Source organism: Nylanderia fulva, unplaced genomic scaffold (assembly GCF_048542155.1).
Source record: "Nylanderia fulva isolate GAGA-0341 unplaced genomic scaffold, ASM4854215v1 Scaffold155, whole genome shotgun sequence".
Taxonomy (NCBI): Eukaryota; Metazoa; Arthropoda; class Insecta; order Hymenoptera; family Formicidae; genus Nylanderia; species Nylanderia fulva.
This window is the reverse complement of record NW_028189784.1, coordinates 94,960-167,048: the sequence shown is the minus strand read 5'-3', so window position 1 is coordinate 167,048 and position 72,089 is coordinate 94,960. Positions and strand designations below refer to the sequence as shown.

At 40.5% G+C, this 72,089-nt stretch overlaps 3 protein-coding genes and 1 long non-coding RNA gene across 4 annotated transcripts; 3 read left to right on the top strand and 1 right to left on the bottom strand.

Moving 5' to 3' along the window:
* The first annotated feature begins 21,769 nt into the window (after window positions 1-21,769).
* LOC114931246 (uncharacterized) lies at window positions 21,770-22,855 on the top strand. The gene has a single exon (XM_029303217.2). It carries the CDS (start codon window positions 21,770-21,772, stop codon window positions 22,853-22,855), a length of 1,086 nt encoding a protein of 361 aa, XP_029159050.2.
* A 60-nt stretch (window positions 22,856-22,915) lies between these two features.
* Window positions 22,916-24,721, top strand: LOC114939154 (uncharacterized). Its single transcript, XM_085480667.1, has one exon. The coding sequence runs from the start codon at window positions 22,916-22,918 to the stop codon at window positions 24,719-24,721; it is 1,806 nt and encodes a 601-aa protein (XP_085336793.1).
* Window positions 24,722-25,898: 1,177 nt separating this feature from the next.
* Window positions 25,899-29,495, bottom strand: LOC146724007 (uncharacterized). Its single transcript, XR_014924248.1, has 6 exons — window positions 27,459-29,495; window positions 27,175-27,374; window positions 26,909-27,080; window positions 26,668-26,831; window positions 26,329-26,541; window positions 25,899-26,127 (listed from the first exon to the last, which is right to left on the bottom strand). It is a non-coding gene; the product is annotated as an uncharacterized LOC146724007 (long non-coding RNA).
* A 27-nt stretch (window positions 29,496-29,522) lies between these two features.
* LOC114933870 (uncharacterized) lies at window positions 29,523-31,917 on the top strand. The gene is made up of 3 exons (XM_085480665.1): window positions 29,523-29,597; window positions 30,203-31,014; window positions 31,089-31,917. Exons 1-3 carry the CDS (start codon window positions 29,523-29,525, stop codon window positions 31,915-31,917), a joined length of 1,716 nt encoding a protein of 571 aa, XP_085336791.1.
* The last annotated feature ends 40,172 nt before the right edge of the window (window positions 31,918-72,089 follow it).

Here is a 72,089-nt window from a genome sequence, read left to right as displayed (position 1 = left end):
GAAAAATTTTACAAATTCCCTAAAAATTTAAGATATGGTGACGGGGGCGTATGGGTTTTATGGCAGGGAAAAAACCCGGAAACCCGGAAAACCCCGGGCCGAAATTTGCCGAAAAAAACCCCTTTCACCCGGGGTGTTGGGCAGGAAGAGACCAAAAAACCGGGAAAACCCGGCGAAAACCGAAAACCCGGGTTGCCCGGCTTTGGTTAGGGGAAAGCCCGGGAAACCGGGGAAAACCCCCGTAAAAAAAGAAAACCCGTTCCCGTCGTGTGGGGCGGGAAAACCGGAAACCGGGGAAAAACCCGGCGTAAAAACGAGAAACCCGTTCCCCGGGCGGTAGCAGGAAGAGCCGGGAAACCCGGGAAAACCCGGCGAAAATGCGGGGAAACCCGCGTCCCCCCCGTTTTTAACCCCGAAAAACCCGGGAAACCGGGCCCCCGGGCCCGTAAAAAAGAGAAACCCGTTCCCGGGGGCGTGTAGCAGGAAAAGCCCGGGGGAAAACCAGAAACCCTTGGGCCCGAAATTTTAAAGGTAGGGGCCAAAACCCGGGAAACCCGGGCGTAACAACGGAAGCCCGTTGCCGGGGGCAAAGGATGCCCGGAACAGGACTGGTATCCCCTCATCCGTCGGGGCCGGCTTATATCCCCTCCGGGGGTTCCCCCCCCGAAATCGAGGCTGTGGTGGGGGTCCCCGCCGGGTTTGGGAAATTGGGGCCCTCTGGGGGTTGAATTTGGGGCCCCCCTTTTGGAGTAGGGTGACCCGGTATCGCTTATTTTTTTGCGTTTAGGGGGTGCGCCTTGGGCGCCATCCCTCAGTGGGGGGGCGGGTGATGGGCCCCGCAAAGGCGTTAGAAAAGGGCCACCCGTTAAAAAGCATTAGCTACTTTGGGGTCAAGAAAAAAAGGGTAGTTAAAAAATTTTTTGTGATCGGCGCGGGTCCTCGTGCAATGTTTTTTTTCCCCGCTTTAAATAATGGATTAAACCCTAAAAAAACAGCTTTAAAAACCTCTTACTGCTAAAAATAAATCCAAAAAAAAAAAAAACCCGAGCTACTTTTTGGAAGAAAAAAAATGAAAAGAGGGAAAAAGGGTTTTTCCCCTAAACATTTTTTGGAACGATTTTTAAATGAGACTTAAAAAAACAATAAATGTTAAGAAAAAACGTTGCCCCTTGTCGGTTTTTAAAAATGTTGAAATTTTTGAGGGTTTAAAATTTTAGCGAAAAAGGGGAAATTTTTTGGGGTTTGGGTTTCCCCAAAAAAGGCGGGGGATCCCGGGCGTTGGCCGAATTTCCCGCGGGGGTTAGCGCCCCTTTCATTTAAAAGAGGAATTAAATTTTTCGATAATTATGAAAATTTTAATTCCTTTTTTAATAAAAAGAAAATATATATTTTAAAAAACCCCCTTTTTTAGTGTGTTCAACTATTTAAATTTTAAAAAAAAATAAAAAATTTTTACCCCCAAACAACCTCGCCCAAAAAATTTTTAAAGGGGGTTAAAAATGCAGGTAAAATTTCTTTAAAACTTTGTGTCCTTCCTTTATGCAAGGGTTAAAAACCCCAAATAGTTTTTTTTAAAAAAAATTTTAAAAATTGTTTTAAAATTGGCAAAAAGGCCAGTTTCTTTTCCAAAACCCCATAAGGGTACCTTTAAAATCCGGTTTTCCCAAAAATCCGAAACGTTCAATTAGGTCAAAAAATAATGGTTTCTTTTAAATTAAAAATATAAAAATTTGCAGGAAATTCCCCAACCCGGGGGCAATTTTTTATAAATTTAAAACCCCTTTTTTTAAATATTATAAATTATCATTAATTTTATTGAAATATTTTTATTTTATAAAAATTTAAATTTTTAAAAAGATTAAAGGGGTTCCATTATAATTTCCTTATGCCAAGGATATAGGGGAAAACAAAATTTAATTTTCTTTGTCCTCGTTTTTAATTAATTACCCATTTTTCTTAATTTAAATTTAACCTATATTTTCTGAAACCCACCCAATTTAAAAAATTTTTCTTTTAAACTAAAATTAAATAGCTCTTTCAATTTTTTGGGCAATTTATGGAAAAAATTTTTAATTATTACCCTAATAAAGTTTTTATTGTTTTTATTAAATTTTTAAAAAATTTTTTCCCTAGGAAACAAGATTTTTTAAAAATGGTAAAATCTGGTTTTTTTTGGGCCGTAGGATCAATTTGGGGAAAGTAGGATTTCCCCAAAAACCCAACTTTTATTATCCCCCCTTTTTCAAAAATTTTTTAAATTTTTGACCCCACCCCCGAAAAAATTTTTCCAACAAAAACTTTTAAAAAAATTTAATTTTTCTTTATTTGTATTAAAGGGTTTTAATAATTTTTTCTTTTAAAAAAGGACAATCCTTTAAAAAAAAATTTCTTTTTCTTTAAAATTTTATTTTTTAGCCGGATTTTTTGAGAAACCCTAGGTGCAAAGGAAACACTTTTTGCAAAAGCATTGTTAATTTAAAAGGATTGCCCGGGAAACTTTTTTTAATGTTTTAAAACTAAACACGTAAATTAATTTTTTTCTTTTTTTTAACATTTTTTAACCATAAAGGTTTTTTTAAATTTTTCCATTTTTTTGGATTCCAAAAATTTTTTTTGGGAAATAGAATAGGAATAAAAATTTTAGCAAGATTATTTTGGTCCTTTCCTTTTCCTACTTTTTTCGACTTTTGGGTTAAACCACAAAAATAAAAAACCTATTGTTTTTTTAAAAAAAGGGCCTATAAAGGGGAAGAAAACCGTAATTTTGACTTTTTAATTTTTTCCTTTTTTAAAAGTATTTTCAAATAGGGTTTATTTTTTTGGGGTTTTCTGGGGGGCTTTTCCTTACATCCAAAGGTTTCCTTTTTTATTTCATAAAAATTTTAAAAAGTTTTGGAAAAACCCCCAAAACGGATTTTTAACAAAAAAATAAATTTTTTTCCCCAAACCCCAATTTTTTCAATCTTTTTAATTCCAAAAATACCCTTAAAAGGGGGAAAAAATTTTTTTAAAACTTTGGGGGGCGAAAGAAAAATAAAAAACTAATTTTTAACCTAAGGGTTTTAAAAAGTTTCCCAAAAATTTATCTCAAATTTTTGGGACATTGTCCCCATGCCTTTTGAAAATTTTTTTTTTTTCCACAATTTTTCAATTTTAATTTCCTTTTAATATTTTTGGAATAAAACCTGTATTTTGGTTTTTTAATATGTTTTGCCAGGGAATAAAATTTGATCTAAAATTTTTATTTTTTTTTTATATTTTGATGTTCTCACAAAATTAAAAATTTCTCCAAAAATTGCAATTTTTTTTAAATTTTAAAAAATACTTTTATTCCAAAAAAACATTAACCCCATTATCCCAAATCCGGATTTTGGCTTTAGGGAAAAACAAAATTTGAATTTTTCCCTTGTTTTTTCCCAAAATTAATTTTTTGGCGGGTTCGCCAAAAATTGGGTTTTTTTTTAATTTTTTGGAAATTGGGAATATTTTTAAATAAACCGGGTTGTTTTTTTTTATTTTAAATTTTAAACAAGAAATTTAAATATACAAAAAATTTTTTAATGTTTTTAGAAAAAAAAGGGCCCTCCCCCCCCCAATTTGAAGAACTTTTAAATAGGGAATTTTTTGTGTTCCCCCGTTTTTTGGAAATTTTAAAATTTTTATTAAAAAAACAACTTTTTTCAACATATTTATTGTTTTTACACCATTTTTAGTTAAACCCAAATTTTTTAATTTAGTTTAAAAAATTCCCTTTTAAAAATTTTCGGGTTTTTTTAATGTTTTAAAAGGAAAATTTTTTTACAAACGTTTAACTTCCAGAATTTAATGCCTATTACAAAGGATTTTTCCAAAAAACCTAAATTTTTTTTTGGTTTTGGAATTCCCCCGGAGAAAATCCACAACTAACAATCAATTTTGTTTAACTTTTTTATTTAAAATTTAATCCTTTTTTTTAAATTTATTATTTTTTGGGGTTAACCGATAAAGGGTTTTTTTTTCCTTTAAACCTTTTGTTTTAGGGGTTCCCCAAAGACTTCCCGAACATTCAAGTTTTTTTCCGCAAAAAAATAAAGGTCGGGGAATTTATCTAAAATGCCATTTTAAAAAGAATTTGTTTTTTTTTTTTTAAAAACTTGCTTTTCAAAATTATTGGGGAGTTTTATTAAATATTGCATTTCAAGTTGGGTTAATTTTTTTTCTTTTAATTTTAAACGCAAGGTTAAAAAGGCCCAAAACCGGGCCAAAATTTTTTCCGCCTTTTTTTTTAAGGGGGGTTTAAAAATTTTTTATTTCCCCCAAAAAAACCCCAAATGGAAAAATTTCCCTTTTTCCCCCCCAAAGGGGGGGAAAAAACAAAAATAAAGATTGATTTCGGAATTCTCTCGCGGAAAACCGAAAAAATTTTCCCTTCCCTAAATTCTAAGTTCCAATTTTTTAAAAAAAATTCCAAAAAATTCAAATTTCTTAAAATTTTTTCAAACCCAAAAAAAATTATATTCTAATCAAAAAAATTTTTAAAATCTAAACAAAAACCCAATTTAAGTTTTTAGTCTCAATTTTTGTACTATTTTAAAATTAAATGGGTATTCATGGTGAAAACTAGTGTTCCATTTTTTCCCCTTAAATTTTTCCCAAATTTTTTTTTTATAAAATAAAATTAGGTTTGAAATTTTCAAAAACCTTTAAATTTTTTAAAGAAAAATTTCAAAATTTTTAGGGGAAATAAAAGTCAGAAAAAATTTTCAATTTTTCCAAATAAGAATTTGGTTTTGGGAAGGTGGCTTTTTACCCCCCTTTTTTTAATTTAATTTAATATTAAAAAAAATTAAACAAATAAAAATTTGGGAAAAGGAAACGGCAAAATTTGAAAAACAATTAGAAAATTAAAAACCAAAAACCCTACGTAAAATAAACACCGGAATTTTAATTCTAAATTTGGAAAATTCCCACCCTAACAGCTTTTTTAACATAAAAATTAATTAACAAAAACCGAAACCCCTTCCGGGGAAAATGGTCATAAAAAATTTTTTTTTCCCCCAAAAGAAATGTCTTTTAAAAAATATTGAAGAACCCTCCCCGAAAGAAAAAATTTCCCATACACCAACAACAAAAATTGCTATTAAAGGTGTGAAATTCATTAACCTAAGGAAAACCTCGCCGTGTTGAAAAAATCAAACCTTTCTAAAAAAACTGGAAAAAGCCATTCTAAAAAAATTTTCTAAAAACGAATTTTTTTTTTTTTAAATTCTCACTCGGAAACTTAAAAAAAATAATTTTAAAAAAAATAAAGGGTCCGCCCAAAAAATTTTCAACCCCTTGAATTAAACTTAAAAAAAAATTTTTTATTTTAAATTTCCCCCTTAAAAACCCTTTGTTTTTTAAAATTTTCCGTAATTAAAAAAATATTAAAATTTAAAAAAAATAATCTTTGGGGGGTTTGATTTAGGTTTAAAATTCCGCCTCTTTTTTTAAAATTTTTGATATTGAAAATTTTTTTTCCCACTTTAAAAAATTTGGGCTCATTTAAAAAACAAAAAACGTTTTTTAAAAAATTAACCACCTGAAGGGTTTCCCAATAGCCCTTTTTCCAATTTTTTGAAAAATTAAAAATACGTTTTTTTAAAAATTAAAGGAACAACCCCCGGAAAATGGGGTTTTTAAGATTTTTACCAAAAATAACCGACGAAGGGGGGGCTTTGTTCCAGGGTTTATAAAAACAAAAATGGAAACCGGGGCCCGTGTTTTTCGGGGGGAAAATTAGGGTTTGGGGGGTTTCCCGGACGAAAAATAAATTTGGGGATTAAAGGGGGGTTAAAAGTTAAACGGGGCGGAAAGGGAAAAAAAAAAATAAAAGGGGAAAGGAAAAAAGAATGGGGGGGGGGCCCAAAACTAAAAATTAAAAAAGGCAATTAACCTTTAAAAAAGGGTGAAAATTTTTTGGATTTTTGGGGAACCCTTTTTAAGAAAATTTGGTTTGGGGGGACAATCCTTTTAAGAAATGGGGGCCCTTTCTGCATTCAAAAAAAATTCCCAAACCTTTAGGGTTTTTCAAAGGGGGGTACTTTTGGAAAAAAGATTGGAAGGGGCAAATTAAAGGAAATAGGGGGGAAACCATTAAAAAGGAAAAAGGCGGGGGTTGAAAAAATTCCCAAAAATTCCCCTCAACCGAAAAGGGTAAAAAATTTGTGGGGGGGGGTGTTTTTTTAACGGGCGGGGGGGAATTTTAAAAGGGAAAAAAAGGGGGGGGACGTTTGCAAAATAGAAATTGGAGGGGAAGCAAACCGTAAGGGGGGTAATTAACGGGGGTGGGGGTGATAAAAAATGGGATAAAATTTAGGGGGGAGGAAAATTTAGAGGGACCCCGGGAAATTCCTAAAATGTTTCCCCGGGGTAAAGGGATCGGGGGGGGGGGGGAAAAGGAAAATTTGATTATTTGAAGGCCGCAAAAAAAAGGGGGGTTAACAAATTTGGGCCAAAAAAGATTTCTTTGGGGGGACGGCGGCAAAAATGGGTTCCGGGGGAATTGGGAAATTTTTTTAAACTAAAAAAAGGAAAAAGGGGGGTTTTTTACTGAAAACGGGGGGAAAACCCAAATTAATCAAAAAAATTTTTTTGGGGAATGGGGGCATTTTTGGGGTTTGGGTAATTAAAAAGGAAAAAAAACCTAAAAAGCACAATTTTTTGGGGGGCTTTAAAAAAAAGGGGCATTAAAATTCCCTTGATGAAAAAAATTTAAATTGGGAATATTTCTTTTTTTGGGGGAAAAAAGGGATCCAACTTAAAAAGGGGGGAAAACCTTTTTTGGGTTTTCTTTTTTTGGGGGGCCATTTCTTGGGGGGGGTTTGGGGGTTAAAATTAATTGGGGTTTCCTTTGGGTTTTAAAATTGGGGGGCCCAATTTTGGAATTGGGGGGTGGGGGGGGGACGGGGGTTCCAAGATTTCCGGGAAGCTGAAATTGAAAAATAGCGGGGGGGGGAAAAAGGAAGAGTTTACTAAAAAAAAAGGGGGTTAAAACATTTTAAAGGGGTTTTGGTGGGGGGAAAGGGGGAAAAATAAAATTTGGGGGGGGAATTTTAAGGGGGTTTGGTTGGATGAAAATCGGGAAAGGGGGGATTCCTTTAAGTTTTTCCTTCTTAAAAAAGGTTTTGCCTTTCAAAAGGGGGCAATTTTTTTGGGGGGGGTCTTCGCCTTTTTAAAAAAGGGTCGGGGGGTTTAAAGGCCTTTTAACCTACGGGAAACCCAATTTTTCAGGGGTTCGTGGAGGGGGGAAAACAGGGGGGGGGGTTTTTAAAAAATTTAAAATAAAGGGCAATTTTTTAAAATCCCTTCCTTTTTAAATTTCCCTTGCCAATTTTTTCCTTTTAAGGGGGGAAACCTTTTCCGGGGGGACCAAAATTTAAAGGGCCGAAATCAATTAGAGGGGGGGGGAAAATAAACCATTTTTTTTAAAGGGTTGGGGAAGGGGAAGGTGGGGTTCTCAGGGCCGACATAAAATTTCCAAATTTTTTTTGGTAAATTTGTTAAAAAAAACCCCGGGGGTGAAGATCGGGTTTTTTGGTTTGGGCGGACCGTAAGGGAACAATCTGTTCCGGGCTTTTTTTTTTACATTTTTTGGGGCCATAAAATTTTTTTCCGGGGATTTTTAATTTTGCAAAATTTTAAATTTTTCGTCGTTTTTTCCAGAATTTCCCCGAAAGTATGGACGAACATTTTTTTTCCTTCCTTTTATGCTTTTCCGAAAACCCCTTGTTTCAATTTTAATTGAAAACTGCCCCCCCCCCAACTTTAGCATTGTAAAAAGCCTCGGGTTCAAAAAATTAATGGCTTCCCCAGCATTTCTTTGCAGATTATCGAATTAAACGACTCTACAGGATTGTTGGTTTTGAAAAAAACCCCGTGGGAAATAAGCGCTTTTTTATACCCCCTTCCTACTTTTTGGTTTAAAGACGTGAAATTTTGGGGAAAAACCGGTTCCAAAATTTTTTTTTCCCGCTTCATCAAGGTCACATATCGCCGCTTTCCCTTAAAATCGTTTTGTTTTTTCCAAATTATACTGGGAATTTTAATAATTTTTTTTAAATTTCCAAAGTTTTTTTCATAGGGGGTTGCTCTTGTTTATTTTCGAAAATTAAATTGCTTCTATCATTTCCGGGTTCGTTTTTTTTCAAATTTTTTTTTTTAAAACATTTCGTCCCCTGGAAAAAAACCGGGGCCCCCTTTTAAAAATTTTTTTTTTGGGGGGGTTTTTGGCCCTGCCCCCGCCTGAAAGCTTTTTTGCATAGTTTGGGAAGCAAATGTTTGGGTTTTCTTCTTTTTTTTTAAAACCCCCCCAATTTTTGGGGTTCCCGGGGAATGGTCCTACCCTTTGGCCCCCTGAAAAACCTTTTTAAACCCCCGGGCCCAATAACTTTTAAAAAAAATTTAACCCATGTTTTCCCCGGGCTTTTTTTTAAAAAAGCCTTCTCAATGGCGTCGCTCTCCCATACTTGTGGTTTTTTTGGGTTTCCCAATCGAAATTTCTTTGTTTTAAAGGTTTTTTTTTGGTTCGATTTTTTTTTTTTTTCCGCAAAAAAGGGGCAATCGTGAATTTTTTAAAATTCTTTTTAACCGTAAAAAGAATTTTTTCGTGTGGAAAAACCAATTAAATGCCAAAAACCCCCAAAAAGGGGAAAATTTTTTTGGGCGGGGCCGTAAAATTTTTTTTAACCCCTTACTCCACCCTTTTTTTTTTTATCATCAGCATTACGTTTTTTGGGGGGAAATTTCTTTTAAAAAACCCCTTTTTTCCCTTTCAGACCCCTTTGGGGCCTTTTTTTTTGGCCCCATTTTTATATTTTCCAGGGTTGTTTTTTTCCAAACCTTTCTACCCCCCTATCTCAATTTTAAATATTTTTTTTAAAATGGGACTTTCCCTTGGGGAAATTTTTTCTTTGGGAAAAAATTTTTAAATTGGGGGCCACCCCCAAAATTCCCCCCACAAAAATTTTTTTTCCCTTTTCCCCCGGGGGCCCATATAAATTTTTTTAAATTTTTTCGGATTTTGGGGGTTTAAAAAACCAAAATTTGGGTTTTTCAGTATTGCACTTTTGGGCCCCTTTTAAAAAGAAAAATCCCCCCCTTAAAAAAATTTTTGGGTTTTTTTTTTTGGGGGGTTTTTTCCAAATTTTTAAAATTGGGGCCCTTTTTTTCCTTTTAAATTTTTTTAAAATTGAAAATCTCTTTTTTCTTTCCATACATGAGAAAAGTCGAAATGCGACCCCTTGGGGGGAAAGGTTTTCCGGAAACCCCATTTTACCCAGGGGCCCATTTCTAAAACCCCAAAAAATCATCTTGGGAAAAGTTCGAAAATTTTCATTAAAAATATCTTTTTGGGGGAAATTGCCCCCAAAAGGCCCCCCCTTTTTTTTGAGAAACAAACTTTAAATCTATTTTTAAAAAACCCCCCAATTTTCCCCAAAACCGTTTTTAAAAAAATTTCGTGGTTCTTGCTAGTATTTTTAAAAAGGGGGCTTTTTTGAGTCATTTTTTTTTTTGGGGCCCTTCGGTTTTTTTTTTTATTTTCCCCATTTTTAAAAATTGGGGCCTTTTTAAAATTTCTTCATAAATTTATTAAATTTTTTTGGGAAGTTCATTCCTTTAAGAAAAGTCGACAATGGATCCCTTGAAAAAGTTTTTCCCGGGTATTTTTTAAAACCCCCAAAGGGGGGTATTCTGGGGAACCAAAAAGTTTGTTATCTTTAAAAAATTTTGACTTTTTTTTACACACAAACCTGTTTTTTAATTTGACCCCCGGGCCCTTCCCCTCGCAGGACTAACGTTTTGGGTAAAAAAATTTTTTAATCCTTTTTTAATCAAAGGGGAATTTTCCCCGTTTTCCCATTTTCGAGGGGTTCCCCTTTTTGAAACCTTTAAAATGGCAAAAACCCTTTGGGGGTTTTTTTTCCCCTTTTGGGCTCTCTTTTTTCAGCCCCCCTCGCCAAAAAAAAAAATAATGTTAAAAAATTTTTAAAAAAAATTTAAATTTCCCCTTTTTTTTATAAATTCCCCAAAAATTTTTGGAAAAAAAAATTTTTTTTCCCCCTTGTTTTAAATCTATACCCTTATTCGAACTATTTTATATTTTACAAAAAATTTTTTAATTTTGGGGGTTTTTTTTTTAAAAAAAAACAGAGGATATATAAACCGTATCTGATGTAAAATATCTTTTTTTAATAACCAGAACGCACATGCAATTCGTTCTGGGAGAAGATATTTTTAAAGCAACTAACAGACAATAAATCGTCTCTGATATAAAATATCTTCTTTTAATAACCAGAACGCACATGCAATTCGTTCTGGGAGAAGATATTTTTAAGTAACTAACAGACGAATAAATCGTCTCTGATATAAAATATCTTTTTTTAATAACCAGAACGCACATGCAATTCGTTCTGGGAGAAGATATTTTTAAAGCAACTAACAGACGAATAAATCGTCTCTGATATAAAATATCTTTTTTTAATAACCAGAACGCACATGCAATTCGTTCTGAGAGAAGATATTTTTAAAGCAACTAACAGACGAATAAATCGTCTCTGATATAAATATCTTAACCAGAACGCACATGCAATTCGTTCTGGAAGAAGATATTTTTAAAGCAACTAACAGACGAATAAATCGTCTCTGATATAAAATATCTTTTTTTAATAACCAGAACGCACATGCAATTTGTTCTGGGAGAAGATATTTTTAAAGCAACTAACAGACAAATAAATCGTCTCTGATATAAAATATCTTTTTTTAATAACCAGAACGCACATGCAAATCGTTCTGGGAGAAGATATTTTTCTTTTTTTTTTGTTACTACTGCAACTTTATAACTATTAGTATTACTATTGTACTATTGTAACTACTACTTATTATTACTATAATATTTCTACTACTAACAACTATTTAAAATAAGCAAGAGACTGCTTTATATTTCATAAATTGTTACTTTAGATGTTGCGGATGAGAGAGAGAGAGAGAGAGAGAGAAAGAAAAAGAGAGAGAGTGTGTATGTGTGTGAGTGCATGTGTTACGTCCCGTTCGCAGTCGCGGCGTGCTATTCGCGAGTGTATGATTCGCGTTACACGTACTCGAACTATTGCGCAAGACAACGTCGTATTACGGAAATTTTTCCGGGGATACATACGACGAAGGGTTTTCCGACAAAGGTTGCACGATGCGGAGGAGGGGGGAGAACGTATTACCCTTAAGGTAGCAATTACGACGTGGAGCCTATCTGTAATTCCCAGTTATGATTGTGGTCCCCGTCTTCTATCCTCGCCGGAACGCTATCTGGGTGCGCGAGTAGTCCCCGTATATAGACTCGCAAAGTTCGCATAGGTCACCCGCTCGTGAAAGGGTGAGGCGGTGCTACAAGTTCCGCAAACTATCCCAACTAGTAATCCACCTATGGTTAGGCTATTTTTCCGGATCCGTGTCCAGAACAATTTAGAAGTTCGAGGTAACGTGGCGAAGCATGAAAGACAAAGAGCGGCTTTAGTTTCACAATGAATGTACCCGATACCGACTTGACAGTAATACGGAGGCTCGAGGGGTATTGGGAGATTAACTCCTGAAAGAGGGGTTACACCTCTAAAGGGGATTGGGCACATCTATACCTGCCACGTTAGTTATATGCTCGTAGATGGTTGATGAGACCGGACGTTGTCGGGAAGTCGATAAATGTCGATAAAGTGAGTCGATGTGGCGTCGATACAACGTCGGCAGATGTCGGTAACGAACGTCGGTAGAAACCGTAGGTAAGTGGTCGGTAATCGTTGGTAATGAACGTCGGTAAGATGTCGGTAAAGAACGTACGTCGGTATATTGTCGGTAACGTCGGTAAAAGAACGTATGTCGGTATAATGTCGGTAATGTCGGTAAAAGAACGTGTGTCGGTATATTGTCGGTAAATCAAGAGTGTTCCCAATTGATTATTGTTTAAGTGACTATTTTGTTGTACGGATTTTACGAAGTTATTTCTTGAGCCACGAAGATTTTGAAGAGATTGAATTATTTGCGTTTTTCCGTGTTAGAAGTTCGAGAGTTGCACCGCGTGTAATGGGCGACCCTAGTTTTATAGCCTGACCCCTTTTTTTATAGCTTCCGCAGTGACGATGGAAAAGAGGAAAAATGCGTCGGAGATTTTTCTAGAATATTCTCTTCCACGTGGTAGAAGCGTCTCTGAATTTGCTAACACGCGCGATTCCTTAGGTTAACATGAATTTCACTTACCTTTAGTAGCACTTTCTTGATCGTGTCGGCTCGTACTTGGAGGTAGTGCGTGCGGCGAGGGTCGTTCACTGGGATGTTTGGCGGCGGCAGGCGTCGTGGTTGGAACGTTATTGGTATGCACTTCCACTGTAGGAGTTCGTCGTTGTTATTATTTTTAATGTTGAAAATGTCCTCGTATTCAGGATCGGCCTGATACTCCACTCCGAGGAATTGAGAATATTCCTCGGTCGCTGATTCACGATAGAGTCGGTTTAGTTTCGTAATTGATTCTTCCTTCCCGCGCGTCGCGTCTTAGGCATATTGAATTTGATGCATCCTCTGAATGATTACTCAAATAAGGAGGGTTGATATGCGGCGGACCTCACTATCAATTCCTTATTTTGACAAATGCTGAGAATGTTAATTCTAACTGTGATGAGCGGTGGTCCGCTCCAAACACAGTTTGAATTATTCTGAATTCAAACGCCGTATGACAAATTTAAACGCTATCGTATTTTATCACGGGAGTGGAAGTTTTGAAGAATACTGAACACTAGTTTTCACACATGAATACACTGATTTATTCGTATAGTAGTACAAAATTCTAGACTAAAACTTAGAATTAGAATTTAGATTTAGACTTAGAATTTAGAGTTAGAATATTATACTTAGAGTTAGAATTTTAGAGTTAGAGTTAGGACTTAGAATTTGGACTTAGAATTTAGAAGTGCGACTATACTGTTCGGTGTCGCGCAGAGAACTGCCGAAATTCGGGACTGCTCTGAGGTCCTTCGTATCGGCGGCTCGGGCCTGCGGCGGCCTGGAGAGGGGGAACTCTCCGGAGTAGGGGCTCTCACCGTGGTGGGAGACCCTTAGGCGCTACGAAGCGCCACGCTTAATTTCTAGGCGGAGTTAAGCGTCATGGCCGGCTTTGGCGCGCTTTTCAAATGATGTTTGATAGTTTTAGGATTTATTCCTTATAGATAGAAAAAAATTTACATACCCGGACATAGTAATGAAGCCGGACGTGACACATGTACGCATGCAGTGTGGAAAAGTGATATTTTTCAATATCAAATTCGGCGCGTCAATTTGCGCTAATCGCAAGGCACAAATCGCGCTGCGCGCGTTTCGCGCGCCAAACGCCTTCGGCTGTCGCCAGCCCGTTTACGCGGGCTGGCCAAACAAAAACAGAAAAGGGAAAACAGTTTTGTCCTCCGACACTCTAGAGGATTCCACATCATTACATTGCAAAATTACAAGTTTGGTAATTTTACATTGGAATCTTCTCGAAGGTCGGCAGGATAAAGCTGTTTTCCCGCGCGTCCTATTCTCACTCGCTTTGTCGCAGCTCGCACGCACAGACCGAGAGTTTCTTTGTTACGTTTTTCACAAAGTTCCGTGGTATCGCACTTCTCGCGAATACTTTATTCCTTGTCGATTGCACTTTTTGCAATCCGTGTATTCTTTTTATCACGCCACCTGCCCGACTCTCATTTCTAGTAGATAGTGAAAAATACAGTGCCGTTCTCATTAACCTTGTCTCCCTTCTTTTTTTGGTGTCGTTGTGCTGTGCTCCTTAGGTAATATCAATATTCACTCGCACACCGGTTCGCACTCCGCGTTGCCGCGAATTCGCACATTTTTTGGTCCTTCGAGCCGGATCTTGTAACGTCCAGACAAATTTCAAAATTTCAATCTTTTTCAAAAATTAATTCTTTAACATATTAGTCATGACAATCGCTAACCTACATGAAAGACCGGTATTAACAAATATTTAGTCTCATAAGTTAAAAACATAATTTCTGCCCGCCCCTCACCCCCCCTCATTGCCCCTGAGTTAGAACGCCCATAGTATACCTACTATTAGAAATTCGTTCCTGATGCAAGTTACCTATCAATTTACATATAACTACGAAATGTAAATGTAAATTGATAAATTTTACCAACATATCATTATTATTAAACTCTAACTATAAAAAAAAACAATAGAAGTTACAATTAAGCTTTTCTACCATTTACATGCAAATATGAATATAAATTAAAGCAAATAAGATTATTTTAATCTATAACAAAATTTACGAAGTAATGCATTTTATTTTAAATTGCAAAAAGAATCGACATATTCTAAAGAATAATACCTAAAATATATAGATATCGTTCGTAAAGTAGTAATTAGGTATGAAACCCGCTTTATTATGTGAACTTGGCTTTACCCTCAAGAAACATCTAAAAGATTCTAGAAGGTTCTAGAAAGACGGTTGAGAACCGTTACATTCCAGAAGCATGATGCAAAGCATGATGCAACGCTGAAACACGTTGCAACCTGCAAGGCCCGTTGCAAGCCGCGTAGCGGTGAGTCACCAAAGAAGCACCGCTATCGCTACCAAGAAGAAGATAAGTTGGAGCGCATAGCCAACAAAGGCATACCGCTATCGCTACCAAGAATAGGATAAGGAAAGTCGGAGCGCCCGGCGATGAGTCATCAAAGAAACGCCGCTATCGCTACTAAGAAGCCATCTCTCCGGGACTTAACCGTCGCAATCTTTACCAGGAACAGATTGTCTCCGGTACTTCCCCGGCATACCTCTCTTGCCATTGGCTAAGCCGCATCGCCCGATGGGAGGAGCGAGCCACATTTTACGGTATATAAACCCTGCACCCGGCACGGAACGGCAGTGTGATCCGCCGAAAGTTGTTCCAGTCAATCAGTTCTAATCCAGCAATCAACCAGCTATTACTACGGAGTTCCTGAAGACAACGAGACATAGCCGCCATTTTGGTGAGGCATAGCCACCATTTCGGACCGAGGTACCGAGGCTCCTCAGATCTTCAGACTCAGAGGGAAGAACACAGTAGCGAAGTGTACCATAGCAAGGCACATTAGACATTGTCTAACCTTGTGAGTATTTAAGCCAGTTCACATATCCCTAAATAGTAAGCGCGACGGGCACTCATTATATTTAATCATTATATTTAATTATCCAATATTAACTCAATCTTACATTACATTTCAAACTCTGAATTTTGAACATAGACATAAGCCATATATTACTCTGCGCTTCCGATATTATTTCAATCTACGATTTGCATCTGCACACGTCTGCGTTATAATCGTCGATTTATTCAATATTCTATCCAATACTATTCAATACTATTTAATCAATTTCGCATACTTATTTGATTTATTATAATAAATATACTTATGTATTTTATTGTATTACTGCTTACTTATATATGTATGTAACCCTGTATCCTACCACATATTAGCGAATTGAATGCCGCTAATTCTTCTGTACACATTAGAAACTATATCCTGTCAGAAGGTACATTCGCAAGTCATCTCTGAGGTACACGTTTAGTAAAGTGAACGTCGCATTAGCCTATTAAGACAAGGACCAGAGAACCCGGCCTAGCCGGATGAACACCTATCTCTCTATCGCTTTTTACGCTTTTATTACCTTGCATTTTCCAATAGTTGCGAATAATTTACCAAACCGAATGACAGAGGTCTTGATAATTACTAAGAATTATTACTTCAATATTTAAGACTTAAATCTTTGACGCATGAAAGTACAAGTATTAATATTCTTGATATAGATATTAATACACGTACTAAGATTCCTTTCCTATTCCACATTATTACCAATTCTCTTTCAGTATCGTTTAATTACAATTATAATTGACACAACGCTTAATTAATTAACAGGTGAAGGGCATTTTCGTATAGATTAACCTTTCATCTCGTCTCTAAATCTTTAACACGTAAATCACGACTTAAACGTGAGTCACACTCAATTACCTTTGATTATTTAACTATCTCAGTTCTATAAAACATATTATTCATATAAATTTATTTAACCATTAGATGGTCTCTCCCTTCCGAAGGAAGAATCAAATTGATCGTGACGAGCAACGTCTCCATAGACTACGCGAACGTAGAACAAGAAGACCCTTGAATCTTAACATTCAAATTTATCCAACGCGAATAATCGTACGATCCCCTTCTCCAGACGTATACTCGCCAATTAACAATATCCCCCCTTACATTGATTATTCTCATCCGCAATTTCCGGAGCCTTTGTGGCGTTACTGCAGCATTAACTATAGCATTTTTACATCTACACTTACACCACATATACACTTACACCTTATACGTTTTTACACCTTCGTTACTATGTTACAGACCATTTGTTTATTAAACAAATACATCTTTTATTGCTTTCACCTTTTTATTGTAATTTCTCATTGATAACACGTATTAATAAAAGTTCTTAAAAAAGTTATCGTTTGTGGACAAATATTACTACATTTTGGTGACCCCGACGTGATCAGTGATCAACACAGGAATATTCTCTTGAGCGGGAAATTCAATTTCTGAATTTTTGAAAAATTTCTATACGTGGTCAAGAATCTTCGGACTTGGATTTCCGGATCGTTTCTTTTCGTCATCGGAATATCAATCGAGATGCCTTTGGATAGATCTCCTCCTAGAACTGAGACAACTAACTCTACTGTTCCGTCTACTTCAACTGCTTTGACATCTTCGAAAGAGAACATTTTAAATCAGGTGGGATCGGAAATTTTTAATTCACCCTCTGGAAATATGCAACAGCAATCTGGTGAGTCCATTCAGATCCATTCTAATGAATTTCGTCTGGTAAAACTTCCCACATTCTGGCACAAGCAACCTAAATTGTGGTTTGCTCAAGTCGAAAGCGAATTTTTGGTATTTCGTATACGTTCCGAAGAAATAAAATATAGTACTGTTATCCGTCATCTCGATGAAAAGGCATTAATTGTCGTTTCGGGAATTGTTGAAAATCCACCCGAAAATGATAAATATAACGCTTTAAAATCGGCGCTCATTAATCGCTTCACGGATTCAGAAGAAAAACGCTTACGTCAATTATTAGCCGGAATTGAATTGAATGATAAAAAACCAACGGAGCTTTTACGAGAGATACGCCAATTATCCGGTGGATCTTTAGCGGATAATATTTTACATTCACTTTGGCTTCAACGTTTGCCATACAAAGTTCAAGCGACTTTAGCTGTTGTTGAGGACGTACCCTTAATCAAGCTAGCTGAACTCGCTGATAAAATAGTCGAACGTGATACCGGGTATCAAATAACCGAAGTAAATACTTCTTTAAAATCAAAGCAATCGGATCTTGCCGATTTAGAAAAAAGAATTGCTGCGCTGGAAGTTTTTCGTCGTCGCGGTAGATCTTTTAGTCGATCTCGAAGTAAAACAAGATTAAGATCTAATTCAAAAGATAAAAAGTCGGATTCTAAGGAACAAATTTGTTTTTATCACAAGAAATTTGGAGATAAAGCAAAGAAATGTACAATTCCTTGTACTAAGTCAAAAACTCTTTGTCTCACTGATTCAACGGAAAACTAGAGATACCGTTGAAGATAGAGGCAACTCGCAACGGTTTACCTTGTCATCGCCTCGTTATTTTTGACAAGTCGTCTAATTTACAATTTCTTGTTGACACTGGTGCTGACATTTCTTTGCTTCCCAAGAAAATATTATACAAACCGTTATCAACCAATTTAAAACTTTTTGCTGCTAACGGAACACACATTGATACTTATGGATCTAAAACTCTTTCCGTGGATCTTGGTCTCAGGAGAATTTTCCGTTGGAAATTTTGCGTGGCGGACATACAACGTCCCATTTTAGGCGCAGATTTCCTCGGACATTTTAATCTCCTTGTAGATGTTAAAAACAAACGTCTAATTGATTCCTTAACAGGTCTTAAAAACTGTGGAAAGATACAAGAAGTTTTGCAATTATCAATTTGTACCACATCTCCAGATTCTTCTTTTCACAAGATTTTAGCAGAATTTCAAGGACTTACTCATTTTGCCCCTCTTTCATCGGTAAACTCACATGGAATTGAACATCGGATTGTTACGGAAGGTCCTCCGAAATTTGCAATTCCCAGAAGACTTTCTCCGGAGAAACTGAAGTATGCTAAAGAAGAATTTAAATTCATGATGGACCAAGGTATTTGTAGACCATCATGCAGTACGTGGGCAGCACCTTTACATATGGTTCCAAAAAAGGAAAATGTATGGAGACTTTGTGGAGATTATCGTGCGTTAAATTCGGTCACTGTCCCTGATCGATATCCATTGCCTCACATACAGGATTTCACTGCGGAGCTCTACGGTAAGAATATCTTTTCTAAGATTGATATGGTTAAAGCGTACTATCAAGTACCCGTTGCAAAGGAAGATATTCCTAAGACCGCTGTAACTACACCTTTTGGACTTTTCGAATTTTTGGTTATGCCTTTTGGTCTTCGTAACGCAGCTCAAACTTTTCAGAGGTTTATGAATATATTGTTAAATGATTTAGATTTTGCATTTTGCTATCTTGATGATATTCTCATAGCTTCTAGAGATGAGTCAGAACACATAGCTCATTTGCGGATTGTTTTTGATCGTCTACAGAAAGCTGGATTGTCACTTAATGTTTCCAAATGTCTTTTTGGTCAAAAAGAAATTACTTTTCTCGGATATCTTGTCTCTAATCAAGGAATCAAACCTACAGAACAAAAAGTCAAATCAATTATCGACTATCCCAAACCTAAGACAATACATGATTTAAGAAGATTTATTGGTATTATTAATTATTATCGTCGTTGCCTTAAAAATGCAGCTGAACATCAAGCATTACTTACAAACTTTTTGAAGGACAGTCGCAAGAGAGATAGGAGAACTATTCCTTGGTCTATGGAGACAGAAGCAGCTTTTCAGAATTGCAAAGAAGAACTTCTCCGTGTGACTACTCTCTCTCATCCTGCTCCTCAAGTTCCTTTGATTCTTACTTGTGATGCTTCTGATTTCGCTGTAGGAGCATCACTTGAACAATCAATTGAAAATGTCAATAAACCAATTGCATTCTTTTCTAAAAAACTTGATAAAACTCAAAAGAACTACAGTACTTACGATAGAGAACTTTTAAGCATTTATTTAGCAATTAAATATTTCAGATATTTGCTTGAGGGACGACAACTCATTATTAGGACAGATCACAAACCTTTAATTTATGCTTTTCTTCAGAAACCTGACAAAGCTTCACCTAGACAAATTAGGCAACTGGATCTTATTGCTCAATTCTCTACTAATATTGTCCACATTTCAGGCAAGTTAAATTCTGTAGCTGATGCTTTATCAAGAATTGAATCAGTTTCAATGCCAATCATTGTCTCTCTGGAAGAATTAGCAGAATTTCAAAAGGATGATGAAGAACTTCAAGATCTCCTTTCTTTGAACTCTTCACTTCAATTAAGGAAACTTATGCTTACTGGTTCATCTGTACCTATATATTGTGACTGTTCCTCTGAGTTAATTCGTCCATATGTTCCTAAACCTCTTCGTAAGAGAATTTTTGATGTAGTTCATGGCCTCGCACATCCCAGCGGTAGAACTACAGCTAAACAACTTCTACAGAAATTTATTTGGCCGTCATTGAATAAAGACGTTAAAGAGTGGTCTCGCTCTTGCCTACCTTGTCAACGTTCCAAAATTTCAAGACATACAAAAAATGTCCCTGTTAAAATTGCGGTTCCTGATCAGCGTTTTCAACATGTTCATTTGGATTTAATAGGCCCTCTTCCTTCTTGTCAAGATTTCCGTTATTGCTTAACAATAATAGATCGATTCTCGAGGTGGCCTGAAGCTATTCCACTTAAAGAAATAACTGCTGAAACAGTTTCGACAGCTTTCTATTTTCATTGGGTGGCTAGATATGGATCTCCTATAACTATTACTACAGATCAAGGCCCACAATTTGAAGCATCTCTCTTTAAAGCATTAACTAATTTGATTGGATGTGATCGCAAGAGAACTTCTGCTTATCATCCAGCTTCAAACGGAATTCTGGAGAGATGGCATAGGACTGTTAAGACTGCAATTATGTGTCATCAGACGAAGAATTGGTTGGAATCTTTACCTACTGTTCTTCTTGGTCTTCGTTCGTGTTTTAAAGAAGATTTGAAAACTTCACCTGCTGAATTACTCTATGGAACTACTCTTCGGATTCCTGGTGAATTCTTTATTGAGGAAGATTTTCCAGCAGATCCTGAAATATTTTTAGAGAAACATAGAATACATATGAGGAATATTAGATCTTCTCCTACCCATCATCACTCCAAAAAATCACCTTTTGTACACAAAAATCTTTACGATTGTACTCATGTTTGGCTTCGTGAAGATGATGTTAAGAAATCTCTTCAAGCACCTTATTCTGGTCCTTTTCTTGTTAACAAACGAATTTCTGATTTTTTGTTTACTATTGACATTTCAGGAAAATTGGTCAACGTCTCAACGGAACGTCTGAAACCAGCCTTTTTTCCCAAGGAAGATTCTTCTGTTCTTCATTCATCCTCTTCGAGTACTTCGTCTACATCTACATCTACAACCACATCTGTTGTACCATCAGTTGTACCTGCAGTTCCTACAACCACATCAGTCATGGATGATCATAGTACTTCTTCTACTGCTTCTTTCGGAAAACCACTACGAACTTACCCAGCTAAGAAGAAAGTCCATTTCGCAACGTAGTCGTCGCTTGGGGGGGAGTACTGTGGCGTTACTGCAGCATTAACTATAGCATTTTTACATCTACACTTACACCACATATACACTTACACCTTATACGTTTTTACACCTTCGTTACTATGTTACAGACCATTTGTTTATTAAACAAATACATCTTTTATTGCTTTCACTTTTTATTTTAATTTCTCATTGATACCACGTTTTAATAAAAGCTCTTAAAAAAGTTATCGTTTGTGGACAAATATTACTACACCTTCACCGTTAAAATCAAACACGTTAATAACGAACCCTAATCATCAATTCTTACCCGATCCTGAATATTATATCCCGGATCAAAACCAACCAATTACATCGCCAGAGTACGATCCCATTTTACAATTTAACAACGAACAAACCTTTCACATTCTCAACGAGGACACTGCCAGTCTCACTCACGACGTCAATAACGTCATCCCTGAGGAAGCGCAAGATAACTTCACTTCTTTCATAACTTACCTCAACCAGCCTAACAATCGCGGAACTGGAGCTCAGTCATATTGTAACTCAATTTCAAGCTCCCCACGAACCACGTCAGGACCAATAAATTTTATATCAATAGAAAGGTTTTATAAATGAATAAATGACATTATACTTGTAAAATATCTTTATTTATCGACCCGACCCGTCAGGTTCCTTCTCTGTCCGATACTCTCAATCAAATCTCAAGCTCTCGGCTTCCCTGGGTATAGCCGGCCTAGCAGGTTGCCCATAAAACAAATAGAGAGCAGCTTCTTAAACGTCCACCGAGGTAGACGCGAGAGAAGACCGTCTTGTGCAAAAAGTAATTTATCGCCAGATGAATTATTGGACGTAACAATCTCTCCGCGTCTTCGTCGCGTCCGGCGTCTTCTGTGCTTTGCAGTTTAAGTGTGTGCGCGACCGGGGTGTCCTGTGACCTGTAACAAACAAAATGGGCATGGATAAATTGATCGACGCTCAACATGAACTTCACGTGCGTATATTACGTAGTGTCGACAATTTACGAAAAATTGGGGCGGCCAAGCTGAACGTGGACACCATCCAAGCTGCGATCCGCTTCCTGGACGACAAGTGGACCAGATTTCAGGAGCTGCACGAGGAGCTCCGCGACAAATACTGGAAGGAGATAAAGGAAGATGAGTACACCTCCGACGACCTTCCAAGCAAGGTCGAAACGGCGTATTACACGCAACGCTCCGAACTCGCCGAGATGGAGGAAAGGCTTTCCAAGCCGTCGGAAGCTGACACCTCCGAGAAGGCTCGAGGAAGCGCGCCGTCCTGCAAGACCCTGCCACGCATCAATCTGCCTCAATTCAGTGGCAAGTTCGAGGATTGGCCAAGCTTCCGGGACCTGTTCTGCTCCATTATCCTCGGGGATCCATCCTTGACTAAGATCGAGCAGCTGCACTATCTCAGGACAAGTGTCAAGGGCGACGCGGAGCAGCTCATTCGGAACTTGCCCTCTACGGAAGACAACCTGGAACAGGCATGGGACATGCTGACGACATATTTCGAGAACAAGCGCCTCCTCGTGCGTTCCTACCTGACGACCTTCACATCGCTGCCGAGGATGAAGGCTTTCTTGCCCGACGGCATCCGTCGAATCTTCCACGGCGTACTCACCACAGTCGGCGCTCTGAAGGGCATCGGGCGTCCGATAAGCGACTGCACCGACCTTTTTGTGCACCTGGTCGTCGAACTGCTGGACGCCGAAACTGGACGCGAGTGGGAGAGTTCGCTCGGCAAGTCTGCCGAGCCGCCGTCGTACGACACGCTCCGGGAGTTCCTGCAAGAGCAGCTGATGACCTTGGAGGTCCTCCAGTCCACCAGGCCCGGACCATCTGGCAAGCCCTTGGAGAAGTCCAACCGCGCCGCTCGCACAAGCCACGTGGGGAGCAAGGAATCAGACCCGAGCCGCAGCTGTCCGCTCTGTAAGAAGGATCACTTCATCGCGTACTGTGAGCTGTACAAGAGAAAAACAGTGGCTGAAAAAAAGGAGGCAATCAATGCTCACTAACGGTGCTGGAACTGCCTGGGTCGGCATCTCCTTGCTGATTGCACGTCCTCCAAGGTGTGCATGAAGTGCTCTGGCAAGCACCATTCGTCTCTTCACGACACCTTCACCGTTGTGGCTCTGCCTGCTGCCGGACCATCTTCCGCGGTGACGACCCACGTGGCCAGGCGACCGCCGGTGAAATGCCGATCAGCGCTTCTGGCAACCGCGCGCGTGCTGGTGGCTGATCGCGCGGGCACTCGCTACGACGTCCGCGCCCTGATTGACCCGGGTTCGAAGACATCACTGATCGCGGAATCTCTGGCACAACGCCTTCGCCTGCCGCGGACTCCCTCCTCAGTGGCCATCTTCGGAGTAGGTGGCATCCAGTCAGGCGTCTCTCGAGGGCAAACAGCGATCACCATCTTTTCGCGCGACGGGCATTTCGCGCTCGCCGCTTCGCCTCTCGTGCTGCCGCGCCTAACCGTGTACGGCGGCATTCCTGAGGGAGAAGCACGCTCATGGCCGCACCTTGAGGACCTCGACCTCGCTGATCCTGAATTCCACCGCCAGGATCCCGTGGAACTACTGCTCGGTGCGGACGTGTACCTGGATCTCGCCATGCCGGAAGGTCTTCGTAGAGGAGGGCCGCAGGAGCCAGGAGCGCTGCTGACGCGCTTCGGATGGGTGCTGTTGGGCGCCATTGGGACCTGCCACATCACGAATCCCGTGTCGTCGTTGCAATGTACCACAATAGAGGACCTTGCCGAGCTGGTGCGTCGTTTTTGGGAAACGGAGGAGCCTCCCCGTGCCGTCCTTCCGCTGACCGCTGACGAGCAGGAGTGCGAGGACCACTTCTTGCGCACCCATCAACGACTATCAGACGGCCGCTATCAGGTGCGGCTCCCGCTGCGATCGAGGTTGCCGGACCTAAGCTCCACCCGTCGCGCCGCATCACGTCTCCTCGACGTCATGAGGCGTCGCTTCGACCGCGACAACAACTTCGGGGTGCTGTACCGCGACTTCATGCGCGAGTACATCACCCTCGGGCATATGACGCTCGTTGCCTCCACTGTGGCTTCACCAGGTGATCGGATCAATTTCTTGCCGCATCATGGGGTGCTGCGGACTTCGGCTGCCGGTTCCAAGATTCGCGTCGTCTTCAACGGATCAGCTCGCACGTGCGCCGGGGCGTCTCTCAACGGTGTGCTGCACTCTGGACCTAACTTGCTGCCGTCTCTCGCTGATGTCTTGACTCGATGGCGGCGGCACCGGTACGTCTTCATGGCCGACGTTCAAATGATGTACCGGCAAATTCAGCTTCATCCGGACGATCGAGACCTACAACAGATCCTGTGGGCAGAGAACAACGGGGTCAGCGAGTACCGGCTAAATACGGTCACGTATGGCTTGGCGAGCGCACCATACCTCGCCATACGAGTGCTGCGGCAGCTTGCGTCAGACGAAGCCAACCGTTTCCCGCTCGGTGCCGACGTCCTGCAGCATGACGTGTATGTGGACGACATACTCACCGGAGCTGCTGACCTGGACTATGCTTGTTGCCTCCTGGGACAAGTGACCTCGCTCTGCATGGCGGGCGGCTTTCCGCTGAGAAAGTGGGCCTCTAACGATAACCGCCTCCTGGAGTTCATCCCTGTCGAGCATCAACTAGGCACGACGACCGGCGCGAGGTTATCTGCAGACGAGCATTCGGTGCTGGGTCTTTGCTGGAATCCGCACGAAGACACCTTCTCGTTGTCTGTCCGGCTGACTCCATCGGCCCCACCTACCAAGCGGACCGTGCTGGCGCAGACCGCTCGCCTGTTCGACCCGCTGGGCTGGCTAGCACCAATCCTCGTGCGTGCAAAGTTGCTGATCCAGTCGGCGTGACTGCAGCAGTTCGAGTGGGACGCACCGCTATCACGCGAGGACACCGTCGCATGGACAGCCCTCGAGGAGGAATTGCCGGTGCTGGAAAAGATCAGACTGCCACGTTGGCTGCACAGCAACACTCCACGCAGCCCCGTGGAGCTCCACGGCTTCTCGGATGCCTCCGAACGGGCTTACGCTGCTGTGGTCTACAGCAGGGTGGAGGATGGCGGACTGCCCCGCATCAACCTGGTGGTCGCCAAGAGCAGAGTGGCCCCGTTGAAGCGTGTATCGCTGCCGAGACTAGAACTCTGCGGAGCGGCTCTGCTGTCAAAGCTAGCAGAACATGTGCGGCTCTCCTTGGGTCTGGAGAGGTCGGCGGTCACCCTCTGGACGGATTCTACGGTGACACTTGGCTGGAAACGCGGACACCCTGCAAAGTGGAATACGTACGTAGCCAACCGCGTCGCTGAAATTCACCGCGACAACCAGGATGCAAGATGGCGGCACGTACCTGGCAAGTGTAGCATTCATCATCCACACCTTTCATTTACACTCTACACTTTTATTACACCTTACACTTTTCACTGCACTTTTACACTTTTTTACATCTTTATACATTTGTAATAACTTCAATTCATTAATATACATAATGTTTTTAAGAAAAATCAATATTTCCATAACAACACATTCATTCATTTATTTGTTACATATTAATTCTTTTTGTTCTTTCGCTTTATACTTTCAATGAATAAACATTACTTTTTCAAAGATCTGGTGAATTTATTTATAAGTCGCTACATTTTTGGTGACCCCGACGTGATATTAAACCCGACGTGATATTAAACCCGACGTGATATTAAAGCCGACGTGATATTAAAGCCGACGCATTTTAAAGGCTGATGCGGAATAAGTGCCAAGTGATCGTCGTATTTGAAGTCTGCGAAATATTATCATCGCTTGGAAGAATTGCTGGATATTCTGATTTTAAGAGATTCATTCTCCGGATCTTTGAAACATCAGAGGCGGATTAGTCCTTCACGGAAATTCTCAAATCATTTTATCGGATTCCTGGAACAAGAGGAAAATGCCAATCGATAGATCACCAGTTAGACCCTGTTCGGATACACAGATTGATATGGATTTGGCGAGCGGATCAAATCAGGTTGGATCAGAAAATATTAATATTTTACCTTCTCAAACTAGACATCAGGTGAGTGATCCTATGTTACAAATTCACTCAAATGAGTTTCGTTTATTAAAACTACCGACTTTCTGGCATAAACAACCTAAACTCTGGTTTGCTTCTATTGAAAGTGAGTTTACGGTTTATCGAATTCGATCAGATGATATTAAATATAGTTCTGTCATTCGTCATCTTGATGAACAAGCCTTAGTAAACATATCTGAAGTCATTGAAAATCCACCTAAAACAGATAAATATAATTATTTAAAGAAAATATTAATAAATCGCTTTACGGATTCAGAGGAAAAACGTTTGAGACAAATATTAGCTGGAATTGAACTTAATGATAAAAAGCCTTCGGAATTACTTCGAGAAATTCGTCATTTATCTGGAGGATCTTTAGCAGATAGTGTTTTGCAAATGATTTGGCTTCAACGCTTACCACATAGAATTCAAACGACTTTAGCCGTAGTAGAGGATGTTCCTCTTGTTAAACTTGCGGAATTAGCCGATAAAATTGCTGATCGGGACGGCAGTTTGCAAGTCGCGGAAGTTTCCAATAATACAAGTAATAAATCTTCGGATTTCGCGGATTTGCTACGAAGAATCGAAGCTCTTGAAGTTTCTCGTCGTCGAGATCGTTCCAAAAGCCGGTCTAGAGAGAATAGAAGATTTAGATCGTTATCGCGTAAGAAAGACAAATCAAATAAAGATATTAAAGATACATCAATTTGTTTTTACCATAAGAAGTTTGGTGATAAGGCTAAACGATGTACTTTACCTTGTTCTATGTCCAAAACATTCTTGGCTTCACAGGAAAACTAAAAACGCCGCTTAAGACTGAGGCTGCTTACGACGGTGTTTCTAACAATCGCCTCATTATTTTCGACAGACATTCAAATTTGAATTTTCTTGTCGATACGGGCGCTGATATATCGTTGTTACCTAAAAAGGTTTTATTGAAGCCGTGGCATACTAATTTAAAACTTTTTGCCGCAAATGGTACTCAAATTAATACTTACGGTTCTAAAACTTTAATTTTGAACCTCGGTTTAAGGAGAGAATTCAAATGGAAATTTTGTGTCGCGGATATTCAACGTCCTATTTTAGGCGCCGATTTCCTTTGTCATTTTAATCTCCTAATTGACATTAAAAACAAGAAATTGATTGATAATGTTACCGGTCTTACGAATACTGGAAAAATTCAAGAAGTTGCACATTTGTCAATTTTTACCACATCTCCTGATTCTGTGTACCACAAATTTTTAACCGAATTTCCAGAACTCACCCGTTTTTCTCCAATTTCCTCGGTAAAAACACATGGTGTTGAACATCATATCGTTACGGAAGGTTTTCCTAAATTTTCGATTCCCAGAAGACTTACTCCTGAGAAACTTAAATGTGCCAAGGAAGAATTCAAGTCTATGATGGAGCAAGGAATTTGCAGACCTTCAAGCAGCTCCTGGGCAGCCCCTCTACATATGGTACCTAAAAAGGAACAAAATTCTTGGAGACTGTGTGGTGATTATCGTGCACTCAATTCAGTGACTATCCCGGATCGTTATCCCTTACCTCATATTCAAGATTTTTCTTCTTCACTTTTTGGTAAGAATATCTTTTCTAAAATCGACTTAGTTAAAGCGTACTATCAAGTACCCGTCGCTAAAGAAGATATTCACAAAACAGCTGTCACTACTCCATTTGGGCTTTTTGAATTTGTCGTAATGCCTTTCGGTTTACGAAACGCAGCCCAAACTTTTCAACGGCTCATGAACTCTTTACTTAATGATTTGAGTTTTGCCTTTTGTTATCTTGATGACATTCTTATTGCTTCTAAAGATGAGAAAGAACATTTTGCTCACTTACGCATTATTTTTGATCGTCTTCAACAAGCTGGAATGACAATCAATGTCGCTAAATGTCTTTTCGGTCAAAGCGAGATTTCTTTTCTTGGTTACTTAGTTTCTAACCAAGGAGTTAAACCTACATCCGAAAAAGTGAAATCAATTATTGATTATCCTAAACCTAAGACACTTCATGAATTACGCAGATTCTTAGGAATTATCAATTATTATCGTCGCTGTCTCAAGGATGCTGCAAATCATCAAGCTCTGTTAACAGAATATTTAAAGGACAGTCGCAAGAGGGATAGAAGAATTATTTCTTGGACTAAAGAAGCGGAATTAGCTTTCGAGTCATGTAAAGAAGAACTTTTACAAGTTACTACCCTTTCTCATCCTGCTCCTCATGCTCCTCTTATTTTAACTTGTGATGCTTCTGACTTTGCTGTTGGTGCATCACTTGAACAGTCTATTGATGACGATATCAAACCAATAGCATTTTTCTCAAAGAAACTAGACAAAGCTCAAAGAAATTATAGCACTTATGATAGAGAACTTCTTAGCATTTATTTGGCTATTAAACATTTCAGGCATTTTGTTGAAGGAAGACAACTGTTTATCAGAACTGATCATAAACCTTTGATTTTTGCTTTCCGTCAGAAATTGGATAAAGCGTCACCAAGACAGATCAGACAATTGGACTTTATTGCTCAATTCTCTACAAATATTACCTATATTTCTGGAAAAATGAATTCAGTTGCTGATGCTCTGTCAAGAATTGAATCTATTTCAATGCCTATTATAGTTTCTTTAGAAGAACTTGCTAATTATCAGAAAGAAGATGAAGAACTTCAAGTTTTACTTTCTTCAAATTCTTCACTTCTGTTGAAGAAACTTATTCTTTCAGGATCAACCATACCTATTTATTGTGATTGCTCTTCGGAATTAATTCGTCCATATGTTCCTAAACTCTTACGCAAGAGAATTTTTGATGTTGTTCATGGACTCGCTCACCCCAGCGGCAGATTGACATGTAAACAATTACTACTGAAATTCATTTGGCCTTCTTTGAAGAAAGATGTGAAGGAATGGACTCGAACTTGTCTTCCATGTCAACGTGCGAAGATTTCAAGACACACCAAGAATTCTCCAATTAAGATTGCAATTCCTGATCAACGCTTTCAGCATGTGCATTTAGACATTGTTGGACCACTTCCTATTTGTCAAAATTACCGTTATTGTCTTACTATGATTGATCGTTTTTCCAGATGGCCTGAAGCTGTTCCTATTTCTGAGATTTCTGCTGAAACTATTTCTACAACATTTTATTCACATTGGGTAGCACGTTTTGGTTCTCCTATCAGCATTACAACAGATCAAGGTCCTCAGTTTGAAGCAGCTTTATTCAAAGCTTTAACAAACCTAATTGGATGTCAAAGGATTAGAACTTCTGCTTATCATCCTGCTTCAAATGGAATTCTGGAAAGATGGCATAGAACTTTGAAAGCAGCGATTATGTGCCACGAAACAACCAACTGGGTAGAATCTTTACCTTCAGTTCTTTTGGGATTACGTTCGTGTTTCAAAGAAGATTTAAAAGCTTCACCTGCAGAACTTCTTTATGGATCCACTCTTCGTATTCCTGGAGAATTTTTCATTGAAGAAGATTTTCCTGCAGATCCTGAAATCTTTCTTGAAAAACACAGGATTCATATGAGGAATATCAGATCATCTCCTACAAGTCATCATTGCAAAAGATCACCTTTTGTTCACAAGAATCTTTTTGATTGTACTCATGTTTGGATTAGAGAAAATACTGTTAGGAAGTCACTACAACCTCCTTATTCTGGCCCTTTTCCTATTGAGAAACGTATCTCTGATCATTTATTTGCAGTTAATGTTTCAGGAAGAGTTGTCAATATTTCGACAGAACGTCTCAAGCCAGCCTTCATTCCTAGAACTTCAGATTCTACTGAACTTTCTACCAGATCTTCAGCTCCTGTTCCTGCTATTTCAACTCCTGTTCCTGCTATTTCAACTCCTGTTCCTGCTACTTCAGCTCCTGTTCCTGCTACTTCAGCTCCTGTTTCTGCTACTTCAAATCCTTCTTCTTCTTCTACTGTTGGAAAAGCTTTACGCACCTACCCACCAAAGAAGAAGAAAGTCCATTTCGCAACGAATATCGTCACTTGGGGGGGAGTACTGTAGCATTCATCATCCACACCTTTCATTTACACTCTACACTTTTATTACACCTTACACTTTTCACTGCACTTTTACACTTTTTTACATCTTTATACATTTGTAATAACTTCAATTCATTAATATACATAATGTTTTTAAGAAAAATCAATATTTCCATAACAACACATTCATTCATTTATTTGTTACATATTAATTCTTTTTGTTCTTTCGCTTTATACTTTCAATGAATAAACATTATTTTTTCAAAGATCTGGTGAATTTATTTATAAGTCGCTACACAAGGAGAACCCTGCAGACTGTGCCTCCCGAGGGGTGTCACCGAAGGAGCTCCTGGAACATCATCTATGGTGGCGAGGGCCGGAATATCTCCGCCATCACGCGGACTTTTGGCCGAAGGACGTCAAGCTCTTGGAGACGGCCGACTTACCGGAGCAGAGACCGTTCCGATGCCATGCAGCCGCCGAGGAACGAGAAGCTGAGGAGCTCTGCCGCTTTTCCTGCCTTCGTCGCCTGCTTCGCGTGTCCGCCTGGATCTGGCGCTGGAGGGCACGAGGGCGTCACTCAGCAGACAGCGAAGCTGTGTCGGCCTCCTTGGAACCTGAGGAGCTGGAGGCCGCTCTATCTAAATGGATCCAGGTAGCTCAGGAGTCGAGCTACCATGCCGAGCTGCAAAACGTCCGTGCTGAAAGGACGCTGCCTGCCCGGAGCTCACTCCGCAAGCTGGTTCCCATATTGGACGACGAGGGCACCCTGCGAGTCAGCGGGCGTCTGAAACACGCAATTTTGGATGCCGATCAACGTCATCCTGCCATCCTACCGCCGCAGTCTCACCTGACGCACCTGGTGGTTGACGCCGCCCACAGGCGAACACTTCACGGCGGAGTCCAGGCCACCTTGGCTCATATCAGGCAGCGTTTTTGGATTTCGCGAGGACGTCAAGTGGTTCGCAGCCACATTCACAGTTGCCCCCCATGCATCCGATGGCGGGCGGCCACTCCACGGCCGAAGATGGGCGACCTGCCAAAGCGCGCGTCACTCCGAGCCGCCCATTTCAGCACACCGGCGTGGACCTCGCCGGCCCGGTGTGGCTTCGAACGACGAGAGGCCGAGGACACAAGGCCTACAAGGGTTTTTTGGTGGTATTCGTTTGTTTTAGCTCCCGCGCCGTACATCTTGAAGCTGTCAGCGACTACACCGCCGAGGCCTTCTTAGCGGCCTTTCGTCGGTTCGTGTCCCGACGAGGGTTGTGCACAGTCGTGTATAGCGACTGCGGCACTAATTTTGTGGGCGCGGACCGACAGCTTAAGGCCCTTTTCAAGGCTGCTGGCCGTGAGATCCAGACCATTGTTGGGCACCTGGCAGACCGAGGAGTGCGGTGGAGCTTCAATCCACCGGCAGCTCCACATTTTGGCGGCCTGCGGGAAGCGGCGGTCAAGGCGGTTAAACACCACCTGAGACGCACCATCGGCGAGGCCAGACTGACCTTTGAGGAACTGTCGACGTTCCTCACAGAGGTTAAAGCCTGCCTCAATTCTAGGCCGCTCGAAGCCTTGACGGATGACCCTGACGACCTCCGTGCCCTGACGCCTAAGCATTTCCTGGTGGGAAGCCCTCTCCTCGCCATCCCGGAGCCGTCACTCCTGGACGCATCAGCCAACCGGCTGAATCGGTGGCGTCTCCTGCAGCAGATGCGGGATCACCTGTGGCAGCGGTGGACCCGCGAGTATCTACAGCACCTCAGCCCGCGGCCCAAATGGTGGGCCACTCGTGGAGCTATTCTCGAGGGCCAGTTGTGTCTGGTCAAGGGCGAGAATACCCCGCCGTGCCGGTGGCCGCTTGCTCGGATCACGCGCGTGCAACCCGGCATGAACGGGGAGATACGCGTGGTGGATGTCCGCACGTCCGTTGGCGAGTTAACCCGGCCAGTGGTTAAAATCGTACCACTGCCGACGGCTGCCGCCAAGGACCCAGAGCCACCCGCGTAAACCCCGTGCCGCGAGTTCCGTCGCGACTGTATATACTGTAAATAATAATCAAACGCATCATTATTCTTGTTCGTCGTCAAAAAACTGTAAAACATTGAGTCGTATACTCACTCTCGTCTCGCGCATCGTATTCTCCGCTGCATCTCAATGCTTCCTCCGTTTTAGCACCTCGAATAGACAAAATCGTTTGTCGCTCGTCGCGACGAGGCGAGCGGAATGTTGCGGATGAGAGAGAGAGAGAGAGAGAGAGAGAGAGAGAGAGAGAGAGAGAGAGAGAGAGAGAGAGAGAGAAAGAGAGAGTGTGTATGTGTGTGAGTGCATGTACGCATGCAGTGTGGAAAAGTGATATTTTTCAATATCAAATTCGGCGCGTCAATTTGCGCTAATCGCAAGGCACAAATCGCGCTGCGCGCGTTTCGCGCGCCAAACGCCTTCGGCTGTCGCCAGCCCGTTTACGCGGGCTGGCCAAACAAAAACAGAAAAGGGAAAACAGTTTTGTCCTCCGACACTCTAGAGGATTCCACATCATTACATTGCAAAATTACAAGTTCGGTAATTTTACATTGGAATCTTCTCGAAGGTCGGCAGGATAAAGCTGTTTTCCCGCGCGTCCTATTCTCACTCGCTTTGTCGCAGCTCGCACGCACAGACCGAGAGTTTCTTCGTTACGTTTTTCACAAAGTTCCGTGGTATCGCACTTCTCGCGAATACTTTATTCCTTGTCGATTGCACTTTTTGCAATCCGTGTATTTTTTTTATCACGCCACCTGTGCGCGACTCTCATTTCTTGTAGATAGTGAAAAATACAGTGCCGTTCTCATTAACCTTGTCTCCCTTCTTTTTTTGGTGTCGTTGTGCTGTGCTCCTTAGGTAATATCAATATTCACTCGCACACCGGTTCGCACTTCGCGTTGCCGCGAATTCGCACAGTTACTTTAAAAAATATATATATAATGTAAAAAAAATTTATAACAATTGAACTTCATAAATATTGAATAAGAATATAATCTATATATATATAAACATATATACACACACGCGCGCGCGCACACACACACACACACATATATATTTATATATATACAGAGTATCCCAAAAAGATCGGAACACTGAAAAATTTCGAAAAGTATACGTTTTACAGAAAAAAGTTTTAGACAAAAGTTGTGAAAAATCTATTTATTGATCTGATCAGTTTGACCTTGGACAGTGTTACCAAGGTCAGAATAAAGTCCCCCCCGTCGACCACCACCTTGCCGTGGTGGGGGGGCTCACCCTTCGCAAGGGAATAGCCTTGCGAGGGGTGCCAAGAGTGGTCGGTACCTCTCGAGGTACACTGCTCCCGGTCCGGGGGGCACGCCCTCCGTCTCTGGGGGCTCTCCTTCGGGGGGTGGAAGATTTCCATTCCCTGGGGAGACGGGGCCCACTTCCCCGTTAGAGCTTCGGCTTGTATGTGGTAAGGGATGGCGACCCGGAATTCAAACGCCCGGTGGCATGGCACCGTTAGGAGAAGGGACTGCACGGCTCTTCGGCGCTTCCCTTCCCACCATGCTCTGTGGCCCGACACGCCTGTCGGGTAGGCGGCTTTTGCCGCCCGGGGTTTCTCCCCCCTCCGTCCTGGGGGGGGCTCGTTTCGGGGTTTCATCTGGGGGGTTGGGGGGGTGGGCGTCGGCGGCGGGGGCCGCAGTGGAGGGTGCCGCACGCGATTACCCGAGGGGCTCTGCCCGGAGGGTTTCCCGAGGGGCTTTGCCCGGAGGGGGTCGCGCCGGCGGAGGGGTCAACATGGTCACCCGAGGGGCTTTGCTCGGAGGGTTGTCCCAAGGGGCTTTGCCCGGAGGAGGCGATGTTGATCGATCCTTGGGGCCTGTTCGTGGAACGGTTCCTGAGGACAGGGAGGTGCCTCAGAGTGCTGGTTGGGGGTCTCCAGGCTGGGTAGCCTGGGTCCCCGTCCCAGCGTCCCTGGGGTAGGCCGCACCCAGGCCGCTCGGACGTTTCCGAGGCAGGGCTGGGTCGGCGGAGACGGCCACGCGTGGTCACCCAAGGGGCGTAGCCCGGAGGGTTTACCCAAGGGGCACTGCCCGGAGGGGGCCACGCGGGTCGGCCGTCGAGGCCGCTCGGACATATTCCGAGGCGGGGCTCGACGGCGAGAGGGAAGCCGCAGAGTGCTGGCTGGAGAGCGTGCTCTCGTTCCAGCGTCCCTGCGACTAGCCATCCTCGGGCCGCTCGGACGTTTCCGAATCCGGGCCAAGGGTGGCGGTGAAGGCGAGTCGCGGTTACCCAAGGGGCATAGCCCGGAGGGGTTACCCAAGGGGCATAGCCCGGAGGGTGCCGCGGCCCGCCTGCCGCCGGGGCCGCTCGGACGTTTCCGAGGCAGGGCCCGGCGGCGAGAGAGGTTATCCCCGGTCGGTCGGGACCGTTTCCCCTTCCGAACCGACCGACCGGAGAGGCGCTTGCCCCTAGTCGAAAGCCTTCGACGAGGGGCGCCCACATATGCTGGTCGCCACGGCGTGTAGGGCAGGGCCGGGGAGCGGCGACCCTGTTCAAAGCGTCCGTGGAGCCCCCCGGGTGGCGCCGCCCGTCACGGTGCCCGCGTTGTCGGAGGCGCGGGACCCCTGAAAGCCCGTGTGGGCGTCAAATCCCACACGGGTGTGTAAGAGGCTCGGGGTCAGGCGGGGTGCGGTATCCCCCCGGCCAATGATGTACGTCCTCTCCCCGGGGGAACTCGGGGCCCGGTCTTGAGGTGTGGCCGGTCATGTTTCGGGGCACCTTTTGGCCGGTGGGGGTATACCCTGGGGGACAGGAGCCGTGACGGGAGAGTGGGATTAACTAAGATGAATAGTGACTCAAACAACATTAATGATAACAAGGACGGAGCCAATGCGCAGAAGGACGTGCAGGAGGTGCGTGGGAAATACACCCACACCCACGAAGAAGAGATGTATCTTTGGCAGGGGGAGGTACTCAAATCAGCCATGATACCGCTGATAGACTGTGTCAAATATGACTCAAATAACAGCCTCTCTTCAACATGCTCGAAAAGATCGAGCCAAAAGAAGGGCAAGGTGGGTCCTGCACAAAGACGCCAGAAGGCCATAATGGAGCGGGAAAAGGCGAGAACTGGAGCGCTCGCCCAATGGAGGAAGATATCAGAAGCCGTTACCGGAACTGACACCGAGATAGACACAGATATTCTATCGTGTGAAGAGGAAGGCAATACCAAAATGCCTGCAACAAACAAAAATGATGATGAAAATATCATTATTTTTAATGAGGAAAAATTTTCTGCCCTCCGCACCAAGCCATACATGTTAGCACAGGAGCAGAAAGGTAAGAACAAAGCCAAGGAGGAACAGGCACTAATACAAATGCCTACACCCAGCCCGGCATTACCACCGATACCGGCACCTAGGAAAAGAGGTCGGCCAGTAACCACTGGCGAATATGAAAAGGTGAAAACTGCAAAGGCTGCGAAAGAGGCATTGCGGAATGAAGAGGAAGAAGCGCGCCTAGAAAAGGAGATCCTGGATCCCTTGCAGGAGCCACACCCGGGAAAGTCGTATTACGACTTCCTGGAGAGAATAAAGGAGAAGGGGGAGGAATTTTACATGAAAACAACCCACGACCTAGAGGCTATTGCCTCAGAGAAGGCGGCGGCGATTTACAAAGTAGCCGCGGTATCCAGGAATATAAAAGGTCCTTTGGTAAAACATGCCAAAAATGCAGCCGCAGATATGTGCGCGGTTGCAACGACACTGGCTCTAAAGGCGCAGAACCCGACAGAAACCCCGGTCGAAAGTCAACTGAAGGAACTACGCCTTCAAGTTCAACAACTGATAATGGAAAAGCAGCAGCTCGAGAGGGCACTGGAGCGAGCAAACAGAGCTAAACACCGCCCAAAACCATACCTGGACACATCGGAAGAGGAATGCGAACCGCCCAGCGAAGACAGCGTGGGGAAAAGGATAAAAACAAGGAAAAGGATTGGCGGAGCCCTACTTCCACCTAGGGGTGGGGGGGTCCCGTCAACCCAGGGAACCAGGACTGACAGGGAAACCTCACTTCCACCCAGGGGTGGAGAGGCCTCCCAGATAGAGGACATTGAGATGCGGGGGATCTCGCCTCCACCAAATGATGGGGAGATCCCGAGCACCTCAGGACTAGGAAGGAGGGGAACAAAGGGCTCGAGTGACGAGAGGAATGGATGTCGGCGAGGGGGAGATGCATCCATATACCCACAACCCAGTGAGAGCCCCACACAAACCGAATGGGACTGTGTATATTAAAAAAGAGAATAAGGAATACATAGTCCCACGGAAATGAGAAAGAAGAGGAAGAAAACAAGGAAAGGGAAAAATTCATGGCCATGGTGGCCATGATCGAGGGAGTGGTCGTGAGGGAGCTGGACAAAAGATTGGGATGTCCAGCTCCCTCACTCAGGGAAACCCTCAAGCATGGAGGAGGGGGCGGCGTGCAGGCGCGACAGTCAACAGAAGCCCGCCGCCACTAAGCCAACCATTAAAGCTATGGAGGTCGTGAGAAAGACGGTCAAAGTGGTACCCGCTACTACACTAAATCCGCCTTCTAACGCGGCAACCAAAAGGATCACTGGACCAGCCAACAAGGAGGCGCAAAGGAGCAAGAGGGAAGCTCTACTTCCACAAAAGCAGAAGGGGAAAACAGCTGCACCTATAAACACGGAAAAGAAGGGAGGGGCACCCACACCACAGGCCCCCCCCAAGACTACAAGCCTCTTCAAAACCACCAAACAAGGAGACGAGCGCCTCCTAGAGTAAAGTGGTATCCAGGAAGGAGAGGAGGGCAAGAACAACAGCGGACAGGAGGGAGAGCGCCGCGGCAAATATAAGAGAGAGGGGAGGCAGAACAACCAAAACAGGTACGAACTCCCCCCCTTCTCAAAAAACACCGGCGCAGACATCCGCCAAAAGGAGCAGGAAGGAGCCCAGGAGAGCGGCCGTGACCATCACGTGCCCTCCCGGCACTTATGAGGAAACTCTCCGGGAGGCGCGGATGAAAGCGGACCTCAAGGGCCTGGGAATAGAGGGGGCCAATGTGAGAAAAGGAGCATCAGGCTCCTATATTCTCGAGATTTCCGGGCCCGACGGGAAAGAAAAGGCGGATAAACTTGCCCTCGAGCTGAAGAGGGTGCTAGCAAACAAGGAGGGCGTGAAAATACAGCGCCCGACCAAAATGGCGGAGCTTAGATTTCGGGGGTTGGACGAGTCTATACGGACCCCCGAAGTCCGAGAAGCAATTGCCAGAAATGGCAATTGCGAGGAAGTCGACGTACACACCGGGGAAATAAAAAAAACCCCCGGTGGTATGGGAATCGTGTGGGTTCGCTGTCCACTAAGGGCAGCAAACCTGATCATGAAAACAGGGACGGTGAAGATAGGATGGGCGATTGCGCGCGCGGAACTGCTGGAGGCCAGACCCCTCCAGTGCTACAAGTGCCTGGAGAGGGGCCACGTGCGCGCGCGATGCCCCAACAACACCGACCGCAGCGGTAGATGCTACCGCTGCAGCACGGAGGGACACACAGCGAGGAACTGCGTAGCCGACATGAGATGCCCGGTGTGCGCGGATAAAGGGCTGCCCGCGAACCATAGAGCGGGCGGCAAAGCGTGCACGCCGGTGCACAAAGGGATAAGGGGCATCCCGCTCAACAAGGTAGCGGGACCCCCCAAAGATGCGGCCCAGATCGTCCTCACCGGCCCCCTCACAAGCTTTGCGGACGAGCCCAAACAACAAAGGACTCTCCGCTCCAGATCGAGGGGTGAGAAAAGAGGAGAAAAGGAGAAGCTCCCAACAGAAGGAGAGAGGAAAAAAAAAAGTTACAGGAGGACCTAAAAGAGGGAGACCCCACCACAATGGACACAACGGGGCCCGCGGAAGAAGCAGCGAGAAAAGATGGCCTGTAAGATACTGCAGGCCAATACTAACCACTCGGGGCCGGCTCAGGATCTCTTCGCAAAAACAATGGCGGAGAGAGACTGCGGCCTGGGGATCGTGGCGGAGCCGTACCGTGTGCCCGATAACTGGATGGGCAGTGCGGACGGCGCCGTCGCGATCGTCCAGAAGAACGCGACCAACTCTCCCCCGACAGAACTTCTAAAGTCGGAGGAGGGTATGATAACAGTAAGATGGGGGTCCACCATCGTGATTGGCGTGTATCTTCCGCCGAGTCTCAACGGAGAAGACTTCTGCGGGAGACTGCACGCCATGGAGAGGCAGATCCTAGAATATCACCCTGCCCCGATAATCGTCGCCGGGGACTTCAATGCCAAATCGGGCGTCTGGGGTTCCTCGCGCGGCGATTGGCGGGGTGATCAGGTTTTAAATTGGGCGGCGCGGTGTGGGCTCCTCCCCTGTAATAGGGGGAGAAGGCCCACATATGTCAGGAGGCAGGGGAGTCAATCATAGACCTAACATGGGTCCACTCCTTCTGCCTCCGGGCTGGTAAGCGGATGGAGGGTGCTGACGGAGACAGAAACGATATCAGACCACAAATATATCGAGTTCTCCGTCGGCGCCTTTCCCCGCGAAGTAATAAAGCGCCGCCGCGAGAGAAAATCTGCCTCTCGAAGGTGGACCCTGAAAAAAGTTAGATCAGGACGCGTTCTTGGCCGCGGTTGAGGCGGCCCCTGATGGTTAGAGGAGAGGAAGAAGGGGGGGTTCAACCAGAGGAGGAGGAAAGGACATGGCTGCTGCGGACTGTCAATGACGCATGTGACGCAGCCATGCCCAACAAAAAGGAAACCCCCCCGAACAACTTACTGGTAGTCGGAGGAGATTGCCGAAGCAAGGCGCTCCTCCGACCAAGCAAGAAGGCTAGTGAAGAGGAGAAAAAGACTCAAGCGGTCAGACCCCGAAAGGTATCAGGACGCGTGGGACATCTACAAAGCAAGAAGGGATGACCTACGCGTCCTGATAAAGAAGGCTAAGGCGAGAGCCTGGGAGGAACTACTCTCCCACCTGGACGAGGACTCGTGGGGGCGCCCATATCGAATAGTGCTGAAAAACTAAAAGAGAGGGGCGCCCCTACAACAGAGTCCTTGGACCCCCAGTTCGTTGGCCAAGTCGTCGGAACCCTGTTCCCGCGGAAAGAGGGTCCAGCGAGCCCCGATTCCTGAGCGGGAATGGGAGTGGGACGAGGAGGCCATGGGGTCACGGGAGGGAGAGCTCCGCGATGCCATCAGAAAAATAAAACCCGGGAAAGCTCCGGGTCCTGATGGCATACACGGGAGGATATGGGCTCTCGCCTACAGGGGTCTAGCTGGACCCATGCGGAGGCACTCGTTATAACATCCTCCGCATGCGGAGGATGTATAACGAGTGCCTCCGCATGGTCGTTTCCCACGAGAGTGGAAGGAGGCAAGGGTAGTCCCTCCTTCCCAAAGAGGGCAAGCCGAGGGACAATCCCTCGGCGTATAGGCCAATTTGCTTGATAGGACGAGGCGGGGTAAAATACTAGAGAGAATAATGCGGACCGCCTCGTCTATTGTCCCGGGAAAAACCAAATCTGAGCCAGGATCAATACGGCTTCCGGGTCGGACGATCCACGATCGACGCGATCTTGCGGGTTCGTTCGATCTCGGACGCCGTAACGGAGGTGAGGCGGGGTGTAATGGCGGTATCGTTGGACATATCCAACGCCTTCACACCCTGCCATGGCACCGGATAGGGGCGGCCCTAGAACATCATGGAGTCCCAATATCTTGGTGTTGATCCTGGCGACTACTTCCGGGACAGGCAATTGGCCTATACAGATAGGAATGCCGAGGAATAAAGGCGTCATATGACATGCGGGGTTCCGCAGGGGTCGGTACTTGGGCCCCTGCTATGGAACCTTGCATATTAACGCCGTTCTTCGGCAAGCCCTCCCCCCTGGTTGTCACACGGTGTGTTATGCCGACGACACACTGGTGATAGCCGGGGGAAAACGGGGAAAAAAGGGGCCCCTCGAGAAAAATTGGCGGTAAAAACCCCGTCGTGCGTTGGAGGCAGGGGGATCAAAAGGGCGCCCCCAAAAACCGGGCCATTTTTTTTTAAAAGGCTTCAGGGGCGCCCCAAGACCCCCATTCGGGGAGGACACCCCAATAGAGGGGGGGGCCTGCTTAAATACCGGGCCCCTTTCCCCCCCGACAAAAGGGCCCCTTCCCAAAAAGGAACCTTCCGCCCCTTTCCCCAAAAATAAAGGGGGGCAGCATGGCGCGCAGCGCCTGCCCCAATTTGGGGGACCGGGCGGGGTGTGGGAAAAACGTACGCGGGCGGTACACGCCAGCTCCGGTAGGGGGCCCCCCTGATGGTTAAAACGCCGGATCCCCGCAGCACAAAGAATCAAAGGCAAGTGCAGAAGGGGGGAAAGCCAATAGGATTGCGGGGGTACCTTTACGAGGAATTTGGCGGGGGGGGGGGGCTTTTCCGGGAAAGCCCCCCGTGGGATGCTCCCCCGCATGTACGCGGAAGTATACACGCGCACCGTGGTCCCAGCGGGGGGGCATCATTTTGAGGACAGTCCCCGGGGTACGGGGGGGGTCCCTCCCGACGGGCGCTAATAAAAAAGGGGGAAAAGGAAAGGCCCCCGGCAGATCCAACATCCCGGGGGGCCCGAAAACCGTCGGGGCTATAGGGCCCCCTGTCTAAAAATTTTGGGGCTAGGGGGGGTTTTAGGGGGGGGGGGGGTTTCCCTTTTAATAACGCGGGGCTCCCCCCGGAAAAGGGTTTTTGGTTTGAGTACCGCAGGGGGTGGGAAAAGGGAAAAGAGACCCCCCCGGTTTTCCACCTTTTCGGCCCCGAGCGGGACCCCCCCCAAACCCACCCACTCGCGAGTGGTGGTGGGGGGTTGGGGGGGGAGAAGGAGTCGTGGCCCGCAGGAGGAGTTTGGGGAATTCCCCTCATTTGGGGGAAAAGACGGGAAAAAAGAAGACTTTTTTAAAGGGTTCTTCCTTGCAAAAAAAATATTTTCCCCAAAGGGAAAGGGGGGGAAAAAAAGGGAGAGAGGGAGAGGGGGCGGGAAAGAGAGGTAAGGGGGACGCCCCCCCTTTTTCCCCCCGGGTCGGCGGGCCCCCCGTTCGGGTTTGCCGGGGAGGGGGGGGGCGCCCTCCGGGGGCCCGGGGGAAAAGGGAGAAAAAAGAGGGGGGGGCCCCCCCCCGGGCGGGGGGTTTGCCCGCTCCCTGCCCCCCTTCCCTCTTTCGCCCCCGTCGGGTCCGCCGGGGGGGCCGGGGGGGGGGGGGGGGGGGGGGTGGGGGGATATGCCCCCAGAGGGAAGAGGGGGGAGGTCAAAAGGGGGGGAAGGGGGTTTTGCCCTCACCTCCGCGCCTTTGGCGGGGAAAAAACCCCGTTGGGGCCCCGGCGGGGAAATGGGGGGGGACCCAAAAACCCCCGTCCAAAAAAGACCGGGGGGGGTTTCCCGGGGGGGGGGCCCCCCGGAAAATTTAAAAGCCCGGGGGGGCCCCCCCCCCCGGGGCCCAGCGAGCCGGGCGTGGGGCTTCCCCCCCTTGGGGGGGCCCCCCGGGGGGCCGGGCAGGGGGAAAAACCTCCTCGGCTGGGCCCCCGTTTCCCCCAATCCCAAGGGAGGGGGGGGGAAAAAGTCGCATTTTGGGGGGCCAGGGGGGGAAAAGGGGCCCCCCCGGGCAGGTTTCGCGTCCGGTCGGGGGGGCCCTGGGCCCCCCTTGGGGCGTACGTGCGGGGCCCCCACCGGGAGAAAAGAGGCACCGGGGGGGGGGGGAAGTCGTCCCCGAAGGGGTTTTTTCCCCCTTAGAGAGGGACCCCCCGGGGGGGCTTCCGGGGGGGAATCCGAATCCCCCCCCCCCTTTTGGGGGGGGGGGGGGGGCACCACCTGGAGGGGGGGGGTGGGGGTTTTGAGCGGGACACTCGACCCCTGCCCCCCCCCCCCAAACTTTTGAAAGGGCGCCCCTGGGGTTTGATCCCCCCTGCGTCGAAACCCCGCGGGGGCCCCGACGAGGGCAATTCGCGGGGGGGGGGGGGGCGCCTTTTTGTGTTTTCTTTACACCAACTGTTTTGGCCATTTTTTGGGCCCCTAAAAGTTTTAAAGGGTTTTTAATAGTCGAAAAAAAATTTTTTTCCCCAAAATTTTTTTGTATTTTTTGTCAAAATCGAAAATTTTCAGCCTTAATACTCGAAAAAAAAAATTTTAAAGAAAAAATATTTTATTTTTGGGGTTTTTGGGGAAAATCTCGAAGTCAACTCAAAAAATGCAAGAAAAAAAAAGTGGGCCATTTTAAAAAATTTAAATTTACCTTTTTGTAACTTTCAAAGGGATTCAAGGTTTTAAAAAAAAAAACATCTCATGCCCCTTTTGAAACCCCAAAAACTTTTACTGCATTTTGTTTAAAAAATTTTAGATTTTGAAAATACAAAAAGAATGAAAGTATAATTAAAACAGGGGGTAGGCCCCTTTTAAAAATTTAATAAAAAATTTTCAAAAAAAAAGTCAAGAAAGAAAAAAAGAAGATCAAGAAAAAAGAAAAGAAGTTTAGAAAAAAAAAAAAAAAGATAAAAAAAAAAGGGAAAAAAAAAAAAAAATAAGGTGCGTGCGCCTTTTTTTTTTTGTAAAAGAAAGGTGTGTGCGTCCCCTAAAAAAAGGGTGCTTTTCGCCTTAAAAAAAAAAGGGGGCTGTGCGCTAAAAGAGTGGTGTGTGCGCCTAAAAAAGGGGGTGCTGTGCGTCATAAAGGCTTTTGGCGCCTAGAAAAAGGGTGGTGCGCCCCATAAAGGTGGTGCTTTGCACCAATAAAGAGTGGTGCTTTGGCCCCCAAAAATTACGTATTTAAAAAAAATAATATTTAAAAAAAAAATGTTATACAGAAAAAAAGATATAAAATTTTTTTCCCCGGGGATAAAATAAAATTTGGGGGGAGGGAAAAGGTTAATGATAAAATAGGGAAAATTTTTTTATTATTTATTACAAAATTTTTCGATTATGCCCCGTCGAAAAATGGCATTACAATTCCTGATACGTTTTAGCCTTTTCCTTTTGAAAAAAAAACATTTTAAAAAAATTTTTTTTCGTCAGGTTCATAAAAATTGGGGGAAAATTTGGGGGTGCTTTTTCACGATCAAAAAAATATTTTTTTAGGGTTTTTAAAAAAAAAAAAAATTGCAAAACATGAACAATTCTTAAAAAGATTTTTTCCCCCAAAAAAAACTTTTAATAAAATTTATAAAAATTTCCCACTGTACAATTCCCAAAACCAAAAAAGAGGATTGGGGATTTTTTGCAATAGCCTTTTCAATTTTTTGTTATTCAATTTTTAAAACCCCCAAAAAAAAAAAAAGGGTCTTTTTTAAGGGGTTTGCTTTTTTTTAAGATTTTTTAATCTAATTTTATTGAGCTTTTTCCACAAAATTTCAAAAATTTCTTCAAAAGGTGTTCCCTTTTAGCATAAAAAGAAAGAAAAAATTAAAGCATCTCGTAACGTACTTACTTAAATGTAGATGGAACGCCCAAATTTTTGACTTTAGAAAGCAACGTCATATTCCCAAATTTGAAGAAGAATTAAATAAAAATCAATTTAAATTTAAAAAAATATTAAAAGATTATAAAAACAAAAATGATATTATAAGAAAAATCGCAAAATTGGAAAATCTGTGAAAAATAAAGGCAGCTTTTCAAAAGTTTTAAAAAAACAAATCAGCTAAACAACATGATTTATATGAGAAAAATTCCAAGAAAAATTGCTTGAACAGCCGATCGAAAAAAAACAGATTAAAAGAAACGCGCAAAACGCGTGATCGTTATAAAACCAAAAAAATATAGAAGACAATCGCGCAAAACAGCGCATCGAAACCCGAAATTTAAAAGATATCGCGCTAAACATTTTAATCTTTATAAAAAAAAATTTTAAATACAATCGCGCTAAAACAGGTAATCGATATCAAGAAATTAGAAAAAAAACGCTTTAAAAGATCAATACGTTTTATGAACAAATTTACAAAGAAACGCGACAAAAACATATGCTTTATTGGAAAATTTTGGGTATGAACGAGATAAAAAAAAAAGTTTGGATCCTAATCGCAAAGGGCTTTAAATAAGCGATTTATCAGAAAAAAAGACAAAAATCAAAAAAATTACATTTAAAAAAAAAACTTGCAATTTGATAAAAAAAATTACTAAAAATAAAAAATTTGGCGAAAAATACCAAAAAAATTGTAATTGTTCGAAAATTTAAAAAAAAATATTAAAAAAAAATCAATATTAAAAGGGATATTGAGAAACGATTGAAAGCTGAAAAAATTTAGTTGGTGATGTGTTTTGGGAAAAATTATTTCGCAATATATACAAAATGTTAAGTTTGATTAAAAAGAAATCAGAAGGTTTTTGACTTTGCGAAATTTGTTCTCAATCGAAGCAATTAAAAAAAAAAAATGCACTTGTGGCAAATCTGACAAAGCCTCATCTGAAAATTTTTTTATTGATTTTACATATCGTCATGATGTAAATCCTTTGGAAACCCTTTTTGTTTGTGAAAAAGGAAAGTAAAAAAACTTTTTCCAAAACAAAGAACAAAGCTAAAAAATCTTGGTGTGAATTTTTCAGACTAAAAAAACAATCGGCTTTTAATTGACCGTTTCAGAAGTTTTTAAAACCATAAATACAGTACCTTAAACAATAAACCAAAACTGATTTTAAAATAGAAAGCTGAAAAATTAACGACCCGCTTTTAATTGTTTTTTATCAGAAGTTTCTCGAAACCGTAAATACATGTATTTTAAAAAAAAAATTTGTACAAAACTTATGCAAAATATTATAAATTTCAATGAAAAATTTAAAAATGAGAAATTGGGGTCATACGCGTAGTTTTATATGATAAACATTTTGCAAAAAAGGTTCTTCCAGTTAAATTTTTATTGCCTCATTTTCCAAAAGAAATTTTATGAAGCGTTTAATTTTAAACTTAATTTTTTTATCGAAATTTGGGAAAAATCTAGATGATGCTTTAAAAAATGCTGAATGAATACTTTAATGAAATTGTGATTCCCGGGAAAAAGTAGATTGTAAAAAACACAAGGTGTAAAATTTTGAGAATGATGATATTTGTTTTTTTAAAAAAAAAAATATCTTTGCTTTAAAAGTTGATGAACCTTGTGGACCCCCAGACATTTTTGGTTATGCGGAGATTGTGTTAAAAAAAAGTGTTTCAAAAGAAAATATTTTTCAGACACAAGCATTTTAAATTTTGAAGGATTAAGACGTATGTAACAACAAAAAAAGTTGATGCCCCCAAATAATTAATTAGGTGAGAAAATTTCGTAAAGGTTTTCCTGCTATGCGTCTTAAAAAATCTATTTAAAAATCAGGGCCTAAAAATATCATCCTAAAACTTCGAAAAAAAATTCTTTAAAAGAGAGTAAAGCTTTTTTCAAATGCCTTTAAAAAAGGGAACTTTATTAAAAAAAATTTGCTCAAAGAAAATGGTAAAAAGGTTAAAGGTGCATTTCTTTTAAAACCCATTTCCGTTACAGGAACATTGAAAAAATTATGTTTAATATGATCCAAAAAATATTTCATGAGTTATATATTAGTTGGATTCCCCAAAAATCAAAGTTAGGGGGGAAGGGTAATTGATTTTAAAAAAAATTTGAGCTTTAACGGGGTTATAGCGAAAAACTTTATATTTCATATTATATTCCCAAATGATTAAAAATGATTTACTTTTACAAAATTAAAAAAAAATTCAAAATTTCAAATAAAAAGATTGTGACAGAATTTAATGCAAAATAGCTGATGATGAAGAATTATTAAATAAACAAAGTAAGTGAGAGCGATGATGAACTGAATATTAAATGGAAGGGGGTAATGCAAAAGGGAGCTGAGATGAGACTAAATTTTAAATACCCGTAGAAAGATAAAAAAATTTTTTTTGTAAAGGGTCAACGGAAAGCAATGTGCTCAAGTGCTAATGCAAAAATGAGGGTTTAGAACATATACCATCTTTCTTTATTAAAAAAGAAAATAAAACGCGACCCTTTATATCAAATGTTAAAAAATTCGGTTTTGCCTCGAACAATTGAGCAACTTTAGATTTAATGTGTTTTCCGTTTTATTTTTTTCTGGGTTTTAATGGACAAGGAAATTTGCAAGTTAAACTTATGATCAGAATTTTAAATGCGTTTTGACTCCTAAACATCCACGAAGATAAATCAAAAATATTTTATTTTTATTGGAACGATGCAAAATATGCGTCATTAAGTCGGGGAAATTTTTTCATAAAAGAATGTAACTAATCCGGACTTGGGGTTTTAAACCGCAAAATCCTAGACGAAATGTCGAAAAAATGTTGGAATTTAATTTGAATAAAATTTGCCACATTTCGAAATACGGACAATTTTGGGTTAAACGGAAAAAAAAACAAATTTAAATGTATGACGAGCATTATGGACCTGCGCATGGGTTTTTAAACTCATTCAAGGAGTGGTTGTGGGAAGATTTATTTAAAATTTCGGAAGTAAATGTGCATGCGTTCCTTAGCGCGGCGGGAATCTTGTTGAGTCCAGTATCAAAACCCGGTTTCTCGATAAAAAGTTTTGGCAATGCTGACTTTATTTTGGGCTAAAACATCCAATGGAGAAAAGAACGCACTTTTCTGGCGACGAGAATCAGGTAGAGGTATACAACATTTTTAAATTATAATTTGGGTTTAAAGCACCAATTTTCGGCGAATCTACTATTGAGGAAATTTCAAAATTTTTTTCCCCAAAATATAAACTGCACAAACCCGGGCAAATATTTTGCCATTTTTTGTACAGACGGTTGATACCATCACGGGAAAATCAAATGGTTTTTTGTTTCGTTTTTAAAAAAAAAGGACGTAAAATTTGTCGATGTTTTTTTGGATTTCCTCGTCCCCTTACTGAAATTTTTAAATCGGGGGTGGGAATTCGATACCGTAGAAAAAAAATTGAAAAAAAAAAAAGTAGACTTTAGATCTTCTGAACGGATAATGAAGGTAATATAAATGCTAAATCCCGTTCTTTTACGCATGGGAAGGGGAATTGGATATAAATTTATTGGTGAAAAATCTTTCTGTAACCTGGTATTTTCTAAAAAGAATAAAACGGGGAAAAAATTTAATATTGAGAAATTTTTGATGTAAGTAACAAAAAAAAATCATTTGGGGTTATCTTTGGAATATTGTTTTTTTTTACGAATAATAAAAAAAATGTGGGCTCCGAAGCTGCTGAACATGTTAGGGGTTCCTTTGGAAATGATCGAAAACAACCCTAGATGGTTAGATGTTAACAAAAACGATATAAAAAAAATTAAAAAAATAGTAAAGAAATTTGAAGTCTTGATCCTAATCTACAGATAATTTTAAACTTTGACTGATTTATCCCCCAAAGACCAAACAATTTAAAAATACTTCTTTAGAATTTGCAAGTGGTACGAATTTCAAAGATCAAACCGAAAATAATTTTTTAAATTATAAAAAAGGTAAGGTTGTTTTTTAAACGGCGACAGCGCGGATATCTTTTAATATTTTTGATATAATGTTTAAACCAGCCGGAAAATTATTTCTTTTTCGTTTTTGCTTATTTTTAAACCATGGCGAAAAATTTGAAACTTAAAATGAATGCGATACTTATCCGAATCGTTACAAAGTAAAAATGCATTTAAAAACATTGCAAATCTAAAAATTAAAGAATTGCAAAAAAGCATTTGAAACTGCAAAAAAGGTTCAGCATACTTTGAGACGATTTGCAAAAAGACATCTCAGGGTGATCCTGAAAAAGAAAAAGGTATTCAAAAAAAAAGAGGCTGGTGAAGCAATGCAAATTTTTAAAGATTTGGTGATGAGCAATTCAAGAAATTGAGTATCTGACATGATAGTAAAATTAAATACGGTCAAAAAAGAGTATTTGATAAAAGTTACCCCCCTGCTGTTTAAATCCGTAAAACAATATTTCATTTTTGTTCGGAGAAGGTGACTGGAAAAGTTTTTTAATCAAAGATATTAAATGCTGGATAAAACAAAAATCTAACAAAAATATGCTGTAAAAGAAACCCATGGGTTTTTTAGCACATTTTAAAATAGTGGTTGGGCAGTTCATAGATTTTCTTCAATTTCCCTGAACATGGGCAAACTCAAATTAAAAATTTTTCTGATTGTTAAAAAAAGTTTAACGAACAATGTTATTTTTTTCGTATTATAAATGCAAAGAATTAATTTGACTTAATATATATTCACTTGATTGTCTGAGAATTTTATCATGATGCATGAGGTTTGGTTTGGTCGAAAGCAATTTTTTTTATTCGGAATTTTCTTCAATTGCCTCCTGTACGCGGAAAATTTTATCTTTACACATTTATCCAATCAAAAAATTGCAATTTCTTTTTCTTTTAAAACTTTTAATTTGGATTTCATTATTTGAATATGATGAATTGATAAAAATATGCGTCAGCAATGGATAATTCATACCTGAAAAATTTTGTCGCAATTGTATTGGTTTAGTGACAAATCTGTTGTAAAATATAGGGTAGAAAAATTTTTTCAAAGCTGATTCTTTTGAATTAGATTTAAAAGAATTTGGATTTTTTTAAAGTTTTTCGGACATTTTTTGTTTTTTTCTTACTTTTAATTGTGTATGTCCTTATAAGCAATGTTTAAATCGATTACTTTTAAAGAAAAATTTTTAATTTCTGAAGATCGATGATTTTTCATCATTTGTAAAAAAGAAAGTAAAAATATGTCAAATAACGATGTGATAGTTTTTGAAAGCTGGACTTTCAAAAAAAATTACAAATTTAAAATGGGGAAAAAATTTTGATTTGGCTAAAATCGATGCCCGTTGGGGCTTGTAAACGGTACAATTTTTTAAAGTAATTTATTGTACGGAAAAAATCACTGATGAGTAAAAAGATTTTTTAAAATTCTTTTACCATCAGGTTTGAATAAATTTAAGGAAAGGCTAAAATTTTAGGTATTGGGTAAAGGTATGTGATTCGAAAACAATTTCCATATCTTTAAGTTTTTGGGATCATATTTAAAAACCAAGGATTAAGTTGCAAGTGTTTTATGGATATTTGGCCTCTTTTTTTTAGTTTTGGGCAAAAATTTTTGTTGCCTTTTCGCGATAACACTCAGAAGGATGCATTAAAAACTTTGATCCTTAGCGTAAAACTAAAGAAAAAAATTATTATTAAATATAATCGTTTTAAAAAAAGTTTCAATCCGAAAGCAAAAAAAGATTGCTGGTCAAAAAAACGTGTCGTAAAAAAAAGATTTGGGTGGAAGTTGGCGTTTCATTTTTGCGGAAACTCATTAAATTTTTGGGGTTCTGATTCCTTTTTTAAAAGTTCTAGAGTTCCTGATAGGGAAAAAACATAGTTCTGCCGTTAAAAACCAAAAAAGCTTAGGCAAAATGAGCGCCAATTTCACGCAGAAACTATTGTCCTCCATTTTTCGTATCAAAAGATCAAAATGAAAAGATCTATGTTCTCTAATTCTAAGAAAAGTTCTACCCTTTTAAAAACAAAAAAAAAATAATTAAACCATAATAAGTAATCCCGGGTACCCGTACTATAGATTTCAAGGGAGGGGGGCAGGGAATTTTTAACGTTCTGCTTTTAAACCCCCAAAATTTTTCCCTCAAAGGTGGGGAAGCCAGTCGATTTTCGAGATTTTTTGGGGTTTTTTCTAAAACATTTCCCTGGGTTATTTTTTGGTCATGTACAAATGAATTTCCAAAGATTTCCCTTGAAAAATTTTAAAACTCTTACAAATTATTTAATTAATTTTTTTCCCCCAAAAAAAACCCCCTTTTTTCGACATAAAGTGAAAAACGCCAGTCTTTTTCCCGAGGGGGTTCTGATTTTTAAAAAATAGTTTTTTCCTATAGTTTGGGTATTTTCGTTTTTGAATTTTCCCAAAGAGTTTTTAAAATTTTAAAAGAATAAAAGTTTAATTTTAATACTTATTTTACCCAAAAAAACGCCTATTTCGACCTTTAAAGGAAAGGGACCCCCGGGTCGAATTTTCGAAAAAGTTCTTTTTTTTCCAAAAACCAGTTCTCGTAAAAAGTATTTGTCATGTACAATGATTTTCCCAAAGAGTTCTGATAATTGAAAACTCTTACAAATTATTTTAATTAATTTTTCCCCAAAAAAACGCCAAAATTTTTCGATCTAAAGGTGGGGACCCCCCCCAATCGTTTTTTTTCGAGAGTTCTGTTTTTTTCTAAAACAGTTTTTTATAGTTTTGTCATGTAAAAGAGGTTTTCCAAAGATTTTGGAAAATTTAAAAACTTTTAAACAAATTATTTTAATTAATTTTTTTACCCGAAAAACCCCCCCCTTTTTTCGACTCTGATGGTAAAGACGCCAGTCGATTTTCGAGATTTCCCTTTTTTTTTCTATCCCAGGTTTGGTATAGCCCAGGGCAGGGTATAATGCAATTCCGAAGGGGGTTGGGATTAATTCAGACTTTTTAAAAATTTTTTTAAATTTAAATTTTTTTGGCCCCGGAAAAATTTCCCATTTTCGGGTATTTTAAAATAACTGATCATTTTTCGATGTTTTATCGATTTGAATTAATTTTTTACGACAATCTGCATATTTTTAATTTTTTAAAATGGTTTCTATTAAAAAAATTTTTTAAAAATATTTATGGGGAAACTAAAAACACACACACCAAACACAACACCCCACAATTTAAAAAGCCAAAGACGTAAAAAAGTATAAAGTAAATATAAGACTTTTTATCTTTAATATTTATGGTTTTTAAAAATTTTTTATCATAATGAACGGGGTATTTTTAAGGGGGTTTTTTTTTGGTTCTTAGGGAACCCCAGAACCACGGGTGGACGTGACAAAGGATTGTGGTTCCTCTTTTTTTTTTTTTTTTTTTGTTTTGTTTTTTTGGGTATTTTTTTTTTTTTTTTTTGGGGAAATTTTTTTGGGGGAAATTTTTTTACATTTTTTCGGAATTATAAAAAATTTTTTTTAAAAAATTTAAATGGGTTTTATATTTGTATTATTTTTAATATTGTTTTATGTTTTTATATAATAGGATAATAAAAAAAATTTTAAAATAGGTTTTAATATTTTTTTATTTTTTTTGCCCCCCATATAGTAATACATCCCGGCGTAATGTATATTTGGTGGGTGTTTACTTCAATACCCCTTAATTTTTCAAGTCGTCGTATTCGTACCAAGCCCGTCTGAAAAATAACAAAGAAATAGTGTTTCCCCCAAAATAATTGAAAAAAGCCTCTAAGGTTGTATTTTTTTAAAATTTCCCCCTATTTTAATATTTTTTTTTTGGCCCAATTTTTTGTGTAAAATTGTAAAAAATTTGAATTAATTTTAAAACTTTTTTTGGAATAATTCCCTATCTGTTTAAAAAAATTGTATCGATAAAAATTTTTGTGATCCATAATTTTCATTAATATCACATACATTGTTGCATTTGATACATGTTTGTTTCAACATTAATGTGTCATTTAAAAGCATCTTAAATATCTTGAAGACCTTTTTGTAATATTATGTCAACATTTTTTGCTCATAGCTGAAAATTTTTTCTTGTTGGAATAATTGCATATTTTGCAAATTTTATGTCTTGTCAAACTGGTAGAGAGACAAAAGTTATTCAGCTAAGTGAGCAGCATTACACATTGCGTCTAAAGAATTGAAACGTCTGGTATATTTCGATGATGGAATAATGTCGTTTCAATGAGAAAGGTGCTCTTTCTGCATATTCGTTTTTACAGATTTTACCTGTAGATGCAATTTTTTTATGCAAATTGTAAAAAGCGATCGTCTAATTTTTGCAATGTTTCCTTATATTGCACATGCATACCTATCACGTGTATTGTAATATGAAGAAGAGCATCGAAAGCCCCATGTATTTCGAAGCATTATAGTTTCTCCATCCAATTTTACCGGTTGGCATAAACTTCCATTTTTCATTATAGGTATGCTATAATATTATTCGTCATACTGTCCCATTGGGACATTTATCTAAATATGTGTTTTTTTTATTAATTTGTTATATTTTGGGGTTTGTCTTTATTTACCAAGCCCATCCAATTCTCTTTAAAATTTAAAGGAATTATCTGAATTTTCAGATAAATCCGAAATTACAGGGGGGTTTTTTATCATCATTATCCGAACTTTCCGATAATTCGACATTGCATTGGCTTTTTTAATTATTTTATCAGATTTTTCAGAAAATTATCGGATTTTTCAGAAAATTGATATTCACAGGCTTTTTTATCCGAAATTTCTGTAGTAGATTCATTTCATAAATCGATGTCGGGGTGTAAAATGATGCGCCCGTTTATGGAATTAGACAATGCGGTTTTTCTGTGAATTTGATTTGGCGGGAAATTTTAGATTCTTGTTCTTCAGCGAAATCCAAACGCAATCTGCCGTCGAGATATTGTAAATGGTTGATAACTAATTTATCTATCTCATTGGAATACAACCCTGAACAATTATTTTTTATTCAGCGAAAGTGACTCCACTGAAAAAAATTTGTTGCTATTTCCGTTCCCGTTTTAAAATAAGACGCATAATGCCAGTCCATAACGGCAAAATTTTTATCAAATCTCTAATTTTTTCAGCAGTTTTCGGATTATAAAAAACTTTAAACGATGTTCCATCGCATGTTTTTTTGTGTTAAAGTATTGGCTTTGAATAAATTTCATTGGTCCATGTTTGCCACGATAAAATTTCCTCGTTATCGAAGTAAACTGATACGATGCGTTTCATGTTCTAGGTCACAGATTCCTCGATGTATATACCTTTAATAAAATTCATTTATAGATTCAAGCAGGCCTGGGCTGGAACAGACGTATCATTTATGTAACCTATTCCTGCTTAGGGCTACAACGAGAATGATGGTTTAAGAAAAGAAGATATCTTCCATCGATTGCATTTTGTACGCTTGAGAGATGCATCTTAAATAAAATTGACGTACTTTGCGTGGCTGATGTCGCAAACATTCCCATTTGGATTTTAATTTAACTACATGGCTAACGTAGTCTTAAATAAGAAGAAGGGAAAAAATTTTCTTTTTTTTACCGATATATTTGTAGCAACATTGCAGATTATGCTTTTGGGCAGCGCAATCTGCAAAGCGCGAGCTAAAGCGACTAACATTGCTCGACTATAAAACTGTGACTGTTAAGATGGTACCGTAGCACCGGCTCTCCGAATCTCAATTAAAAAAGTACGTCAAATTGCTGCATCTTGTTCGTAGATATCATCTGAAATACTGGAATACCCCGTTTATTTTTTTGGGAAAGATCTTACATTGGTATAAGAAAGATGGGGGAGATTTGTTCCATCAGGTAAAATTAATGCTTTTGCTAAACTATCTGTAGCGTCCATAGTAAAATAAGCAGTTCTGCTTCTATAATTAATTTATACATCATCATTTGTTCTTTAGACCAATACATGACGTAGAAAGGGTCTAAGCCTATTGAATGTATCGAACCGGGAACTTTAGTATATTTAAAAATTTGTAAATTTTGAAAAGGCGTCATGATTATTGTCGATGCCTAAAAAGATTTTCTATTTTTTTTGTTTAGCTTTACGCAAAACTGCGGCGAATATAAAAATTTGGGGGATTTTTATCGCCCAAATTCCACAATTCGATTTGCTTCCTCAATGGGGCCAAATAGTTGTTTGTTTTTTCGCGTCCACTAAATGATGACAATTTTTCGACGAAGAGATCCTTTTAAATGTCTTTTTTTAAAATGAATAATTTCTTGTTAAAACCAAATAAATTGCAGTCGAATATAGCATCCTCCCACATTTGGCTTTCTGACATTTCTCCGCGTAAAAGTTGCCACTTCTTTACACACAGCATTAAATCGAACGAAAGATTTAGCATTGAGGCTTTAAAAAAAAGTAACATTTTTGAAAGTAAAGGCGCAAGGAATTTTTTTCTGTTCCCATATTTTTACGGCAAAAATATTTGACCATTCTCCGGGTTTGAGTTTTAAATAACGACGATTATTAAAATTTTTTGCAACAGGTTTTATATGTTCTAATTTTTTTTGAGATAATTAATCGAAAATTTTTATTATCTTGTTTCGAATGTTCAAACGAACTTACATTCGCAGATCATCAAATAATTTTTTCAGAAGATTTCTCGATTACTTTTTTCAATTAAATGCTTCCAATACAAAAATAAAATACCGCGTCTATTGTGTTTAAAATAGTATATACGTGTTAGGACTTAAAATAAAGGGTTCAAACTTCCATTTTTTTCTCGCTTATTTTAAATATATAGGTTTTAAGGTGGGAAAACATTTTCCATTTAGATCTTACATTAAATTCCGAGGTTTTAATATATCTATTAGTATATTCTGATCGTACATTTTTGAAATATTCGATGGAATCTCTCAATAAAGAAACTGAAACACTGCTGCTTCTCCGGGTTTCGATATGCTTTTTTATATCGCTTTTTAATATGCTGCGTATCGCGACAGTGATCTCTCGTCTGGAGCTGTACAGAGGAGTGGAGAGCTGACCATCCCACCACAGTAATATAAGTAAGGAGTAGGCGAACGCCTTGATACGTAGGCACGTTCTCCCACCACTGTACTTAAGACGTGAAACTACTCCACTCCTCTGTACGAGCTCCAGACGAGAGATTCACTTGTCGCGATACAGCAGCATATTAAAAAGCGATATAAAAAGAGCATATCGAAACCCGGAGAAGCAGCAGTGTTTCAGATTTTCTTTATGAGAGATTCCAATCGAATATTTTCAATAATGTACGATCAGAATATACTAATAAATATATTAAAAACCTCGGAATTTAGATGTATAGATCTAATGGAAAATGTTTTCCACCTTCAAACCCTATATATTTAAAATAAGCGAGAAGATGGAAAGTTTGAACTCTTATTATAGTCTAAGCACGTAATACTATTTTAAACACAAATAGACGCGGTATATATTCTATTGTATTGGAAGCATTTAATTGAACAAAGTAATCGAGAATCTTCTGAAAAAATTATTGATAAATCTGCTGTGTGAAAAGGGAGTGCAAGGCAATTTACGCGGAAAAAAATGTACAGAAAGCCAAAATGATGGGCAGGATGTTTATATTCGATGCAATTTTTTGGGTTTTTAAACCCAATTTTGAAATTATTCATTTTAAAAAAAGGACATTTAAAAGGATCTTTTTCGTGGGAAATTTGGGTCAGTCATTTAGGGGGACCAAAAAAAAACAAGAAATATTTGGCGCATGAGGAAGAAAATCGTTTGGGGAAATTTTGGGGCGATAAAAATCCCCCCAATTTTTTTTATTCGCCGCGATTTTTCCCGTAAAGCTAAACAAAAACGAAATAGATAATCGTTTAGGCATCGACAATAAGAGCCCACGGTAGTGTCTCGCGACCATTTAAGGGGCGTACCCCGAGAAAACCCCCTGTATCTTAACGGGGAGTCGGACTTTTGAGTTTTATAATATTTCGAATTTTTCCCAAAAAACGGTTTGGGAAGAAATCGATTTTATACAAACCCTAATCGATAGATGAGTTTGAATTTATAATAAAAGTGCTTTTTTTCTGTCTACGTGTTTTTGTAAGCAGAGTATAAATTGCAAAGTCAAAATATAAAAAATTTTTTTAAGAAACGCCCCCGTCATCATTATTATTTTCTTTCATCGACCACGCTAATAGTAGTATCGTGACACGTATTCACACGTATACAACACATGCGCACACATATATCACAGTACAAAACACATAAATAGATGCGGGTAGGGAAAAAAATGTCCATCTCGCACGTTTTACAAAACCCCCGGCCCCCGGCGATAGTATGTCGCTCCATGTCCATGATGTTAGGTATAGGGTAAGATCAGATGTCAGATTTGTTTGACATTAAAACCCTCTTGATGTAACATGTTGTAGGTTCCCTTCCCTACAATGTCATTTTAATATTAGTTGTAATTATATAGAATCCCCGCGTATGGAAAAAAAAAAGGGGGATTTTACTAACGACTAAAATTTTTTGCCAAGATGTTATAAGCAAATAAAGCAAATGCAAAAGCTAAACGAAAATGCTCTCGATTTTAATTCTATTTTAAATAGATTAAAACTGGCGACAGTAGAATGTTAATAAACTTTATTCACTAAGTAATATTATCAGACAAGCCAATTAATCAAGAGCTTCTGCTGACTTTTAAATTTAGTGTTTTTTTTTATTGAAAAAATTAATTATTCAATTTTTTATATTATATTCTTTGGCTTGCTGCGTTTGCTGGGGTTTTGAAAACATAATTAACTAATAGAAACTACCCTCGGGTTTTTTAACTTTAAAATTTTTTCAGCGTGATCAGGGCACGTTTCATTTGCAAATAATCAACGATGTTTAAGAAATATTAATTTTTCTCTGAGAAATTTTATCATATTTGCTTGATTGCACAAAATATTTAAAAAAAGCGGGAAACTACAGGTTTTACTAGTAAATATGTATACACTCTGGGTATCACCCAACCATGTAGCATATATGTGGCAAATTTTTGGCTGCAATTAGAAATGAAGAATTTCAGTAGGCCAATGGGAAATTTAGCATCAATTGTAAAGGAGTGAGAATTGAAAATTTAAATTTTATTAAAATGACCACGATTTTAATTGACTTTAAAAATAACGAAATTTAATTACAACAGAATTGACAAGATTTTAAAAATTTAAACTCTATGATATTTTAAAGGGGAAACAGGACGTACAATATACAACTTTGTTTAATAAATATATATATTCTTTTAAGAGGGAAAAAGAAATAAAAGGTTTGTAAAAAACCGTTTTTGAAAAATTATGTATAATACTTTAATACATATCATTAAAAAAAAATTTTGCGTATTCCTTTATTCATTAAATATAGTTTCTATTTTTAAAAAAAATTTAATTATTCAGGCTTATGTGTCGATTTTTGAGAAAAGGGCTGTTACAAAAAAAAGTGTGTTTCATTTTAAAATTTTTAAAAAAATACCCAATAAACATCCAGGGCCAAAAATTCACTTTTAAATTTTTTTAGTTTTACTATTCAACGTTAGGGTTCGTTTTTTTACATTGCAAAATTTTGATTCATAAAAGGGATGTTTAAAATTTAAAAAGTCAATATAATAACAAAAATGTTTATATTAATATGATATAAAAAAATTTAAAGTTAATTACAAAAAATCCACTAGACAGGGGCCCAAAATGTAGTGATTGCTTGACGGAAAAAAATATTTTTTTGTTTTCCCCATTTTTTTTAAATCTTCATTTTTAAATACTAAAAAAATTAAAATTTATTAATATTTTTTAAATTTTTTTAAATTTAAAATTTATTATATTTAATTTTTATTACTATATTTTTAAAAAAAAAAAATTGATAAAATTTAAATATAGATCATATAAACAGAATTAAATTCCGGCATAACTCTTTTAAAAAAGGGATTTTCGTGAAAAATATTAGTAAATCAAATCAAGTTTTTTTAAGTCTAATTATATATATATATATATATATATATATATATAATATATATATATGTATATATTTAATAAAATAAGAAAAATTTTTATATTTTATTTTATAAATTAAAAATTATATGACATTACGGTAAAAATAAAATATCTTTTACACAATTTATTATCATATGAAGAAATTTAATATGACCCCCCCAAATAACGGGGAAACTCGAACGAGTACTTAAAAGTAAACTGCATTAAAGTAATATATGCAGTAATAAAATAATTTTATTTTATCGTAATGATTACGCATTTTTTGCTAATATGATAATACCTGTTCTAATACATATTTTTTAAAAGCTATGTATCAAATATTATTTAAAAACATGTTTGAAAATAAGAAAAGAAAGGGTTTTAAGATTTTTAAAAATTTTTCTTAAATTATGTAAAACAATATAAAAGAATCAATTTCTTTGTTTAAAAAGCTTTAAAAAAACTCAAAACAGTAAAACATCCCAAAAGTCATGGCATTGCGGTAAGTTATTTATAATTTTAAAAAAAAATGAATGATATAATCTCTAAAAACTCCCTTTTAAAAAAAAGGGAAAAAAAAGGCGACCAGTTAAGGGCACGCCTTTAAAAAAATTTTTTATTCCCAAACCCATGTAGAATCCATCCTATTGAAAACCCCCATGTAGAATCCTATGAAAAATTAATCATTGCAAACCCATGTAAAATCCTAGGCAAAATTAACCATTCCCAAACCCTTTGTAGATCGTACCCATTGCAAACCTATGGGGAATTTCCTATGAAAAATTAACCATTGCAAACCCATGTGAATTGTATTAAAAATTACCCAAAAATTGCAAATTTATGTAAAATTCTAAAATTGAAAAACCCATGTACAATAAAATTGTATGAAAAATATTGATTAAAAACCCAGTACAATCGTAACAAAGTAATGAAATAAAAAAAAAATTGCGACAAGTAAAAGTAGAAACTTGTACCAGGGGAAAAATTAAAATGCAGACTATAATGTCGTATAATGAATCAGAAAAAAATTGAAATTTGCAAATGTAGAATCGTACCATAAAAAAACTTATCTTTAAAAAAAAAAGATAAACAAGATGCCAAGTCCATTAAAATAAAATAAAAAAAAATAAAAAAAATTGTAGTTAAAAAAACTGGGCGCGCTGCTAAGTTTTAAATTACAATGCACCTTTAAAATAACATTAATTAATTTAAACACAAAACATATTTTTAAATTTCAATGAGTTTAAAAATAACAATTTAATTTAATATCATTAGAATATTATTTTGCACCTTTAAAATTTAAAATTAAATTTAAATTTTTCCACAAAAATATTTAACTGCAATTTAATTTAAAAATAACCAAATTTTAAATTTTTAAAATCATTAGAATATTTTTTAGCGCGCGCCCCGTTTTTTTAACTACAATTTTTTTTTTTTCTTTTTATTTTATATTAAGGGGCTTGGCATCTTGTTTAAACTTTTTTTTTAAAAAATAAGTTTTTTTATGGTACGATTTACATTTGCAAATTTTAAAATTTTTTCTGATTCAAATACGACTCTATATATGTCTGCAATTTTAATTTTTCCCCTGGTACAAGTTTTTACTTTCCTTGTCGCAATTTTTTTTTTTTTCATTTCTTTTGTTACGATTTTCATGGTTTATAATCAAAAATTTTCATACAATTTTATTTTAAATGGGTTTGCCAAAGTAGGATTCTACTAAGTTTTTCAATGGATAATTTTTAATACAATTCTACATGGGTTTTTCAATGGGGGTTTAATTTTTTATAGGATTCCACATAGGTTTTCAATGGGTACGATTTTTTACATGGGTTTGCAATGGTTTAATTTTCCTAGGATTCTACATGGGTTTTCAATGATTAATTTTCATAAGATTCTACATGGGTTTTCCCAAAAGGATAGGATTTTTATATGGGTTTGCAATAAATAATTTTTTTTAAAAGGCGTGCCCTTAACTGGTCGCCTTTTTTACCTTTTTTTAAAAGGGTTTAAACATGACGCATTCAAATTTACAAAATTTTAAAAAATACTAAAGTTCCCGGTTCGATTACATTTAATAGGTTAGACCCCTTTTACGCATGTTTTGGGCTAAAGAAAAAAATGATGATGTTTTAAAATTTTAAATTTAAAAGAAGCAGAAATGAATTTTTCTATGGGTTTCCCAAGATAGTTTGCCAAAAAACATTAATTTACCTGATGGGAAAAAAATCTCCTCACTTTTCTTTTACCCAAGAAATCGTTCCAAAAAAAAAGGGGTATTCCAAAATTTCAGATGATATCTACGAAAAAAGATGCAGCAATTTTGACGTACTTTTTAAATTTAGATTCGGAGAGCCGGTGTGCTACGGTACCCTCTGAACAGTCCGATTATTTTGTTGAGCAATGTTTTTGTCGCTTTTGCTCGCGCATTTGCAAAATTTCGCTGACCTAAAGCATTTTCTGCAATGTTGCTACGATTATCGGTAAAAATAAAGAAACATTTTTTTCCTGCTTCTTATTTAAGACTAGGGCGTTACCATGTAGTTAAAATTATATCCAAATTGGGAATGTTTGCGACCCTCAGCCCCGCAAAGTACGTCAAATTTTTTTTAAGATGGGAATCTCAAGCGTACAAAATGCAATCGATGGAAGAATTATCACTTTTTTAACCCTCATTACCGTGTAGCCCTAGCGAAGAAAAAAGGTTACATAAATGATACGTCTGTTCCAGCCCCGGCCTGCTTGCAATTATAAATGAAGTATTTAAAAGGTTTTTTTTAACACGGGAATTTTATGACCTAAAAAATGAAACGTATCGAATCAGAAACTTCGATAACGAGGAAAAATTTTTATCGTGGCAAACATGGCCCAATGAAATTTTTTCCCAAAACCCAAATATTTTAAACACAAAAACCCATGCGATGGAAACATCTTTAAATTGTTTTTATAATCCAAAAACTGCTGAAAAAATTAGAGATTGATAAAAATTTTGCCGAGGAAACTGGCATTAGCGCCCTTTTATTTAAAAAGGGGGAAACGGAAATAGAAAACATCTTCTTCAGTGGAAAAAAACTTTCGCTGAATATAAAAATAGATTGTTCAAGGGTTGTTCCAATGGAGTAGATAAATTAGTATCAACCATTTACAATTCTGACGGCAGATTGCGTTGGATTTGCGCTGAAGAACAAGAATCTAAATTTTGACAAATCAAATTCACAGAATCCGCATTGGTCTAATTCCATAAACGACGCATCATTTTTACATCGACATCGATTTATGAAAATGAATCTACTACAGAAATTCGGATAAAAAAGCCGTGTAATATCAGCTTTTCTGACAATCCGATAATTTTCTGAAAATCTGATATAATATTTAAAAGCAAATGCAATGTCGACTTTATCGGAAAGTCGGATAATGAGGATAAAAAACCCCATGTGTATTTCGGATTTATTCTAAAAATTCAGATAATTCCGTAATTATAAAGAGAATTGGAGGGGCTTGGGAAATAAAGAACACCAAAAAAATAACCATTATTAAAAAAAAAAACACAATATTAGATAACTGTCCCGAATGGGTACAGTACTTGAATCGATAATATTATGTAGCTACCTATAATGAAAAATGGAGTTGTATGACACCGGTTAAAAAATTGGATGGATAGGAGAGAGACTATAATGCTTCGAACAGACATTGTGCTTTGATGCTCTTTTCAGATTACAATACAGGGATAGGATCGGCATTGTGCAATATAAAGGAAACATTGCAAAAATTAGACGATGCTACTTTTTACAATTAGCATTAAAAATTGCATTCAGGTAAATAAAATCTGTTAAAAATGAATAGCCAGCAAGAGCATCTTTTCCATTGAAAACGATATTATTTCCATTCATCAAAATACCAGACGTTCAATTCTTTAGACGCAATGGTAATGAGCTCACTTAGATGAATACACTTTTGTCTCTCTACAAAGTTTGACAGAAATAAAATTTGCAAAATATGCAATTATTCCAACGACGAGAAAATTACAGCTATGACATAAAATTTGACATATATTACAAAAAGGTCTTTCAAGATATTACAAGAGGCTCTGAATGAACATTAAGTTTGAAAACAAACATTGTATCAAATGCAAACAATGTATGTGATATTAATGAAAAGTATGGATAACAATTCTGATCGATACAAGTCCTTTTAACAAGATAGCACAATTTTTAAATGCCAAAAATGTTAAAAGTTAATTCAAAATATTATACAATTACACATATTGCCAAAACTATAATATGCGAATATAAATACAAACTTAGGAGGCGTTATCAAGTATGTGGGCAACACTATGTTTGCCGTGTTATTTACAGGAGCGTCTTGGTACGATACGACGACTTGAAATCTAAGCGTATTGAAGTATCACACCAAAAATATACAGTTAAGCCGCATGATACGATATGCACAATAAAATAAAAATATTAACACCTGATATTATATGAAATCTTATAACTATTAGTATAAAACATAATACAAAGATAAATATACAAAATATAAAACCGATTTCATATTTAAAAAATGTGTATAATACAAGAAAAAATGTACAAAAAATTTAAACAAAAAAAATCTGTTTGAAAAGCATAATAGAAATAACATGTAATAAAATATTATATCTAAATAGAATGTATAGAATATTTCGTTCCGTCTCAAGCAACAGGCATAATCGTTTGTATATGTTTTTTTTGAAAACATATCGGAATAAATGATCCTGTATGTACAAAACACGCTCGAACTATAAACAATTAACGTGTCGCAAACACCGTTCGCCGAATAAGTATATTTTATGAGCATGCGCCGGATTTCCACGGGCGCCTCGTTTCGCCATAATCATGTGAACGCAGCTCGCGCATGCTTTCTAACAGCCGTGGTCTTCAATTTTGACAGCGGCCAAATTACGCGATATACACCAGGTCACCTCGCGCAACATTTAAAAAAAGACGCAAAATATTGGCGCTCCCGAAAAGGGGCGGGTCTTTTGCGGAAACAATAAAAAGAGAGCTCGCACCGAAATCACAGCCTATCGTTTTTCCGCCGTGAACCGCATAATTTTTAATGCAAACGCAGATTTGTAAAAACCGCAGACAGAAATTCGTTTGACAACCGCCGCTTTTCCGCACCTTGATTTGAGTTCCGATTTTCTCTGTAAATTAATTAAGATTGTAAAAAGTTTGTTAAGTGTTCGTTTTCTAATTGTGTTATAATATTAAAAGTCAATTTAATACAAAAGGTGACTCATCCTTTCGTTTGCAGTGCGATCTTTCTCTCGCAGCGCGTCGGAAAATATTTTTGGTCCTTCGGCCGGAGAACATATTTTTGGTCCTTCGAGCCGGATATTCGTGCCGCATCCGCAAGTTTGTGAACGTGCTATTGGGGCGGTCAGTGAGGCTCGTAGCTTCGACAAGGGATGTGAACCCTTGATCGAGTGCCAAACGTGAGGTCCAAGTCCGATTTCACGCTCCGTGGAATAATTGCAGAAGATGGGCACGACCAACATCACCGCCAGTGCCGTATCCACACGCATCAGGATCCTAGATAAGCGTGGACGACATGTGAGGCCCAGCATGATATCAGTTCGCGCGGCTCTGAAGAGAAAGTAGTGAAAGCGAATACTTCAAGTCGGAGTTGCATGGAGATACTGAAAACTCTTTACGTGGCCACAACGCTAGTATCCTGGATGGCTACGCTGAACATTTCCGGAGGAAGCAAACGTATCTCCATCCGTCGATCGTCGCATCAAGGGTCGTCGCTGCCGCCGCACTCAAGTGGCCGCCGTTTTCTGGCGCCTACGTGATGGCGCCATTCGTGATCTCTTCGTCCGTTGTGAGCGCAATTCAATTCAAACATCGGAGCGTTTCACCACCTCCGATCGGTTTGACAGGTCAGGGCTGAAAAGCAAATGGATAGATCACTACCTGTCACAGTGACGAATTACGTCGCGCTGGGCAATCTTGAACTGAAACAAGCATTACGACAACAAAAGAGAATTAATCCGCTCCAACTTGCCCACGTTTACGCCGTGCCAAAGATGAAGGAGATACCGCCGAGGAAGTGAGCCGCATCCACAACGCGTCACCGCCGCCATCAATGCCCAGGAGAGTATTGGAAGTCCTATCAACTCGCACGGGATGGACCCTTGTTCAATCACCTGGTCATCGAATTGGTTCGACGCCCGCACTCGTCTCGAAAGGGGAGTCAGCCAACGTCAGACTCCACCGAAACCACCCGAACGAGGCACTCTGACTTTATTAGTCCGACGGGTATTTGACCCTCAAGCGGACGACCGAGGAGTGTCACAAAAGGACATGGAGAGGCATCGACGATTCGCCAAGCGCACGTCACCAGACATCAAGGCACAGATTCGCCCTCATTGTGCACTGTGTCGTGAAAAAAAACATACACTGATGACCTGCCAGGAGTCAAGGCCAAGGACCGCGGTCGAAAGGAAAAACTTCTCGAGACCAACCGACTGGGCTTCAACTGCGCTCTGGGCAATCACTTCTGCACGGGTGTCAATCGAAGAAGAATGACTTCACTTGCAACGCACGACACCACACATGCTGCACGGGGCATCCACATAATCACCGTACGCTGGAGGCCACTTCAATTGCCACCAAACATGGCCACCTCCAGCAATGTGGAGAGTCAAAGGCCGTACTTCTTGCAACTGCCCGCGTCAGGTTCGCGGACCGCACTACGGATCACCACACGAGGTTCGAGTCTTGATCGACCAGTGACTCCGAGGTGTCATCATTCTGAAGCGCTGGCTCAACGCCTTTCGTCTTCCTCGAGCTTCAACGAATCTGTCCCTCTGGCATCGGAGACTCGCTCTGGCTCGTCTCGTGGGCAAGTCAACTGGACATCAATCCGACGGGCCAACACGAGCTTCGAGTGTGGTCGCTTTTGTTGCCTCGACATCTCACTACAACAGGCACCGCTCCAACGCGAGATTGCAGCTGGCCTAACATCCAGGACTCGGGTGGCCGACCCGCGGTACTGGATGACGACCTGCGGGCTACTTCTTGGTGTCAGAGGTTACTCGTTAATTCTTGAGGAAAGGCCTTTCGCAAGGGCGACTCACGCATGCCGATCGCACAGCAGACCAGCTTGGGATGGATCCTGTCCGGAGGCTACGGAATAAGCAGTCACCGAACGACATCGCCGCATGTTCAGTGCACCGCCGGACAAAGACCTTGCTGACCTGGTGGCGATTTGGGAGCAGGAGCAGGAACGCGAGGCCAGCAGATGGGGGATCGTGCTCCCGCCGACGAAGCCAGATGCGAGGCCTCATGTGCGCACCCGTCACACGCACATCAGTGAAGTAAGTGGTAAGAGCTGCCATTGCCTCACCGCCGACATCACTCAGCGAGGACTAGTCGACCTTGCAGAGCGCCTCTGGAAAGCGATGTGAGCGGAGGAAGGGAGCCCGTGATGCTACGTTCGTGATCTCTATCGAGACTTCATGGAGAATACGAAAACCTGCAAACATGGAGAAGGTTAGTACGTTATCGACCGGTTCTGGTCCCAGGTGCTACTTACGCATCACGGGGTCATCAAGGAGTCGGCACGACCACGAAGCTCAGGTTTGTTTCAACGGCTCCAACGCACCACGGTCCGAGAGAGTCGCTGAAATCGCACCCTCCTCACTGAGCTAACCTCTGCCAGCACTCGCTGAGTCTTACTCGGTTGGCTTGGCATCGGTACGTTTTTCGTCACGGACATCGAGGGGAAAAAAGTACGACAATTTTGTTGCACCGGAGATTTGTCGCCTGCAAACCATCCTGTGGGCCACAACAGCTCAGACACATCTGCGCGTACGAGTGAGGACCGTGACCTACGGAAACTGGCGTGCGCACCTTCTCGCCATCAGGACGCTTTTCACCAACTTGCTGCAGAAACCGAAGAGGCACGCCATCCACGCGGGAGTCCGGGCGCTGCGACCAAGCCTGTTACGTCGACGAGTGGTAACCGGTGCAGAAGCTGGCGGAGCCATCAAACTCCAAAGGGAAATACAGAGTTATGAATGAGGGCGGTTTCCTTTGCGAAAAGTGGGCTGCCAACGAACCAGCAGGTGCGTCTTCACCGGAATGCCGCCGGAACATCGGCTTCAACGCGGACCCGCGATCGTGGGAAGGAGAGGCCACGCCACCCGGGTCTTCGATGGCATCCTCAAGGGGATTGGTCTCCTTCACCATACGTCAGCGTTCAACCACCGACCTCACGAAAGAGAAGAGACGAGTATTGGACGAGAACAGCTCGGACTATTCGATCCGATGGGCGGGCTAGAGACTGACAGTCAGCCGAGCCAAATTCTGATTCCAGTTCTACGTGGCTCCCACGGCTGGATTGGGACTTCTCGCGGCCTGATCAGGAACGCACACCGCTTGGAGGACAACTGTGACTCAAATTCCGTTGCTGGATCACATTCCGTGTGGATCGTTGGCCTCAGCACCGGATGTGACCAGTCGCAAACACTGAAGCTCCATGGGTTTGCCGATGATCGGGAGCGAGGATACGCCGCCGTCGTATACATCCGCACAACGCTGCAAGAGAAGACATCAATAATCTGCTGATGGCAAATCGAGGTCGCACCAGTCAAAGAAGGTGGCGACCTCGATTGGCGCTTTGTGCCGCCGCATTACTCACCACGCTCATGGTGCATTTGTACGCCACTACCCTCGGTTGGCTGCTACGGCCGGTGACCTGTGGTTCCGACTCCAGGTCACTCGTCACTGGATTCGCGGACCACTGCACCGCTGGAAGACCTTGTTGCCAAAAACCGAGGTCGCAGATCCAGGACCTGCTTCCAGACGCTCAGTGGAGACAACTCGCCGGACGAGAAAACCCTGCAGATTGTGCATCGCGTGGTGTTACCCCTGAGGACTTACGCAATCATAAACTGTGTGGAAGGACCTACCTGGCTGTGGGACGAGGTGAACATGGCTGGTGCAGACATCGACGTCAAGAGGATGACACCCCTGAGGCAACGAGTCACCGCCTGGTAGAACGCCAGTCAGACCGAACCGGACTTCTCTGCGTTCCCGACGCTGCAAGGCTGTTGCTGCGAGTCCTGCGTGGTGTCGTCGATGGCTCAACCGTGCGGGACGTGACGCCAGACCGGCTGTCCATTTTGCCAGCCTGCGAGTGGACTCCGCGCTTGTTCGATGGCTTGCGATGGTGCAGGCGCTCCATTTTCGACGGACGAGCGCGGCCCTCTGCGGGCCGCACTTACTCCACCGCGAAGCACATGGGAAAGTGAGTTCGATTCCTCGACGATCAAGGCGTACTGCCGCGTCGGCGGCCGTCTCAAAACTCTCATACTTCCGCTCGACGAGAAAAACATCCGATGATCATCCCGGCGACTGGCTGAACCGGCTGGTGATCGATTGCCTGCCACGACGAAAAACACTGCACGGGGGTGTGCAGCTGACCTCGGCCTGCTCCGCCTGCGCTTCGGGCCTCGAGGAAGAAACCGCCGTCAAAGCAGCAGCTACATCGATTGCGTTACTGCACTCGATGGAGTGCTGCCACGCCACAGCCTTCAGATGGGTAAACCTTCCTCGGGACCGGAGTACGCCAAACCCGACCGTTCCTCAGCACCGGCTGGATTACGCAGGGACCCACTCCTCCTTCGGACAGAAGGGACGTGTGGACACGTGCGGCATTTAAAGGGTAATCGCAGTCTTCATATGTTTCTGGCGAAGGCCACTCAATTGGAGGTCGTCTCCGACTACACCGCCGAGGCTTTCATCGCCGCTCTGCACAGCTCGTCCTCCCGCAAGGGGGCCTCTGGCTGAGATCTTACCAGCGACGGCGACGACATTCACGGGGCAGGAGATCGTACGCTGCGAAGGGTCTCTTTGATGCAGCGACAGCCGAAGGTCATGTATCGTTCATTGCCGCCAAACGCTCAAGGAATCCGCTGGCACTAAACCCGCCAGCGGCCCGCACTTTGGTGGTTCTTTGGGAGGGCTGCAGTAAAGTCGACCAAGTTACACCTCCGTCGGGTGATCGGCCGGACCACCCCACGTTCGAGGAGGATGAGCAACACTCCGCCCAGAATCGAAGTTTGTCTTAATTCTGTCCATTGCAGGCACATCAGATGACGCAGAGGCGTATCTGCGTTGACCCCCGGTCAATTCTCGTCGGGGGGGCGCCGTACGTGCTGTGACGCGGAACCGTCATTGACAGGGCAGCGGTACCCACCTTGGCACGCTGACGTCATTTGCAGCAGATGAGGGATCACTTCTGGCAGCGATGGTAATCCGATATTTGCACGCGGACTAGCCTCACGCACCAAAGGGCTCAAGGGAGAAGCATGCACCCCCACGTAGGTGACTCTTCTCGTGCGGCTCCGAGACACCCCACCGACGCCGATGGCCACTGGCTAGCATATCGCGACTCACCCCGGGGACGATGGGATTGTACGCGTGGCTGTCAATCCGATAAGGCCACGTCCGAGATTGTGCGCCACTCGGTCAAGCTTGTTTTCCTCCCGGGCGTGAACGGGACGCACTCCACCGCACACTGACACTAGTAACGTAAACAACATCACTTACGATAATAGCATCTGTCGCACGTCACTCATCTATTTCCACACCGCACAAAAAGAAAAACAATTATTGCGTTACACGCTCACGTGCATTACACACTCGCGTTCACATCAACCACCGCGTTGTCACCGGATCAGCTGATGATTTCCCACCACGCGTTACCACGTGCTCCATCGGCCTCGGCTGATCGATTCCACCAACGCGATCACCACGTGTATTTCGCCCGCGCCGGCGCGCTCGCCCCACCATCGATCGCTATTCGACTTGCGATACGCGACCGAAATACTAACATGTTGTCACTGCGCGACAAGGCGGGCCGGGAATGTTTGAAACGCATAATAGAAAATACATGTAATAAAATATTATAGATTAAATAGATAGTCTAGAATAGTCGTTCCGATTCGAAGTCAACAGGCAATATCGTGTTATATTTTTTTTTTTGAAAAACATATCGCGACATAAATTATCTGTCGTACAACAACACGCTCGAAATATAAAAACACTTAACGGTTTGCTGTCGCACGTTCTGCGAATTAAATATTTTATTGAGCATGCGCGGCTTCCACGGGCGCCTCGTTCGCCAATATCATCGTTGATCGCCAGCTCGCGCGAGCTTCTCAGCGTGGTTCTGTCCAGATTTGACAGCGGCCAATTACCGGTAATCCACTCAGGTACCTCGCGCACTTAAAAGACGCAAAAATTAATTGGAGTTCCCGAATAAGGTGGGTCGTTGCGGAAACCCATATAAAAGAGAGCTCGCACACCGAATCAACAGCCTTATCGCTTTTTCGCCAGGGAAAGCATAACGCAACCGCAAGATTTGTAACGCAGAAATTCGTGACAACCGCCGCTATTCCGCACATTGATTGAGTTCGATTTTCGCGTAAATTTAATTAAGATATGTAAAAGTTTGTAAGGTTCGTTTTTATAATTGTTCTTAGATAGTAAAGTCAATTTATACAAAAGAGTGACTCATCCTTTCGTGCAGTGCGATCCTTCCTCGCAGCGCGTTCGTGAACAAATTCAAAAAAAAAAAAAAAAATACCAAAAGACCAAAAAAACAAAAAAAAACAAAAAAAAACAGGAACCACAATCCGGTCACGTCCACGCCGTGGTTTGGGTACGCTAAGAAGAGATAAAAACTCCTTACACAATACGCGTTCATTGATGATAAATAATTTTTGGACAATCCTATAAATTATTAATGATAAGAAAGTCTTTATATTTACATGTAGGTTTGACGTTTTAGCCAAAAAAATTATTTAAATGTGGTTGTGTGTGTGTGTGTGTCGTGTGTTAGTTTCTCTAAATATTTTGATAACTTTTTCACAAGAACATTCTAAAAAAATTAAAAAATATGCGATGTCGTAAAATATTAACTTCAAATCGATAAAACTATCGAAATATGATCAGTTAGTTAATATACCCGAAATGCATTCTCGGCAAAAATAATTAATTAAAATAATTTTATGTGTTATGAATTATCCAGACCTCTTCGGAATTGATTATAGAACAATGGCCGATGACGTACCAGAAGGTATAGAAAAACAGAACTCTCGAAACATCGACTGGCGCTCACCATCAGAGTCGAAAAAGGGTTTTTCGGGTTAAAATTACTTAATTAAATAATTTGTAAGAGTTTTAAATTATCAGACTCTTTGGAAATCATTGTACATGGACAAAATACTATAGGAGGAACTGTTTAGAAAACAAACAGACTCTCGGAAAATCGACTGGCGTCTGCACCTTTTAGAGTCGAAAAGAGGCGTTTTTTGGGAAAAAATAAGTTCATTTTAAAATTAATTTGTAAGAGTTTCAATTATAAGAACTCTTTGAAAACATCATTGGGTACATGACAATACATACGCGAATGTTTAGAAACAACAGAACACTCTCGAAATCGATGCGTCTTACCTTTAGAGTCGAAAATAGGCGTTTTTTGGGTAAAAGAATTAATAAATAATTGTAAGAGTTTCAATTATCAGAAACTCTTTGAAAACTATTGTACATGACAAATAAAATACGAGACTGTTTAGAAAACAGAACTCTGAAAATCGAATGGCGTCTTACCTTAAGTTCGAAAATGGCGTTTTTTCGGGTAATTCAAATAAGTAATTAAAATATCTTTTATTCTTTTTTAATTATCAGGAACTCTTGGAAATTTCATCGTGACATCCCCAGAACTAGTCGCAGCGCAGAAAACTACTTTTATAAAATCAGAACTCTCCGAAAATGACTGGCGTCTCACTTTAGTGTCGAAAATAGGCGTTTTCGGGGTGGTTGAAATAATTAATTAATAATTTGTAAGAGTTTAATTATCAGAACTCTTTGGAAAAACTATTGTACATGACAAATACTATACGAGAACTGTTTAGAAAAAAACAAAACTCTCGAAATCGTCTGGCAGTCGCACCTTAGAGTGAAATAGGCTCGGTTTTCGGGTTAAAATAATAATTAAAAAATTTGTAAGAGTTTTAAGTATCAGAAACTTTTTGGAAATCATTGTACGACAATACTAGACGAGAATGTTTTGAAAAAACACAACTCGAAAATCGACTGGATCTCACCTTTTAAAGTGGAAAAATGGGAGTTTGTTGGGTTTATAAAAATTAATTAAATAATTGTAAGAGTTTTAATTATCAGAACTCTTTGGAACTCATTAGTTACATGGACAAATACTATACGCGACACGTTGTAGAACAAACAAAACTCTCGAAAATCGACTGGCGTCTCACTTTAGAGTGGAAAAATAGGGTTTCGGGTTAAAAATAATAATTAAACTAATTTGGTAAGGTTTTAATTATCAGAAACTCTTTGGAAATTCATCGTACATACCCAGAACTATACGAGAACTACTTTGATAATAAGCCGAAACTGTTAAAAATTGCCTGGCGTCTCCCTTCGACATCTATAGATACAGGTATCCGATATCTAATTTTGATTTAATTAATATTTTCTGCTGGTAGAAGGTAGGTAGAGCACTCTTCCTTAGAACTCAATGTAGAAATCTAGAATCGGTTCATTTCTGATCATTTCTGAGACGGAAAATGTCGTAGGACAAAAGTTGACGCTGCGTGAAGTTGGCCGTCTCACTTTGCACTCGAAGCAATTTTTGGACTTTAACGAGCAGAGAACTATGTGTTTTACCTATCAGGAATCATAAACTATTAAAAAGGAAGGCAAGGCAAATCCCAAAATAAATGAGTTCCGCAAAATGATCCGCCAACTTCACACACCACGGAAAGGAGAGGAGAAGGGATAGTTGAGGGGTTAAAATGGAACAATGGATGAAAGGGGCGAAGCGAGATATGGGAGAGGAGGAACAAGAGATGGAGGCTATGTAGGATGGACGATGAAAACATGGAACATTGTAGTAGAGAGGTGAAGAAGAGGGACGACGGGAAAACTGGTAGGACACGAATGACGGAAAACGGCAGGAAGGAGGAGACAAGGGGGAAGGCTGATAAGAGAATTAGAGCAAAAGATGGAGGAGGGGAGAACGGGAGAGAAGAGAAGGAGGGGTTAGAGGAGAAAGGAAATATGAGAATAAGGGAAGTATATGAATGAGGGGGGGGGGGCATGTAGGGAACTGGACGCCGAGCGAAGCGGAGGATAATAGATGGACGACTCTTTCTCTTCTTATGTAGTTAGATAAGTAGATTAAGTTAAATTAAGATAATTGAGTTAGATATAAGAGTAGATGTAAGAGGTAGTTTTGTAAGTTAATTTTGTAAGAGGTAGTAGGTTGGGTACGTCCTAAAAGCGGCCTTTATCCTCAAGGGAAAAAAATAAGCAATGAATCGAATATATTTTGTTCTTATTGTGGTAGATATTATTTTTATGTGGGAAACATTAATCAGTAAAATTCTTAAAAATTTTCCAATGACATATTGTCCCACGATATCCTGATTTCAGGGTAGTTCAAATTCTAAGGAAAATTTTCTGTGTATACAGACTTCTCGATTCTTAGTATTTAAAAATAATTCATGTTCCTACATATTTTATTGGACAACTGAAAAAATCTACGCATTAAACGCGCATAGCGCGCACATTGTGTGTGACTCTTAGGTGTTCTGCTAAAACGCAGCTCCCTAACGCTTG

Excerpts from the sequence above, each read along its gene's own strand:
- LOC114931246 (XM_029303217.2), top strand. The coding sequence starts at position 21,770 with ATGGGCATGGATAAATTGATCGACGCTCAACATGAACTTCACGTGCGT.
- LOC114939154 (XM_085480667.1), top strand. The coding sequence starts at position 22,916 with ATGAAGTGCTCTGGCAAGCACCATTCGTCTCTTCACGACACCTTCACC.
- LOC114933870 (XM_085480665.1), top strand. The coding sequence starts at position 29,523 with ATGTTTGGATTAGAGAAAATACTGTTAGGAAGTCACTACAACCTCCTT. Across the intron at positions 29,598-30,202 it reads CCCTTTTCCTATTGAGAAAC|TCGCTACACAAGGAGAACCC; the intron begins GTATCTCTGATC and ends TTTATTTATAAG. Across the intron at positions 31,015-31,088 it reads GCGTGGACCTCGCCGGCCCG|CTCCCGCGCCGTACATCTTG; the intron begins GTGTGGCTTCGA and ends CGTTTGTTTTAG.